The sequence below is a fragment of the Gossypium hirsutum genome, chromosome A03 (genome assembly GCF_007990345.1).
Source record: "Gossypium hirsutum isolate 1008001.06 chromosome A03, Gossypium_hirsutum_v2.1, whole genome shotgun sequence".
NCBI lineage: Eukaryota > Viridiplantae > Streptophyta > Magnoliopsida > Malvales > Malvaceae > Gossypium > Gossypium hirsutum.
In genome coordinates, this window is record NC_053426.1 from 105,934,878 (window position 1) to 106,006,966 (window position 72,089).

Below are 72,089 nucleotides of genomic sequence, written 5' to 3' on the forward strand. Positions count from 1 at the left end.
AACTCAATTCGATTCGACCCATGAACATATTTACTTCCATCATCAAAAATTCTATTCCATTGCAACACCAAGAAAAGAAACAAACTAAACTAGTACTAAATTTATTTGATACAAAGAATTGAATTTTACTAAAATTATTATGTAATAAATAAAATAAATTTGAGCAAAATTTACTCAAATTGATCAGTATGCAGCTTTTACAATAAATTTACTGAATTCTATTTAATATGTCAACTTTTATATCTAATCTTAACTATTCATATGGTAAAATGAATGTAAAAGGAGTAGGATATGGTTTAAACAACTTATGTGACATGTTATTAACAGCATGAGTGTTAATTAAATCAGATTGTTATGTGCGTGGTTCACCATTAGGGCGTCGCAAATAAGAAAATGGTCTCATGGGCCGGTGATTGGTCCCACCTTTCAGCATCAAATGCCTTGATTCTATAATAATGAATGTGGGATGGTAGTGTCGGTTAAGCACATAGAAAGTTATTAATCTTTTGAGTATTCCAAATTAAAGTTTATGCAAACACATTGATGTATTGTAGTTAACATGAAAGTAGGGTGTAATAAACATTACATGCCCTTTTTTCTCACGGAAGCATGATATACTAACTAAAACATCATGTTGGAAAATGTATGAAGTAGGGCAAGCAATCCAAATCTTCCTTGGGATTGGTTAAAGGTACCATGATTTATGACCAATGCTAATGCTGCAAATTTGCTGAACGCATAATTGCATTTGTTATAATAGGCTCTTCTTTTTTGTTTATCTTTATTTTAATTGATTATGAATTTAACCAACTCCAAAATATAGATGAATAGAGAAAGAGATGGCCACTCTTTCCTGCAATCAAATTGGACTATAACTACATCTGCAACATTACATCAAACATAATCAGCTAAAAAGGGTTGCTAATCACACTATCTAGGTTGGTATACTGGATACTACTAGGACCAGAAAGCTTAGTGCAACAACAACAAGCTGCTAAAAGGCATGAAAAATACGCAACCTTTTTGCAGGTGTGATGGAAGTGAATAACAAATCTCTGGGAATGGATGTTTCAAAGCCTAAATGTTAAGAATTAAGAAATAAAGCCATTCAAGGAACCACTAGTTGGATTTGTGAAAAATATGTCAGGGTCCACACTCTATTGATCCTTCCAAAAGAAGGGTTTCATTGGAGAAGAAGCTGAAGCAGAGACATCATGTTGTTTTTGGTGATCAGAATCATTCAATTCTTGCTGGATTTGACTAGTGAAAGGAAGATTGGAGGGAAAAAGAAGATTGTTTGTGGTAACTAAATCATCCCACACAGGACTAGCAGGACCCCAACCTGCTGGAATTGTATTGAACCAAGCCTCTGCCATATCACCCCACACCAATTCCTGAGAACCAGAGACGCCTTCCCCTGCTCCAGAACTACCCTCTGCAGCTGTTATATGCATCTCATCACTGTCTGGATTGTCTCCCTGAGGCTGTGCTGCTGCTGTTGGGTTTATTACCAGTTTTGGTCCCTGTTCTTGCTTTGAACTTTCATGGGGAGTTTGCGGAGGGGAAACTGTTGAAGTTGGGGTCGGGGAGGACGTATCTTTATCTTTGTTGAGGAAAAGCTCGGGGAAATTGAGCCTTGCATTCTCACCTCTCAACTTGAATGCTTCGCGATCATAGGCTAAAGCTGCATCTTCAGCTGTATCAAATGTGCCAAGCCAAAGGCGAGTCCTGTTACGAGGAAGACGAATTTCAGCTACCCATTTGCCCCAATGCCTCTGCCTCACGCCACGATAAAGCTTGGTAGTGTGGACATGCTGCAGTGGCGGCCGAAACATTTGTCCTCCATCCTGCCCCAGTTTTGTCGTCGTCGTCATCATCCTCCCTCTCGGACTCAAATTCAGTGCATCACTCCAGTACTGAAGAAGTTGTTGTTGTTGCTGCTGTTGTTGAGGTGATAGGGATGTTTCTGCAGCATACAATGGCCGATAGATTAAACCATGTTGCTGCTGCTGTTGCTGAGTATTTCCATATTGTCGGGGAAAGAAAATCGGCGGCTGAGATGCATCAAAAGCAAAAGGAAAAACCAGTCTGGAAGATGGCAAAGAAGAAGAAGAAGAAGAAGAAGAAGAAGAAGAAGAAGAAGAAGAGTGATGAGCCAAAGAAGCAGAGGATGGAAGAGGGTGATGATGTTCAGGGCTACAAATCTTCTTGAGAGGTCTTTGAGAGATGGAAGCTTCATCAAAAACTGGCTTCCATTGACGCCTCTCCGACCCAGAATCAAGATACTTGCCTTTCTCAGTCTCTCCATCCTGGAATGTTGTCATCTTCTCTGTTTCATCAACCACACCCTTCTGGGATTTGCCTCTGTTATTTGCTTGTGTCATTGGTGCTGATAATCAGTGGCAGCTGCCTTGCTCTCTCTATTTATATATGTAAATAAAACTTTTGATAAATTCTATAAATAAAATAAAACAAATACGTTGGAAATACTCGACTCAAATGAAGGTGGAGGAAGACAATCTTCAGTAAGAATAAAATAAAATAAAAGCAGGATCGAAGTTGGCTTGGAGCCTTAAATATTTGTTTGGGATTTGTATTTGTAGCATACTATTTTTATTTATTTATTTCGTATTTCAAAAGAAAATAATTAAATTGTACTATTACTTATATTTTATTTGTCTTTTTTGTTTCATGTAGTTTTTATTTCTTCATTTTTATATTTATATTTTTTTAATTTGAAATTTTCAATAATCACAGTTGTTAATTTAATTACGCATTGAATTTAGCAATATTTGTGTCAAATTTTAAATTTTAAAATTTTAAAAAATATAAAATAGAAGATTGATCAAATTTGACAACATAAACTAAATTTATAATTTACAAATAATAGTAAATTTTAACCAAATAAAAGTAGAAAAATCCTGAAATATCAAACTGGTGACACTTATTTTAGAAATTAGATCTACGAGAATACAAAACAAATTGGGAGAAAAAAATGAAGAGGAGACATTGTGGCTGGTAATGTGGAGTGCAAGCCCAAGCAATCCTTCCCTCTCAGATACTATCAAAGGGATTCATTCCTTGTGGCCTGCGACACTGCGAACCCACAATGTTGGTCATTCCCTAGCCAACCACGACGGCGATGGCAACCCCTTGCCCCATTTCTGGTCCAGCAGTAGGTGCCACTAGTTGACATGGAATCACCCTTTCCCGACTTACTCGGGAGAACAAGCATTTTAATTTTCCTTTTTCTATAAAAACAGTCTTCAATACTTTGCTCTTCATGGCATTTAAGTTTTCAATTAACATACTTAATCTCATTTTCCCTCCAAGAAGGTCCTATTGGGATGAGCTGTATTGTGTATTTGGCTAGACTTGACTAGATTTATGGATTTGGTCATTGTTACATCTCATTAAGATCTTCAAATAATCATGCATTGAATACTCATGCATAATCTTTACTCAAGACTCATCGACTCATCGTGAAGATATTTTCAGCTAGCAACTTATTTGATAATTAAGTTCACCCATTAAATTTTATATGGAGTTTTAGCTATTGCGTTTCATCCAAGATGATCTATTGCAAATAGTAACACTACTCTACTTAAGACTATAGTGACAAATCACTTGCCTTTGACCCAACCAATATCAACTCAACATATGTCACCTTGAGAGTGGACAATCAAAACCTTTAAACAACATTAGCTTGGCCTTTTCCTAAACAAGATCAATCGACAATCCTTGCCACCAACTCGTCTGTATCAATAATCTGTTATCGACATTTCGATAGACATAAATCCAACACTTTTCTCATCCCTTTAAAGTTATATTAAATTTTAATTAAATCAAATTGTAACTAAAATAATTTTTCCAAAAATAATTTTTTCTATTCCCAATACTTAAAATCAAAACCAGTTTAATACTCAAATTAATCGCTTTACATGCGGCGTTACGAAATTTTCCAACATAGTAAGTACTTAGAACTCTGTCGTTAATAAAAATGTTGAATTAATTTCATTAGTCATTGACTTGAGGAAAATAAAAGAGATAATAGGTGGCCTCTCCTATAACGAGCTTTACTAGTTGGGGTACGGTAGAATTTTTCCCACTTGGATTGACACATCAAAACCGACTTTTTTTTTTTTTGACAATCCATAATAACTACACTAACATTTTTGCAAGAGTGCATTAATATATTTTTAAAATTTAACTTTTCTCGACTTTCTTAATTTTGATTTAAATAAATTTGTTCATCTAAAAATTTAGAGTAATTTAGTTTTTTTATTAATTGTACATAATTTTTATAGTATAATAATAAATTTAGTTCTCGAAGTTTATACAAATTTAATAAAAATTTAACATGTAATATTTACACAAAATATATATACATTAAAAGTTAAATTTATTATTATAATAATTAAAATTATATATAATTGATGGAAAATATTAATACCGTAATTATTATCCTTAAATACTTACTTTAAAAATGGATAAATATTAAATTGTCTGAGAAAAAGACCAATTTATGAAAATTAAGAAAAACTATGTTATTTATATTGACTTCTACTTCAAAGCTATAAAATAGGCCACAGTCCCACATGTAATAAAGGCTGAACCAGAAAGTAAAAAAGAAAAGACTATCCATAGCACCCCCTCGTGACTATAATCTATGGAGAAGCAATTAATTTCTCCCCCCAAATTTAGGGTATGCTTTATTTCAATTTCTTCTATTTTACGTATTTAGGGTAGACTCGGAAAATCAATTCCTAAAAGAGAGAGAAAAAGAGTGGGCTCCAAATATATAAAAAAAAAGGATTTTCATTTATGTAATCAATTTAATATGGGGGATATAATGTTGAGTACTTGGTGAATTAGTGTAAAATTTATCACTCTTTGATAATAATTATAACCTCGCTTATAAATATAATATTTTGTTGTTACCATAACCTCTCAGAGAAAAATACACATTTAAATCTACTCAAAATCCTATCTTTTCCCATTAGATATTAGTCACAAGTCACAAGAAAATAAGTTCTGTTGAGAATTTAGCTGAAGTTTACATGTCCTGGAAATGCCAATATCTATTAGATGAACCTCGACAAGAAATTTCGGTCTTGTAATTGTCGAGTGTGCAAATGGGCGACATTTAAAGTGCCCGTTTTGATTGAATATAAACGTCGCCCTTTGGTCCTTTCTTGTAGAAATCAAAGGCCTATATATAGGGGGTTAAGAAGTGTTTATCATATTATGGGGTTAGACCAGTATACTCACATTTAATTTCTTTTTCAAATATGGTTAAAAATTTAATTTTAATATTTTAATTTTTAACATAATTTAATATTTATATTTTTATAATGTTATTAATTAGTCTAAATAATTAATGTCGTTAGTTTTTTGTTTAAAATATTACATGATTATATATAATTTGAATGACCTAAGAGTTTTAAAGACTAACATATGCATTTTTCTTTTTTTGAGTTAGCGTTGCTTCTTTTTACATCATAAGTTAATAGTTAAATTTCAATTTTGGTACTTATACTAGTTGAAACTTGAGAATTTATCTATATACCTTAATTTTTTTACATAATTTGATTCCTCTACTTTTATAATTTCATTAGTTAGTCTAAATATTTAATATTGTTAACTACTTCAATCAAAATGTTGATGTCAATTTATCAAAAAAAATTATAATGATAAGTTTGAATGAGTGTTTTTAAGAAAAAATCAGTATTACCATTTTAACATTATTTTATTGTTACATGACTACTAATATATATATTTAATTTCAAAATGTCACTGCAATAAATTTAATAGTAGTATTATTTGAACCTAAAATTTTAAATCTAAAAAAGTAGTAAACTTATATTTAAAAACTTACAACATATTTTAATACATAAATAAACAATCAATCTAATGTTATGGAAAATCATACTAGTATTCAAATATAGGTGGCCTTCATGTATAAAATGTGCAAACACAGTGAACTGTTGTGTACTACCATACACGTTAGCTATAGGGTTTCACTTTCGGTGGGAAGGAGGGACTGAGCAACCAAAAAAGGAAATGATAATGGTGAGGGTGGATCCATTTTGTCGTTTAAATGTCAAGAAAAAAAAGGTATATGTGAGAAGTCGGTGCAAATCGGCACCCACCCAATCATCTTCTCCCACATCATCATTTTCCCCCTTCCTAAAACCAAGTTGTATAATTTTGTAAACTTTTAGTCTAACAAAAATATCTTTATGCTAATCTTTACTTTGAGGCCAAGGTTATTCCACAAAGCACTTACACTCATTAAGTCAAGCTCTCCCTTAATCAGGTGATGCCCATCTCCACCTTCTTTTATTCAAATTAATTAACAAATAGTATTTGTTTCCACTATGAGATGATTTAGTATAACCAGTTCATAGCGTTGGGTTCACTTATATTATCTTTCGTCTTTAATTCATTAAAATAATTAATTTTTATTTTTTTGATACAAGTCAATAATTATATATAATAAAATTCGATCATAGTTTACAAAATATCAATTAATTTAAAACCCACACAAGTTTACTGCTAAACTAATAACATAATTGACAATTCAACATTAATTATACGGTTATTATATATATTCGATTAAGGATGGAAGAAAAATGATTATCCAAATTTCAACATATTCAATTGCTATTACATCAACGAGAAACTAATAATTACATTAAAAGATGGAAAAAGCTTTGTAATTTTATGAGCAAAAACGCATTATATTTAGTAAGGAAAGAAAAAGTAAATAAATTAAGTAGGTATGTTTAGAGGTTTTGCATAGATGAGTTGGGATTCGTTGACATCTTTATGATCTACATGGTAACTTAGCTGATCTTCACTTCTTATTTAACTATATACTTTTATTATTAAAGTATTTAAAACCAAATTTTTATTATATTTTAAATTGAAATTTAATAAAATAATTATTTATTTATACTGCTCCTATTTTTTAAATCTTTAATTAAATTAATGTTGTTACTTATAAATTTATTTGACATCAACTCAATTGAAAAATGATTATTTATATAAAGTAAATTATATTATGATGACAAATAAATTCCACCCATTGCGAGATTTAAACGTTTAATTTTACTAATTTTAATCAAAACTGAATACTTCTTCTCCTTGTTATTTATATATAAAATTTTAGAACATTAAAAAAATTGATGTGCTAACCTTGAAGGTATTTGGATAGACATTGTCGCACAATTAGCCAACCAAAAATAACTCTTCATCTTTGATTAAGAAATAAGCAAAATAGGAAGTGCGCAGCACCAAAGTAAAAATGCATTATTAAAATATACGAGTCTATCTCAACATCCTCCAATAGATCTATGCTATTCAGCTCTCTTTAATGTGTTAATTAACCAGCTTCTACAGCAATATTACTTCTAATCATCACAATTCTTTTTTACATAAATCAACATAATTTTTTAATTGTTTCTTTTAATAATATTATTTATAAAATTTAAATTTAACATTTTTCTTAAAAATATAATTTATTTTATAATTACACCAAACACTTACTCTTATGGTATCATTTTACTCGAGTTCTCCATGTCGGTTTTATTAGGAATTTTTTTCTTTATCACATGATAATTACCCTCCATGGGCTATCTACTTCAATCGTGGTGCTTTACGGAATTGGCTTGTGAAACCTGCTATGGATTTGATTTGGGTAAAAGATTTTTTAATTCTGAGCCTAATATTTTAATTTGTATTTTTTTGGTTTAATTAAAATTTTGTAATTCTTAAAACAAAATTGTATTTAATGTTTGTATATTTTTCAAAATTTAGCACCTATAATCTTTTAATTTTTATCAAATAGATTATATTTGGATGAAAAAACTAACATGATCAATTAATTAATTGTTAAAATATAGTGTCATATGTATTTAATTGTTAATGTTATCCTTTTTTTAATTTTAAATATTATGTCAGGATATCATCTAAAATTTATGAAACATTTAAAAATTTTAAAATTTTAAAAATAATAAAAAATTTAAAAATTTCACAAAAATCAACAGTTTTTAAAAAATATAATTTTTTCTAAGCTTGATTTTTTAAATACTTAGGCAAATTTGTTTCATTAAAAATAATTTACGAACAATGTTTTCTATTTTTTTGTGTTTGTTTCATATAAAAATAGTTTAGCTAATAGAAAATGACTTACTAGTAATGTTTTTTTTAAATTGGATCAATGGTTGAACCAGTCAGGCCATTGGTTTGTTGGTCTAACCGGTTCAATTAAAAAATATTAAAAAAAATCCGGTTTAATTGCCTGATTCAATTGAATTTTTTGCCTAGTTCAATCAGTTCATACTAGTTCCCAACTCAATAGGTTCAAAGCCCCTCTCTAGATTAATACGCCGACTAATTCTCAGTCCGACCGACTGGTTCGATTTAGACAGCATTACTTACTTAATCAACAAAAGAGAAGGGTTTTTTATTTTAAATTGACTTCTTTTTAAAAAAATATAATTCATTTTCTAAAAAAATCTTCTTATATTTACTTTTTATATAAAAATTAACTTGAATAAAATCTAATATTATCATATTAATAATTTTTAGTCTAAATTTTAAAATATTAATATCAATATTACAAATTATAAATACTAAGATCAAGATTTACAAATATTAAAATATTCCAATCCTCACCCAATCCATCTAGTGTTAAGCTTTGGTACCAATTGTAAGTGTTCAGATGTTTATTAAGTTGTTTTGTTTAGTTGTGATTTAAGGAAATAACTTAAAATTGAAAAAAAAAAACAATGAGCACAGCCAATAAGTTATGCAACTTAGATTCAATCTTACAACTAAGAGATTTTATCTAGAAAATAATTTATTGTATTTTTTTCAATACAAGCAATTATTTAAGCTTAATTTCTCTCACTTTCATTTCATATTACTCTTATACAGACATTTTAAATACGAAACAATTGTACTTACAAATATTCCCACAATGTATAGATTATTGTGTTTTAATTCCATGTGAAATATAGTAAAACTAGTGTTGAATATTTAAATATTGTAGCCCAACTAGTGTGATTACAATAACAATAACATATGATGGCATATTTTATATTTAAGGAAATATGATGAGACTAGCATATTCGAAATTCTTTTACTTGTAAGTAAGTCTTCCTTTATAACATTCACAAAATCTCTTAAAATATTACACAAAATTCGTCAAACAAAAATACATACGTCTAGGCAAAACATGCAATTGTCATGGTGACTTGTTATACCAATAATTATTGCTATTTGTAGACAATGGTAGCAAGCTTTCATTCTTTTCTTTTTGTTTTTGGATGAATATGTTAATGGTTAATTATTTTATTAATACAAATGTTGGCATATACATATATTTGTGTTATGTTCATGTTTGTATGTGTTTGAGTTCATGCTTCATAATGATTTGATTGTTATTTCTTAAGCTTAAGATATATTAATATAAATATTACGTACTCAAATTCTTAATTTAATTTCTCAAGTATATGGAGGGAATATTTTCTATATTTTCATCAAATATATACATTTCCCTTTTCCATGGTTAAGCGTTGGATGAATAATTTATAAATAATTCAATTTTGGTTTGTTTATTAAGTAAAATAAATAATTATGAACAAAATTTTGGTCTCTACATGTTACTTTTGTCTGGTGGAGGAGTTAGTAGTAGTTTAGTGGAACTGTGGCTGTTACATCAAGCTTTGCATCGGAAATAGGAGATTCGTATTTGACATATCCCGAGAACTCTTAATGGTGTTGTTGACCACATGATTAAATGTGCTGATACAGGTAGTTCTTTGATATGTTTATTTAGATCCCCATTGGTTTCGGTCATGAACTTGTTGGGAGGAAATCACAACATGTCTATTTCCTCTTGATTATGATTTTATCTAATGTAATCGCTTAATGCTGTCCTTTTCTACAAAAAAAAAATTAATAAAGCTTGTTGAATTCATTTATATTAATAAGTTTGTGTTTGTTTAGAGCTCATTTAATCAATCAATTGAAACATATTTCTTGCTCAATTATTATATAATTAGTAATAATATTATTCTTTGTATGCTTATTTTATTTATTTATGATATAATTATTAATATTAAATTTTGATTATTTTATATGTTACTAATTGTTTATTTATTATTCATGGACATGTTCAGTTACATTCATAAACATGTTTGTGAACTTGTTTGTTTAATATTCACAAACATGTTCATTTAGTGTGTGTTTGGTTAAGCAAAAAAATAGAAAGAGTAAAAAAGTGGGAAGAAAATAAATTGAGTGTACTTGAAAGGGAAGAAAGTGAGAGCAAAGAAAATAGGAGGGATGTAGGGATGACAATGGAGTGGGGAGGGGACAAATATGGCTAAATTCACCATTGTTCCACAGTTGACATGCTTTATTTCACCACCCGCCTCGTTTCACTATGGATATATGATCTTGAAAGTCACTCTTGCCTTCATGGATGTTGAATGCATCACTCTTCGCCCCATCCCACCCCACCCCACCCCACCCTGCTCCGTTTCAATTTAATTTTTTCTATTTATCTTTAATATTTTCAATTTTTTTAAAGTTAAGTGAATATTTAGATGTAGTTCTTCAAAAAAAGAATATTTAAACATAAAATATTTGACTTTTTTTCTATATTACGTTATTACATTTTTACCATTTTAATAGCTCATATATACAATGATAAAATTGTAATTTCATATAGTAGAGTGGGTTGGGACAGGACAAGCAATTATCATAACCATAAAAGAAAAAATTCACTCCACTTGCTCCACTTGAAGTGGGTTGATTTGAAATTCAATAGGCGGTTTGAGTTTTACCATCGCTAAAGAGTTAATTAGTTTTCATCCTAATGTATAAAAATCAATAATTTAAAATTGAAATAATGAGAGGGTGGAAAATATGTTAGTTCAAAACTATACATTTTTAGAATGTTTTACTACAGGAAAATAGACTTTTAGCGGCTTTTTTTTTTGCCTTTAGGAAAGCGCCGCAAAAAACGTCGCTATATGCAACTCCGCAAAACTTAGAAAAAGACGCAAAAGACCAGGACTTTTAGCGGCGCTTTTTAAAAAACGCCGTTAAAAACCAGGGCTTTTAGCGGCGCTTTTCTAAAAAACGCCACTAAAGACCAGGACTTTTCGCTGCGCTTTTCCCACAAACGCCGCTAAAGGTCATAAATTTTTAAAAAATAAAATATTATAAAAGTCATGAAAAATATAAAAAGTTTAAAATTCATTATCAAAATATTGAGAAGAATAATATCCATGATATAAATATAAAAAATTCCTATTAAAATTCTATTAAAATTCATTATCAAATTAAATTTTCTATTGAAATTTTAACTTTAAAACTAAATACAAAAATTAATGAATTTAAATTTTAAATTTAAATTCATTAATTTTTGTATTTAGTTTTAAAGTTAAAATTTTAAATATTAAAATTTAAAATAATAAATTAATAACACAATTAAAATTCAAAAGTTAAAACTCAAGTTATCTTAAATATTAAAATAAAAATAAAAATTTAGAATCAAAACTAAAATAAATAATAAAAATTAGATTAAATATAAAGATATCAATAAAATAAGATATTATAATGAAGTTACTTAAATGAAATAAGGACTTAAATCATAACCATGTAAAATATAAGATTTGAATATCCATTCCCATGTGAAATATCAACATTGATTATTTAAATTGATTAAGCTGCTAATGAATATTCTATTTTCTAAGTCAAAATTACAATTCATTTTTTTCTTCTTTCAACTCAAATAAAAATAAAAGGTTGAAAACAAAACAATTAAATAAAAAATAGAATAATTAGTTGACACAAGATTATTATTAAATATATGCAAATATGCAAGTAGACTATTACAAAACTAGGTGTAGTTTTTGATCAACTAATTAGTTGATCCTACTGCAGGTTCTATCTATAATCTGCTTAACTAACATACAAACAAAAGGCACTCTAATACTTTTTTGCACATAAAATATCTGAAACTCACACCTGAATTTGCATTCAAGACCATCTGCAGCAGCAAGCTGAGTCCCCTGACCACTGACCATAAACTAGTGGAACAAGAGTTTTTAGTAGTCCGAAAACTTAATAAACTAGTGGACAAAAATCTTGAAGGTATAATACAAATTTCAAAAACATCACCACAATACTTAATAGGTACATATAAAAGTACATATCAGGCAATACAATGAACAAGAAAATGAATTGAAACAGAACAAATAGAAAGAGTTCTAGGCTTAGTACTTGCTAGATTCACCTAAAGTTTGCACACAGTCCCAATCACCATCAGCATCCTCTGACCATCAAACCTACAAGGAAAAGTGAATGTATCACAATTTGATCACATTTCTCAATCTTGTTGGCATATAATGAAATTTGCAAAAACAACCAAGATTTCTATGGTCTTTTTAAAGAGGGAGATCCATCTAGCTTATACTGCAGTGTTATATGCATATAGTAAAATATTAAAAGTACCCTCAAATAATATAATTTATTAACAATGCAATTACTTGTATATATAAAATATAATACAGAAAATCAACTGAAAATGATGAATATATAAATTTCGTTTGACGTTACACGGTTTTCCATCGATAAAGGTTTACTTTCTCAGAATCCTAACGACAACACAGTGCTCCAGCACATCCCTGTATCAACGAATGGAAACAACGGAAAAGGATTTGGGAAAGACAAGCTAGGTTTCAGAAGGCTAACTGCCAGGCTCTTATTTCTCCCTAAAATAGATGGCAAAACTGTGAAGTATAAACAGCTTTCTTTTTCCTGATTAATTTTATGAGATGACATCAACATGGCAATGGAAATGGGAAAGGATGAGAAGAGGCCCAGGATAAATGAATATAGAATTGCAATGTTAGAAAGACCACACAGTATAAAGTGAACAAGAAAGACGATTAGTCAGTGTCACATTTAGTCCATGCAACCAATTGAGAATCTAACTAACGCAGCCAGTACAAGAAAGACGAGCAGTTAAGCTTTTGGACTGATGAAGTGAAACTCTTAGTAAGTTGCAGAATTTTGAAGGATCTAACTAATGCAGGAGACTGGTCTACTCAATTTTCTTGCAAATTTCAACCACCATATTTGCTAGTCTCAAATAACATGAAGAAATTCGATATCAATGCAGAATGAACTGAAAGGTCCCAACAAAAATCCATGAACAAATTGCAGAGAAGAATGCAAAGATATTATCTCTCCTGTTAACCTCTTTAATTGCTGATATAAAGTACATATCGAAAATTTCCCTGAAATCACTGGCCGTCAAACGTACATGCTGATGAATTATAAGTAATTTGACTAGAGAAAAACACAAAAACCCCCAAAAAATGAATGCAAAAAGAAGGGAAACCTAAGCTTGTAATGGAACAATGATGGCTGAGATTCTCTGTTTGAACTGTCCCTTCATAGCATTTATATCATTGATTTTATATTTTTAACCATTCATTGCAAATGAAAGTTAAGAAACAAGACATAAACTAGTTAACAAAACAGGAACAAGTGAACCAAATGACTCCTTGGTTTTGAACTTAACCATCTAATTAAATCCCCAAGCACTCAAGGAGTCATTCCTTTGAAAAGAAATCTTGCTACAATCTTCTCTATTCCTATCTCCACTCTCCTATCTGATACCCTTACAATTGGATCTTTCTCTAAAACTCACTTGGAAGAAAAAATTGGACAAAGGAAAAGGGGAAAGAAAAAGGAGGAATCGAAATAAAACAGGGACTGATTACATAAGCCTCTATTCTGTGCTTCACTTCACTAGTTCATGCATGGGTGATTGGGTATGTCAGTACCTTCATTTATGGCATAACAAATAACATCCATGAAATTTAACCATTTTGATCAGCAAAATACTAGAGACTGAAAAATCCTTGTCAGGCTAACCTTGTAAAGCATCCATTGAAGTAGCAGCATGAGATGGGCTTAAAAAATCAACAAAACAAAGTTTTATTGGACGGTCTTTAAAGCATTTTTGCTGTTCTTGATGAAAATTCTTTCAGTTGATAAAGGTCATAATAATACATAGAAATGCTTAGTCATTCAACATTCACTAGTAGAGTCTCTACACAGAAATAAAATTAATGCATGCACAATGCTGACCTTTTCAACTTTTAAATTAGCAGCTTCCACCCTATCTTCAGTGTCCTGTGCTTCCGATTCCAAAACATGAAGTTCAAAGTTGTTTTTTCTCGAAGCATCCCAAAGCAAACGTACCTAGGAGAACGAGGCCTACTACTCAAGTCAGATGAATATTGCAAATAAAGCAAGCATTTCAGGCAAGGAATCCAATAGTAGAAAAAAATGGAATTAGGGATTATATTTATATTAAACCATTTAAAACGAACCTCCTATTGTAGAGCCTTAAGCTTTTCATCAGCAAGTAATGAATCATCCTGCAATTAACATAATATAGAAATTAAAATTCATAGCCGAATAAACCCTAATTTAGTACACTGTACTCTTCAATCTACGCTTCTTTAGGGAAAGTGTTAGGATCGTCCCAATTAAGCAACGAACAAGTAAAAATAGTAGAAGAAATTGAGAAGATGAACACACAAATTTAACGTGGAAAAACCCCTCAAAAGAGGATAAAAAACCACGGGCAAAGATAATTTTACTATAATGGCAAAAGAATGAAGAGTACAAAAGATGGAGATAAAAACTAAACCCCGAAAACCCGAAAAACAAAGAACCCTCAAACGTAAACACAAAATTCTCTGAATGTGTTATGAGTTCTAATCTAATGGGTGTCTCTTAATTCTAAGATTGTAAAGGAGCCTATTTATAGGCTAAATTAGTAAGTCAAATAAACTATACTAATAAATGCTAAATATATTATACTAATAAATACTAAATCTTCTAGAAAGAAAATATATTTTTGTTTAACTTGACTTGCAAGCAATCTCTTAGAATTTGAGTCACACAATTCTAACAATCTCCACCTTGACACGAATTCCTTCAATGCCATCTTTGCCAAAACCCGCCACGGGCCTATCTTGAACTATGCAGGGAATTAACTGAGTCGAATCTATGCTTAGAAGCTGGAAGACTTCTAGCCTTCGACTTGTGCACTGCCAAATCAAAACTAACCCGGGTCTGATTTTCACGAATACAGTGCCCTCACTTTTCAAAACCTGCATCCAAAAGAGAACCTCTCTTCAACGAAACGGTCATACCTTTTTCCCTCCTATGACCAAGTTGCCTCCGCTTCAAATGAGTTGACTTTGACTCCGTAACGGACGAGGGACGTCCGATTTCACCGGTCGCTGTAGAACCTTCCAGAATATAAAGACTGCCAGTTCTTTTACCTTTTAACAAAACGAGAGCTCCACGAGATACTTTAATGTCGCTCGACTCGATGTTGATTCTGCATCCTTTCAAGTCTAAAATACTCAAGGAGATGAGATTCTTTCGTAAATCAGGTACATACCTGACATCTGAGAGTGTCCTAATCGTCCCATCGTGTATCCTAATTTTAACAGTACCAATACCGATTATTTTACTATATGAATCGTTTCCCATGTGCACAACTCCACCTTCAACTGAACTGTATGTGGAGAACCATTCTCTATTAGGACACATGTGGAAAGAACATCCTGAATCTAGGATCCACTCAGACGTAAGCTTGGAATTATCGCTCGTTGACACTAACAAGAAATCATCATCGCCTTCATCGACCAAATTAGCACCAGCTACATCTTCCTCGTTACTCTCAGCAGCTTTTTTATTTCGCAGTTTATAACAATCTGCTTTGTCGTGACCTAACTTTTTACAATAGCGACACATTTTGTCTCGTTTCTTTGATGCTACCAAAACGGAAGCTTGCCTATCTGCTTTGCTATTCAAACCAAACTCATTGTCGAGTTTGTCTCTACTCAACAAATGACCCTTCACATCTTCGAACAAGAGTTTGTCTCTGCCATAAATCAGGGTTTCCCTGAAAGACTTGTATGAAGAGGGTAAAGAGCATAATAACAGCATAGCTTGATCTTCATCGTCAATATGAACCTCAACGTTCTTTAAATCATTTAAAAGAGTGATGAATTGACTGATGTGATCTTTAAGAAGCTCACCTTCGTTCATGCGAAACGTAAATAGACGTTGTTTCAACACTAAACGGTTAGCCAGAGACTTAGTCGCATAAAGAGTTTCTAACCTTTTCCACAAGGCGAATGAGGTCTTCTCCATCAATACCTCCTACAATACTGTATTCGCGAGGCACAACTGGATTGCAGACAAGGCCTTTTCATCAAGCTCTTCCCATTCTGTTTGATTTAGATTCTCAGGCTTTTTCCCTGTAACAACCTTTTTCAAGCCATTTTGAACTAGAATTGCCATCATCCGAACTTGCCACAGATTGAAATTTGTCTCACCATCGAACTTCTCAATTTCAAACCTTGTTGCTGCCATCTCTGAACGGGCTGATCTATGAAAGTTAAACTAGCTCTGATACCACTTGTTAGGATCGTCCCGATTAAGCAACGAACAAGTAAAAATAGTAGAAGAAATTGAGAAGATGAACACACAAATTTAATGTGGAAAAACCCCTCAAAAGAGGATAAAAAACCACGGGCAAAGATAATTTTACTATAATGGCAAAAGAATGAAGAGTACAAAAGATGGAGATAAAAACTAAACCCCGAAAACCCGAAAAACAAAGAACCCTCAAACGTAAACACAAAATTCTCTGAATGTGTTATGAGTTCTAATCTAATGGGTGTCTCTTAATTCTAAGATTGTAAAGGAGCCTATTTATAGGCTAAATTAGTAAGTCAAATAAACTATACTAATAAATGCTAAATATATTATACTAATAAATACTAAATCTTCTAGAAAGAAAATATATTTTTGTTTAACTTGACTTGCAAGCAATCTCTTAGAATTTGGGTCACACAATTCTAACAGAAAGACATTCAATAACTGAAAATAATTGAAAACATAATAATAAAAAAGCAAAGCTTCTTGGCTAAGAATTGAACCTTAAGAGTGGATATAACAGACTGCAGATAAGTGATCTTGTTTTCCATGTCTTCGAGAAGCTTCTCGCGTTCCTTGAGAGTAAAAAGAAATTTGTTTCTAATGAAGCGTTTATCGTTAAAAAGAAATTGAGAGTAAAAGGAGATGAGACAGAAGATGAGAAACGGGTAACCAAAATTTATTTTTTGGTTGTGAGCGGGATTTTGAAAACGGGATAAAAATAATAGTTTTTTGTGGCGTTTTAAATAAAAAACGCCACTATAGTTCATTTTTTTGTGAAACGCCATTATTGCTCAATTTTGATTTTTTTTTTCATTTTTAACATAACTTTTTCTATTTTTTCTTATAATTTTTTTGTGCTGACATTATCATTTTTTAGAATTTTTTTTTAAAATTTTGAATATTGAACTTTTTAACTGAAATATGAACTAAAATATTAAATTTTTAAGTTTTTTATTTTTTATTTTTTAAATTTTTTATGAAGATTTTTATAAATTTTAAATTATCATATAAAATACAAAAGGAAACTTTAACAGAAATAAAATGAAATCGATGAATTAAAAAAATACAAAATGACACAGTAATACAAGTATTATTCTTTTAAGTATGGTCCGCATTAGTTGTTTAGATTTTTATATAAATGGCATTTAATTATATGTATACACCTAAATTTTAATAGAGATACATCTTAGAATTATATATGAATTTCGGTTTAATGTGTAATTGTAGACGTGAAATTCTAATTGTGGTTTAAATGTATAGTTAAAACTTTAATTTTGATTTAATCATACAAATTTTAAAAAATAAATACATCAATATATTTTTCTATTGGATAAATATAAATATTTATGTATGCAATATATAAATATAAAATGATGTTATATCAATAATTGTGTTAATAATTTACAAGAACTGGATCAAATTAAAGTTCATGTATACAATTGCACACTAAACCATTGTTAGAAAAAGAAACATTTATCATATAAGAAATTATTTATATAATGATAATTAATTCAATATTTTAAAATTAATACTATCTCTTTTATAATTATATAAGAAAATATTTATCATATAATTAAAAAACACTAACTAATCTAAACCCGAAACTCCTAATCCCTAAACATTAAACCCTAAAATATAAACCCTAAACCCTGAACCCCTTACCCTTAACCCCTAACCCCTAACACATAAATCTTAAACCCCAACCCTTAAACTACCTTTAAACCACAATCCCTAAACCCATAATCTATAAACCTTAAAATAGTGAGACTAAGATGAGAACCTAGTTGGTATCTTTAGCGGCGTTTTACCAAAAGCGGCGCTAATGCTCTGGTCTTTCGCGGCGTTTCACCAAAAGCGCCGCTAATGCTCTGTTTTTAGCGGCGTTTTTGTCAAAACACCTCTATTGCTCTGTGTTTTACAATTTTTGCGGCGTTTTTTTGATAAAACGCCGCTAAAGCCCTATTTTCCTGTAGTGTTTTATTTTATTTCCTTTTATTTTCCAATTCAATAAAGCAATGGATGGAGACAAATTTCCTTCTTCTTTCAATTTTTTCATATTTCCTATCAAGTACACCTATGAAAAGAAAAATTATATTTTTCATCTTTACAATTTTCTCTCTAACCTAACAAGTACAAACAAATTCATTTTAAGTTAAACAAATAAAAATAAACACATAATTTTCAATAAACTAAACTTGAAATTCTTAACAACACCAGCCATTTACCAACAAATAAACATAAAGCAGAAATCTATTTATTCAAGCTTAACTCAGCCGCAAATCTATAGAAGGAGGAATATCAACAGCCCGAATTGCCGAGATGACGATGAAGTTTCCTTTAAACGTGGTGATCCTAAGTCGACAGGTGTTATCAATATTTAGTTTCTTGTTTGCTTCAATATCGCAAAATGTGGAAAGTCTCGGTCTTCTAGTATATGATACAATCTAATTATTAATTATAATAAATGAATTTTATACATGAATATAATAAATATGCTTAAAATTAATATAAAAAGTAGTATAATGATCGGATTGGAAAAGAAAAATATCTAGAGGCATTCAAGTTCAACGTCCATATGGGGGACAAAGCGACAAAGCTGGGGACATCCTTTTGTCCCATTGACCCCAAATAAACGATCAGCCACCAACATAACATATCTTTTCTTCTTTAGACACAAAATATTGAGGACAAAAATATTCATGATCGTTTCATACAATTATAAGGCGCTTTCGGCAGCAGCAATCTTCAACAGAGACGGGAACATGCACAAGTATGTTCCGTATTATAGGGCTCTTTTCATGTCTTCTGTTTCACAATATATATGCCATCATATATGCTTTGACAAGGAAGCAACATCTATTTCTCTTTTGCTTGATTTCCTTCTTGTTTTTCAGACATTGGACTAATGGTTTTTACGCATTTTAGCTTGCATTGCCCACCGGTTTAAATTGAAAATATTTTTCAAGTTAAACCCATATCAATAAATTTAGAGTTATTATTTCAATCTGATTGAATTTTAATCAAATAGATTATGGAGTTTGAATCATCTTTGGCTTAAAAGGTAACGCGAGTATGTTTGTCTAAAATAATGTTAGACGTAAATATCTTAGTATAGTAACAAGTGGTGAGAGTTGATACTTTTTTTTTTCTTTTAAATTAGGTATCCATTACTAGCATTAGTGATTAATTTTCTCATCGCATGCATTTTTGAAAAATAAACCGCCGACTACAAAATATGTTTCAATCCCATAAATATATATGGATTGTACTCTAGACTATCTATAATCTATAATCTATGTATAATATATATAAAAGTACGAGTTTAAAATTTTTTTAAAAATACTCTTTATTTTTCAGCATATTGCTAAATTCATATTTTTAAAATAATTATAATATTTAATTTAGAATTATTAGTTGAAAAAGTTGAAATAAAATAGAAGTAGTGATAATTATACATTTAAAGAGAAATTATAATTGAATAGAAGTTGTAATAATTACACATTTATTAAATTACAATTATTAGTTAAAAATTGTGCTAATTTTAAAATAGAGTTATTACTTAAATAGATATGCAATCATAAAATATTTGAAAAAAAAGTTGTGATAATCATAATTTAAAATTTTTGACTTTATTGATGTAAAATATAATTATTACTTAATAAAATTCTAAGTCTATTAATTATCATTTAATTAATATTAAAAGAAATTATGTTAATTAGTTATTATTTTGAAAAATGTTATTTTATATTAATTACATAAATCAAAACTATATTATATATTAAATATGTTAAAATGTTTTATTTATTATTTAAAAATTTTCTATCATAATATTTGAATTATATTTAATAATTTTAATAATAAATATTATTTTACACTAATTATTACGATTAAAAATATAATACTTCAGAAATGAATTAAACATTAAACATATAAAATTATATTAGAAGGTAATATGATTAAAGGATGAGACCACTTCCCCTAAATCAAATACCCCAATTAATTATCTTAAGCAAAGAGATATTTGCCCAACACATGGCAGCCGCAAGCAACATAGGTTTTCTCGAAATTAACCAATGTGTTAGACTAATCCATCTATACTTTGACCATACGGATGCTGGAGCTTATACCATGTTGCTAGGTTTTGGTTTTCCTCCACAGTCAAATTGGTCCATTTATGAAAAATTTTGGCTTCAGCTATCCATACATAATAGGCTCTTATTTGCAAAATTATAAGATTATTTAGCATATTATCAAATATATTAAATGAATGTGTTTGATTCATTTAATTAAAATGTAAGATTTTATTAATTGATTAAGATATAAAATTATATAAGATCACATTTATTAGTAGATTTATTTTTATTCTTTACTACATAAAATTGAAGCTTATTTTACTGATAAATGAATCAATTTTTCTAATAAATTAATTTCTTTCACAAATAAATAAATTGAAAGTGAGAAAAACAACAAACTGTTAGGACTTCTATTTTAATTAAAGTGACATGAAAAGGAAAAATTATTTTATTAAAACATGTTATTTATTTTAGTTTAAGAGTAATGTCGAAACCATTTTTGAAAATGCGAATCGACTGTGTTTGAAAGCGAAGATTAAAACGAGAGTCGCCACCAATCTTTATTAGGTGTGATCGGATCACCTTTGTTTTAATAAAACATTTTAGTTTACTAAAACGGTGTTTTTGGTCTACAAAACTTGGGAGAACGGGTTCAGAAATCAGTTACATGCGAAGAAGGATTAACACCCTCGTCACACCCAAAATTGGTACCGAATTGATTAGTTAGTGTCTAAATGTCGAAAGTTGAAAATCGAGAATGGATTTAAGATACGATCCTTTTTTATTAATGTTGATTTTAAAAATACTTGAATTAGACCAAAACGATTGTTAAAGATTTCCTCGTCTCGAGATATTGGAGTATCACATCCCGTAAGTTAGGACACAATACCATGAACTCCCGAGCGCAAGTTCGCCTTTAATTTTTTTTATTGAAATTTCGTGTATTTTAAAATTCAAAAGGATATTTAGCTATTTAGAATCAACGAGAAAACCGAAACCCCGTAAGTTAAGGAACAATCCCTCGACATTCCAAAATGCGAAACATTGCATTATTTTGAAATTTTTTCTTTTGAATAATAGCGAATTTGTTATTTAAACGACGTGCGTTTATTTTGTTTGAAATAAAATAAAACGATCTAAGTTGGATAAATGTGTTGGGGTTTAATTCGTGAGGCAATGATATGAGATACAATATAGTAATGAGTGTGGACAATAATACATGAATAACATCACACAAACGTACAACAATAATATGAAAATACAAGTAAACAAATTATGGCACATATAATGACAATAATGACTCAACATACATTATTTACATGCTAATATTAGCAATCAAGGAACAATAAAAACATATATAACAATCTAAAAAAAATAGATAGTATAAAGCAAATCAAAATGAATAAAACGTAAATACTATTTAAAAAGATAATAAACAAGTTTAAAAATAAATAAAGTAAAAAATGAATTTTTAAAATCAATAATGTATAAAACAATTTAAGAAAAGATGATATATATATAAATTTTAGAACAAATAATATACATATATGTACATAAAAGTATAAAATGGGTAATATAAAAAACTTATAATGAATAATAAATAGAATATTTAAAATAAATAAATAGAATTTTGAAAGGTGTGCAAAACAATTTAAAATAATGAAATAGTTTTAAATAAATAATACATGAAACGATTTTAAAATAGAAAATGGTACTTTTAAGTAAAGAATGTAACAATTTATAAGTTTTTAACATAAGATAAAATAATATAAAGTATTCAAAAAGATCAATTAAAAAACAATTTAAAACATCATGTGAAAGGCTTAAAATAAACATGCAAAATAAAGAAATATAAAAGAAACAAACAGTTTATAAAAGAGAAAATAAAGGAAATAATATATGTATATATTTAAAATAATTGATACGTAAAAAAAACTTGGAATAAACAAAATAAATAAATAAATAAAACAGTTTAAAGTAATAGAATCGGGGATTGAATCGAAATCAAGGAAGAATTAGGGGGGCGAATTTAAAAAGGGAAGATTAGGGCCTAAATGAAACTTTGCATAAAGCTGCGAGGGCCAAATGGGAAATAATCCCAAATCTCAAAATGCGTCGTTTCACGTATCCCTGCCTCGAAACTGGTCAGAGGACCAAAATGAATTAAAACCAAAATGCGGGGCCAAATTAAAAAAAAAGAAAAGAAAATTAGCATAGGGCTAATCTATATGCATTACGAAAATGGGGGGGCTATTCGTGCAAATAACCCAATACTTGGAAACACGCGGATCCCCCCTGGGTACGGGTCGGGTCATGCGGTTTCCCCCCTAAACGACGCAGTTTCGAGGCGTGGGGGGGGGGGGTTTGCAAAACAGTGACGTTTTCCTGGGCTATTTAAGCCAAATTTTTTTTTTTGTTTCCTTTTCATTTCAGCCCCATATTTAAAAAAATAGAGAGCCTTTGCTCTCTCTCCCCCTCCCTTTCTCCTTTGCGGCTAGGGTTTTGAAACCCATCATTGCCGCCATTGTCACGGCGCCACCACGGGCGGTGGTTGGGCGGTGCGAGCCGGGCTTTCTAGCCCCTATCTAAAGCACCCTGAAGGCCAAGCCTTCTCAGCCCAAAAAGTGCGAAGGAAAAGGGTCTCTCCCCTTTTTATTCGATCCGATCCCGACGACGGAGGAGAGACCTCTGGCGACGAAACCACGGGCGATTCCAGTGAGACCCTCTTCTTTCTTCTTTTATTTATTTTATACCCACTTTACTTAAAATAGATTTGTAGTAAAAAATAGAAAGAAACTAAAAAAAATCGAATAGAAAACAAATAAGAAAAAATCAAGATCAACCTTTTCAAATTTTTTGTTCTGCCTTTTGATTAATTGTGTGTGTAAAAAATTACAAAAGGATCGATTTTGGCCTTTATAGTCGTATACAAGATTCACTCATTGTCTTTTTTCGTTTTGTTTTCTGCCAATGTTTTCCATTTCTTCATTATTTGGTTCGTTTGCGTGTTGATTTGGCCTTGTAGATGGTGTCAGTGGTGTCAGACGCATGGAGAAGGCGTGTAAGGAGGAGCGGTGAACAAGGCGGTCTGCTGACGTGCTGTGGCTGAAGGCAGATGGGGGCTAGGGTTTTTTTGTGTTGTAATGTTTTGAGTGGGCTAGGGTTTAGTTTGGGCCATGTAAATTGGGTAGGATAGATTTGAGTTTTGAGCTATTGTTTGATTAGTGAATTGGGCCCTGATATTTGTAAAAATAGATTGCAAATTGGACTTTTATTATTTATTTGGGTTTTATTTTTTTGTTTTGTTGATTTCGGCCAAAATTGGCTGTTACAAGTAAATTTGAGTAAAATGATAAAATTGTTATAAAAGTAATATTTTCGGGTGGATTGTAATCAATAAAATGTAATGTGATAGATAAAGTATTAATTTTCTCAACTAATAATAATAAATATAATAATATTGTTAAAATGTTATTATTATTATTTATTTTGGTCTAAGTAAAATGAATAAAAAATCAAAAGTAAAATTGTTAAAAATATAATATTATAGGGTAATCTTAAATTACCTAAGTAAGAAAGATGTGATATTGAAGTTTTTCAATATAAAATGACCAAGTTATGTAAGCAAATGTGTGGGGAAATAGAGATAGCCCACATCCTTTTATAGGTTGGAGACTTGAAAGAGTAAATTTTACAGTTAAATTGAATTTTGGTCTTTGTGAGTGATGTTAACATCAAGAATTAAACCCTAATTTTGAGATCTCAACATAAAACTTTTAACCACGTACTTGGTGTACAGGCTAATTTTGGGCCACCCCAAAACCCAATAACTAAACCTACTTAAACCCCATACCCATCTCATCCTAAACCAAGCCTAAACAACTAAACCCGAAGCCCAACTACCCCAGCCCATTAACCTAAACTCAGCATTCAGAAACCCTAATCCCACTAACCCTAGCCACTTACCCCCCACTTGCCCACTTGCGCCGAACACCACCATGTCGGCTACCACGCCCCATGCTTCTGCCAACACCATCCCCGCATGCCTGGCACCTCCATACCCTGCAAGACCAGAAAAGAAACAAGACAACAAATATTAAATAAAATATTGTAAAGGCTATAAAAGCCGATTTGGATTTCTGTAAAGGGGGGGATGGTTCTTTGTTCCTTAAAAAATAAAAACGACAGGAAGGTTCGATTATAGAGCAAAAAATAGTAGCCTAATTAGAGTTTGAACGCAAAATAACATCCAAGCAGGCAGAATACAAAAGATCGAAGATTCAAAAGTGAGTAAAACCGAAGGTAATTCTTCATTTCAATAACGGCGCCGGCAACGGTTCGGTGATCGGACCGGAGCCCTCCCCCTTGGCCGGAAATCGCTCCGGGCTTCCCTCTCTCCTCCCCCTTTTCTTTTTTTTCTCTCAGCTGTTTCAAATGAAAAAAACAAAAAAATTTTGGCTTATATAAGGGTCCAAAACGCACCGTTTTGGACCCCCCTTAAAGCAGAAAACGACGCCGTTTTGATGCGGGTCGGGTCGACCCGACCCGTCCGACCAGGGGATCCGCGTGTTTTTAAGGGAGGGGCTATTTGCGCAGTTGGCCCCTCCGCTTTTTCAACATTTTATAATCAAGTTTTTTTTTATATTTTAAATTCGGCCCCGCTGTTTTGCCCTGATTTTGTTCTGGTCCCCCACGCTGCGCAGCGTTTTAACATCTGGATTTATTGTGCTTTTGACCCTCCTAGTTACGCGCGTGTTGTAATTAAGTCCCTCCTCTTTATTTCCTTTTTAAATTGACCCCATAACTTCGTTATTGTTTTAATTTTAGTCCTTCTTCGTCTCTTTTGTTATTTTTATTAAATATCATCATTATTTTTGAATTATTAATATCATTAATATTGTTATTATTATCATTATTATTATTATGTGTTAATTTTTTTTTGCTTCATATGTGTATGTATATATATTGCTTAATATTCAATATTTTTTATCCCACTTTATTTAATATTTCATGAATGTTGTGTTTGTTTCTTCTTAGTTCAATATTATCTTTATTATTATTATTATAATCATAGTGCATGTTTTGTTATGTAATTTATATGTTGTATGTATTATCATTTTAATTATATATTATATACATGTTGAATGTGGTATTGTTCATGCATTTTATTATATATGTACATAACTTTAATATATTATATATATAAGTATATTTTTATGTAATGTTAGTACTCAAATATGTATTTAACCTGAAAATCATATGTGTATATTATGTAAATGATTTAATATTATATTTCTTTTATACGTGTTACGTACATAAGTTTTTAATATTATATTTTATATATATTATTATGTATATTTTAATATTATTTAGGTATCTATTTTTTTTACTATTATGTGTATCTCTAATATTATACGTTTCTAATACTATTGTTTATATATCTATATATATATGTGTGTGTATGTATTTATGTAGTGTACAAAATAGCTTTATCATTATTCTTATCATTTCTAAGGTATGCATATACTATATATGTTCTATGTATGTTGTATGGATTTTTAATATCGCTAAATATATATGTCATCTTACACATGCATTCTTAATATTATTATTATGTGTATACATTCATTATTTTAATTTCGTGTCCGATTCTATTATTACATTATACCTTCATCTTTTCTAATATTATTGTCACCTCGATTATTTGTTTTAATATATCCCTAGCTCTTTCATTTATTGATTTTTATTTCATATTATTTTACTTTGCATTATTTCGAAAATCGTATTCTTGTTTTACTAATTAATTTCAATAATCAAGGCAACATATCGATTTAACATTAAGTCATCGAGTTCATCGCTACGTTGGCTGAACGTCAATTGACTCGTGTTAAAGCGATATACCCTTCTCAAAAACCGGAATAAACTAAAATTTCTCGTTTTTTCAGATCACAACTAAACTTTACATTGAATTCGCATTTTTGAAAATTAAGACAACATGTGTTTATGAGATACCAATTTTTGGGCGTCGCGAGGGTGCTAATACCTTCCTCGCGCGTAACCGACTCCCGAACCCTAATTTTCCTCTGGCTTTTAACGTAGACCTAAATTCAGCCTTCCTTTTGTTTTAAAAAAAAATGAATCTAATAGGTGTCCGATCACACCTAGGAAAAGGATCGGTGGCGACTCCCTCTTTTTTTTAAAATCAAACTTCAGTTTTCAAACTTTTTCACTAGATTGTCACAATTAGCGACCCCAAACCAAAATTTTTAGGTCGCAACACTTGGGATGGTTGCCCTAAGCTTATTAATACAAAGAAACCATACAATTGTTCCTTTGGTGTATGCTACTAGATTTACGAGATGTGAAAGTTTTCAAATAAAAGATGTACACTAAATGGGGTTTAATTTGATCTATAGCTCTCATAGAAATTCTTTTACTTTCTTTTGTTTTTTAATGTTATAAATACAATGTTCATGAAAATTTTAATTAAGCTCAAACGTGCCTATGAAAAAAATGTAGTTAAAAAAACACATATATAAATAAATAGAGAATAAATTAATTAAAGAATTCTCAGTAGACCTAATCATGGGTCGGGTTAGGTCGATGTAAAATTTTAAGTCTATTTTCTAGGCTCAAGCCTGACTTGAAAAACGGGCCTAAAATTTTGCTCAAGCTTAACCCAGATTAAAAATGTTAAATTCGAGCTTGACTCGACCCAGCTGTATCAATATTTTTAGATTATTATTTTTATATAAAAACATATTTAAAAATATAATATATTGAATACACTAAAAACATTAAAATAAATATTTTTCAACAAATTGAAAATAGTAAATGCCTTTAAAATAGTAACAAAATTAATAAAAAAAATAAGAGTTATAAATATTTAAACAATATCAATGAAATAGTAGCAATATAATAGCGAAATGACAAAAAAAAAACGAGATGTCAACAAAACAACAACATGTCAACAAAATAGAAAGTTTAAGTTGATTCAAGTCGGGACTAACCCAGCCCAATAAATTCATCCTTGAACGGGCCTTATTTTTTTCAAACCTATTCTTTAGATTTATATTTTTATTTAAACATTCTCACTTTTCAAGCCAATCTTGTTCTAATTATCAGTACATTCATTTCCAAAAAGTAATACAAATTAAATCTGCCAATGCATGCAGTACGCATATACGTTTGTTGCAGCTGGAAATAAAGAAATCAAAAAAATGTTTAATGAATGAGATTGGCGTTCATCTTCAGCTAACCCCCCTCTCATTCAATCAAAGTAAGCCTGAAAACAAGAGAGGACATGTATATTTGGTTTAAAAGTTAACCTTAAAATAACATATCTTGTTCAAAATCTTAGATTTTTTGTCTTGCTTCAAACTGTCAACTTCTATATAGCACTTCATCATAACATCAATGATCTTCGACTTGGAATTCTCAAGCACAAATTTTATGGGCACATATATGTGTATGTCTAAAGGAATTTTCCCGTTCTTCTGGTCCTCAATGAAAGAGTCCTTCACATTCGAGTTCAAATCATTCTTCCCTTCCAACGATATGTTGAGCATGGTAACATTCTTGGTGGGTTGCTGAAATTCTGGCCCTGACCCTGAACAAATCCTTGTCCCTTGATATGAAACATCAAACATGCTTCCCTTTTCATATAGGATGCTAATTTTATCATTGGGGTTGTCTGCCTCCACCGAAACCTTAAAGTCCGTTTCCAGGGTATTGTCATTGAGATTGAAACTCTTCACCGCAAATTCCTTAACATCGTAGTTAGGCTTTTGGGGATTATAATATAAAATAAAGAAGGCCATTGCCCCAACTAAACACAGAATAAATAATAAAAAACAGCAACAACAACAACATACACAACGTAGGCACCATTTGGTTCCTGAACCACGCTGCTCTTCATGGTAGCGGGGGACAGGTTTTTGGCCAGGGTGAGGAGGAGGGTAGTAATAAGGCTGGGGTTGCCCATAGTAATGCGCTTGATCAGGAACATGGGCATAATATGGTTGATATGGGGTGCCCATGCTGTGCGGTTGACTATCTCAACGATAAGCGAACCTACCAATTTGTCTTTGTTCTGCCTTTGAAGTACAAATGAGAAGAAGAATATGAGACAGGTCCCAATCTTCCTCTTCTAGTGTCGACGATGAAATATGGGGAGAAGAAGATAAAGGAGAATATGGTTGCCTTTCTTCCCTTTATTTAGGACTTTTGCTGCATATGGATGGATCAAATCAAATATTTCTATATGTTGACTTTATGTCTCTCTATTTCTGACACCAACCCAATTTTAACCGATTTTCTTGCATGTCAAAACAAACTAAACTATTCCCCAATGTTGTCCCTTTTAAGCCTCAAATGAACTTGCATTGACTGGGCCTTAAAACAACATTGAAATGACTCTGGGTCTTCTATCCATCAGTTTTAGCCCGCTTTCTTAATATATGGTGCGTAGGAGCAGCAAACATTTAATGGCAGTCATATTAGATCCTCAGTACCCAATTTATTAGCTGCTATATAATTTATTAAGCATAAAACTAGTGTGTAACTAATAAAAATACTTACCAAAATCTTCACAACATTCATTTATTGTTCTACTTTTGCCGAGCAAATTCGGAAATTAAGTCAGGGATTCATATAAAAAGAAGCCTGTTTCATTTCAGTATTATTGTTGTGCGCCAACTTTTATCACCCTTGTCCATCTATTATATTATATTATACTATTACTGCCTGCCTATGTTAGTGCCACCACAAGCTTGAAGACTCCTGTGACCCTTCGTGAGCAACTATCTCCTTCCCCCCTCCCGCACCCTCTTTCATGTGACCTTTTTCTTATGCCAATCCATCTTCCATACTTTTGCCTGTGATTTGCTTCAATACTCTTCTCTTTTCACCACTTTTTTTACATATGTTCCTCCACTTCAACATTTTCCTCATCCATACCCCTTTTTTCACTTTCCAACCCAGATAACAAGCTCGACTAACAATAATATATAACTAAAGCCATGAAAGCTTCTGCATGTGTTGCTGCAATAATATAACAAACACGTACGTATATACATACACGATTATGATTTCCAATATCTGAATCACCTTTTTCTTCTTTTTTCTTTTTTGTCATCTAAATTTTTTACTGTGAAATAGATCAAAGTGACGCAAGTAAAAGGGAAGGGGTGATCTCAGGACCCATTTGATACCGGGAAAGAAGCAAGCCGACGATGAAAAGGAAGGGAACAGACGCACTATATCACAAACAAAAATTAGTGAACTAATTTTTTTTTCAAAAGTAAAATTTATACTTTTACATTATTTAAAACTTTATTTTGTTTCAAAATAAATTATTTAAAAATTTAACTCTAAAATTAAAAATTTTAAAAATAAAAATTTAATTCTAAAAATCATTTAAAATTGAAATTTTAAATATTTTAAAAAAATTAAAAGTTTATTTATAAAATTAAAAAGTATTAGATACATATTATTTCTATAATTATATAGATCTTTATTTCTAAAATTAAAAAAACAATAAAAATATTTAAATCTTTTTCCTAAAATTAAAATTTAAAAATATTTTTTATAATTACAAAAAAGGAATGAGATTACTTAGAATTGAACCCAAACTCTCATACCTAAAACATAATATTCTTGTTACTACAGCAAAACAGGATTTTAGCGGCTTTTTTTTGGGTCTATAGTGGCGTTTTGATAAGCACCGCGAAAAACGATGCTATAGATAACGCCGCTAAAAAGTCATGTTCTTTAGCGGCATTTTTAGTAAAAGTGCCGTTAAAAGTCATGTTCTTTGGGGCGTTTGTGTAAAAAATGCAACTAACTTTAGCAGATTTTTAACAACCCATTTTCATTCATATAGAACCCGAATTTTCAACATAATTTCCTGCAAAATCAAATCTAACCAAAAACTGCAAATTTAAAAGATACTTCAAATCCAACGAAAGAAATATGTATATGATCTAAATTAATAAATGAAACAAAAAAATTTATTATATTCAAAAGTTATAATGTTAAAATATTCTTACAATAAAAAACAAACGTCTAAGATGGCGAATTCTACGACTGCTGAAACATCTTCATCATATTCTGAAGATGTAGCTGAAGTTCGTCATATTTTCTACTTGCCCCTGCTTCCTTCGCTGCTACCTCCACTTTCAGTTGTAGCTGGAGTTCTTCATATTTTCTTTGAGCCTCTGTTTCTCTTGATGCTGCCTCTGCTTTAAGTTGAGCAATTTGCTCAACATGCTCGCTTGCATCTGAGCCATCTGGTCTCTTAACCTCTGAACTTCAGCTTGAGCCTGATTCCCTGAAGGCATGTATTGCCGTGAGCTGGATCCAAAATATTAGGTTGGGTTAACAAAAGATCCTTGAAATCGAACCTGACCATACCTTTCAGGACCCAAAACTTTAGTCATAATTCGGTTATCAATGTCGTCAGGATTAACAAAACTATCACTCGAAGCGATATATTTATACTCCGTCCTTTTATCCTTTAGTTTCTCCTAATAAATCAATCAAAGAGTTAGAAACGAAATATATAATCAAAACAAATGCAACATAACTTAACATTATTTGCATTATAAACGACGAATTAAACCATTATAATTAAACAAGATAAATATTTAAAATAATTCAAATTTTATTAAGTAAATATACCATAATTTCTGCAGCTTCAGTAGTCATAGGAGATTCATCTTTCTTTCTATGTGTAATGTCAAAAAGCTGAAGGCATCTAACTTTTTGACTAGACGACAGTTCCTACAATATAGTAGGAAAAGTATTATTTAGTAGAAAGTAATTAATATTTGACATAATTAATAAATTCAAAATACCTCGTCATCAGTTACACAAGCAAAACTTTTCAACCCAGCTGTGTGCTTGAATTTTTGTTTTTGCCTACTTGTGTTCTAACTCGTTCACGATCCTACATTACGAAATTATTATTACATATATAGTAAATACTATAAACTGAAATAATTATAAGAGTTTGGAAGTACTTAATACCTTTCATTTCTTTGAATTCCAAAATCTAACTACATTTTCCTATCTCCTGCAAATAACACAACTTTAGAAAGTTAATATAAATGAAACTTAAACCAAAGTATTATAAATGACATTTACGTTATTACCTTAACATTATCGAGAGCTTGATTTTTGTTACTATCAGGCATATGATGCCATGAATCGTAGTTGATGGGCAATAGATTGGCATTTCGTGCTATAATGCCCAAGTATCCTGCTAAAAGTTGAGCTTCTGATCCAATAGGCTGACCATGACTGTTTCTAGCTACTTTGACACGCTTGACAAAATTTAACTCGTATAAATCTTTTAATAGTGTACGTCCTCGAGTTTTGCGTGTCCCACCACTTTTAGCTAAAAAAGCGGTATATTATAATATAAGAATTTGAAACAAAAATCAATAATAAAAGTCAACATGCATGTAAATTAAAATTAACATTACTTTCAATTTCTGCAGGTTCGTCAGCTGTATTCGGAACATTCTAAGATCCAATAGCAGTCTGTTATTCACTATTTTTTTCTTCTAAATTTGGAGGATTTTGAACAATACTTAGATCTCATAATCTTCTTCTAGGTATTTTATCTGCAATATACGTGAAATAGTTGAAATATTAGTAACTAATTACAACAATAGTAATACATATAAAATAGTTGAAATATTTAACAAGATCAAGATTTAAATTATAATATTACATATAATTAAAAAATCGTAAAATCTTACTACATTTTATGATTCGTAAATATCTTCATCCACATCCTTGCGAACCCCTTGAAATTATGTACTAGTACTAGGGATAGTTTCGTTTAGGTTTTGTTTTGGATAAGGCAAAGTTTCTGATCTTTCATCGATGTCATCTCTACTTTCATTGCTCATGTCAAACAAGTCTCTAGGGGTGTTACGGAGTACAACGTACCAACCCTCATCAGTTGGATCTTTCGAGTAAAAAACTTGTTTGACTTGAGAAGAAAATACACACGGCTTGTCTATCAATTGTTGTCCAATGTGAATTAGTCGAGAGAAGTTCACCATTGTAAAACCAAATTGATCTTTTTTAATTTTGTGGGCAGTATTAACATCAACCCAATCACATTGAAATAAAGACAACCTTCTGTTTGCCATAGTAATCCAACTCAATAATGTTAGTAAAAAGTCTGTAATACTCTACATTTCCTTCAACAAGATTACTATCCCTATCACTAGCATAACTTGTAATTGAAGAATTAACAACTATTCCACAATTTTGAGTCCTCCTCAATCTTTTGCGAGATTTTCTATGAAACCTGAATCCATTGATGAGGAAGGCACTATATCTTTTTACTACTCTATTCGGACCTTGGAAAAGCCATTTAACTTCGTCATTGACGTCCTTTCCACTCTAAACCTATTGAATCAAAAGTAAATTGATTAATTATAAATGTTATACGAAAACATTATAATTTGTCAATGAAAGCTTCAGTTGCATATCGTTTGCCCTAACCATTCATGAAAAGATTCTGTGAATAACTTATGAATCTCTCGATGTTGTAATCTTCAGGAACGTGAATGAAATCTCAAGACTTGTTTGTACTCACTATGTTAAAAAGTGGATTACTTGGTTAGAATATAAACAAATTAAAAAGATGAATATTTATCAAATTCTAAACCTTATTTGTGTAATGGTTCAATTGAATCGTGGTGAAAAAGGACATATCAATGTGTTTGTACCCAAGATCTATCATCTAAGTGTGCAATTTCAACTTTACCAATTGGTTCTCCATAACTTCGAAATAGATAAGTTTCAGCTAAGTCATGATTAGTGAGCCCAGCATTTCTACTTGGTCTATTCAGTTTTGTTTCAATATCTTCTAAGTATGTAGAGCAGAAAGTCATACACTCCTTTGCCAAGTAAGCTTTAGCAATTGATCCTTCTGGATAACGCTTATTACGACAATAAGACTTCAATTTGGATAGGAACCTAAATACGATATACAACATTATCAAAAGTTGTAACTAAAGGTATATTCATGAATGAATGAAAACTTTACAAATAAATTAGCATTTCTCTATAGGATACATCCACCTATAGAAAATTGGTCTACCAAGTTTTCCTTCATGAGGGAGATGGATTAGCAAATGCACCATAATAGTGAAGAAGGAAGGTGGAAATATCTTTTCCAAATTGCATAAAGTCAAGATGACTTAATCTTGCACTTTCTTAAGTTCTTCAACAATCAAAACTTTGCCACAAATAACTTTCATTATATTGGATAGTTCAATTATACGAGATGTCACCTTTTTTGACATACAACACCGTAAATCAACTGGTAGTAAATTTTGAATCAAGATGTGATAATCATGTGATTTTAGGGAATATAGTCATTGATCTTTAGGACTCACACATTGAGATATATTTGATGCATACGCATCTGGGACCTTTATATCCTTCAACATCGTACAGACCACTTCTTTTTTTTCTTCGACATTGCAAAAATAGAAGTCGACAACCGAGATTTTCTATTCGGAAGTAATTGGGATGAAGATCACGCCAAATTCCCATGTTAACTAGATCAAGTCGACTTTAAATATTGTCTTTCTATTTTCTATCGACATTCAAAATTGTCCCAACAATGTTCTCACTTATTTTCAATATGCATGATATCAAGATTGTGTCGCAAAATGTGATGCTCCCAATAAGGCAACTCAAAAAAAAATATTTCTTTTTTTCCACAAGTCTGCCTCATTAGAATCATCCTCTTCATCAGATTCATCATCAATCTTTCGGTCAACATCGCCAACATATACCTCCCTCGGTCTTCTATTTGTTTGCGTATTAGGTGATTGATTCATCTACCCATAATTAAAATTGATATATTTTAACATCAACAAGATTTCAGATCCAATGGTCTGCTCAAGAACTTCTCTGAACTCTTCAGTACCACTAAATAGAGTCTTTTGAAATCTAAATCTACGATTTTCATCTAACAACCGACGATGCCCCATATAAGAGAACTTTTTTCCTATTATATAACCACTTAGAACATGTTTGCACCGCACAACAAAGACAAGCATAATGTCATTTGGTACTCCAACCAGATAAATTAGCATAAGCCGAGAAACTATTAATAGTCCACAACAAAGCTGCACATAAATAAAAGTTCTTCTTTCTCAAGACATCATATGTTTCAACACCCGCCCATAACTATTTCAACTCTTCAATAAGTGGCTGCATATAAATGTCAATATCATTTCTGAGACCTTTCTCTCCAGGGATAATCATAGATAAGATAAAAGAAGATTGTTTCATGCAAATCCACGGAGGCAAATTGTAAGGAACAAACACTACAATTTAAGTACTGTACAAAGTACTCATGATTTTAAAAGGATTAAATCCATCAGATACTAGGCCAAGCCTCACATTTCGAGGATCACTTGTAAAGCTTGGAAATTTACTGTCAAATAATTTCCAAGCTAAGGAATCCATAGGACGCCTTAATAATCCATCATTGGTTCGTTAATCATGATGCTACCTCATAGACTCAGCTGTCTTTGATGACATGAAAAGCCTTTGAAGCCTTGGTATTAGTGGAAAGTATCGCAAAATCTTTATTGGCTTCTTTTTTGAATGTCTCACCTTTATCCTCATTCACATTGTAACAACTCGTTTTCAGTGAAATTGGAACAGTGGTTTCGGGACCACAAATTCGAGTCTGAAAGAAAATTTATTTTAATATTATTTTATGGTTTATAGTATGGTAGGAATATCGTATGAAAATTTCATTAAGAAATTTTATTGATTTCATGTTTAATCTGATAAAAAGGACCAAATTGCATAAATTGAAAAAGTTAAGTTCTAGTAGCTATAAGTATCAAATAACTATGGAATTCAATATTGGATGTCCTTATATGGTAAAAGACCATTAAAAAGAGTTAGTAGATAAGTATGATAATTCATCATTGGAAAATAAAATAAAGAAAATAATGAAATTGGAAAGATGAAATAATTAAAGATGATAAATAATAAAAATCTAATATATCATCATTTGTCATCATCTTTCCCAAATTAAAACATGGAAAACCTAGGCATGAGAGTTTGAGCTCTAGCAACCTTATTATGCCCAATTAGATCCGGATAAACCAAATACGGAATTGGATTGAGGAAAAGAAAAAGTGCCAGATTAGTAGATTACAAAAACACGAACACTTATTGAGGTAAGTTTGAGTTGTTGTGTATGTGAATTGTATAATTGTCATACATATGAAATGATCATATATCCGACAATGCCTGATAAATGTTAAGTACCGTTTGAATTAATAAAATTTCAATGAATATAGGGTTCTCAAATTGGTTGTGGTCTTGCATATGTTGTAGACACACCACAGCTCGAAAGAGCGTCCTGTTATTAGCTCTCATGAGCATCTTGATATTTGGCCCTCTTGAGCTTCCCGTTATATGGTTCTTGTGAGCTTCCTGTTAATAACTCTTTGGAGTATCTCGATTGGTTGTGATCCTGCATGTGTTGTGGACACACCGCAGCTCTTATGAACGTTCTGATATATGGCTCTTCGGAACTTCTCGATATTGGCTCTCTTAAACTTCCCGATATATGGCTATCTGAAGCTTCCCGATTAATGGCTCTTCGGAGCTACATGTTATTAGCTCTCATGAGCTTCTTGATTATGGTTTTTATGAGCTTCCTATTATACGGCCCAGATAAGCTTCCCCTTACATGGCTCACATGAGCTTCCCGTTATATAGCTTGAGAGAAAGCTTCCTGTTTATGTGCTCGTATGTACTACCCATATGTCCATCGACATTTCATATGGTTTAATGGGCAAAGTCCTAATATAAGTTAAGATAAGTTCTGAATGAATCATTATCTGTGTTTACCTAAAAATACATGGAAATTGTTACATGATGAGCTCATCCTTGTTTCTTAATATTTACATGAAGTACATGACTAACATGTTTGATGAAGTTATATGTGATTAGACTAATTGCCAAATTTTTTTGGATGAATTTTGCATGCTTAACTTAAATGTAAATGAATAGTAAGTTAATTTCCATGTTATACGAACTTACTAAGCATTATATGCTTATTATATTTTTTTCCTCTATTTTATAGTACTCAGAAGCTCGTGAAGGTTAGAAGCTAGTCGGAGCCATTATTCACACTATCCTTCAGACTTTTCTCTATATATGATAAACTAATTTTAGTTATTATGGCATGTATAAGCTAAACATGACCAATGATGGCAATGTAAAAGTTTGGTTGTAACTAGCCATTGGAATGACTTGTGATGGACATATTTTGATGTGTTTATATATGGTTATAATGTGTTTGATGAGTCTTTGAATTGGTTTTATGATGAAGATTATATAGGTTCATAGTTAATTGATTTGAGTTAGTATAATTGGTAAGATATGCAGGTATGTGAATTAGATCAATTAGGGGAAATTGAATACTTAGACATATGGGATGTTATAACATGTATTAAACTTGGTTTTAGCTTGATTTGAATGATTAGTATTGCCTTGTGAATGTGTTAAAGTGTTGATGCAGGTGGAAGACAATTTTGGTGAGAAAAGTGGCATTGGAAATAGCTTATTTTTGTCCAAACGGGCAGAGACACAGGCATGTGTTTAAGCTGTGTGTCACACACTGCCTAACAAGTTGGCGTGTGGTCTGGCTGTGTGTCCCCTACATATTAAAAATTTAGAAACAGAATGCTCAAAACAATCCATACAGCCTAGCATACGAGCATGTGGCTTGGCCGTGTGACCCAAGTCAGTGAGTTACACGGGCACGGACACGGGATGGGACAAGGCGGTGTACCCTACTTCGAATGCCCACATGGCCTAAGACACGGGCATGTCTCTTGACCGTGTGAGAAACATGGCCATGTGTCCCTCGCACTTAGGAAAAATTTTGAGATTTTGTGAAAAGTTCTCTGAGTACCCGGTTTAGTTCTGACTTATTTCTAATGCATATTTTGGGCCTAGAGGGCTCATAAGAGGGACAATATGATTGGTTATGAATAGATTTTGATATGATTGATAAATTATATGAAATGTCTGTTTTACGTTCTGTAAATTTTGGTAATGTTTCGTGTAACACTCTAACTCGTATTCATCGCCAGAATGGGGTTATGAGGCATTACTGAAAAATATACAACTATCATACATTCACACAATCACTCAGATCATATTCAAAGTTATACATTTGTAACTTCAGTTTAACAATGAATCATTAATACACAAAAGCATAAAATAATTTTATTAAATTCGTATATAACCATTTTGTTATTTTATAGCATGAATTACTATTCATATGGTCAATTTCCAATGCAATAACCGAATATTAAAACATGCTAAATACATATGCTTTATTCAATGTCTATTTTCATTTTACTTTATTACTTTACATGTATGTAACATTTCATATAACCAAACCAATATGTCAATCATAATTTGCATTTCACATCAAACACATCACAAATATGTATTTATACATATAACCTAACAAAAACTTGTCTAATGTTATAAAATATCAAAGCTGAATTTAAACATGATAATATCACCTAATTTGCGAGCTAAATAACATGTCAAACGATCATATATTCAAACAATCTATGAAACACTTCTAAGCATAATCACCAAATCAAAACTTACCTAAATTTATATGCTAGCATCATGAAAAAATTACAAATACACAACCAATTCATTTGCTCACCTATTCGGCTATCAAAATTAACCATTAAAGTTATACCAATTCCGCCATTCAATCTTAAATTAAAATTTATCATTGCATAACCGAATACAAATGTCAACTTGTCACTTTAAATATCAAACCCTAACCAAACATGTCATATGCATACATATTTAATTTATCTATCACTAGCCGAATATAAATGCACATCATTTACAACCAATGATCAAAAACTTATAATCATTATCCATATTTACTTCATCACATAACCGGTTACCAATACTTCAAATCATAGTCATTTACCTAATACATCCCACTTATATATCACGCATATCACTCAACAAGAATATCCAACCACAATTTCACATCATACCAAATATACCATACACATATACTTTGACATAACTTTATCACCATTAGCAAATATATCAACCATGATTCACATATAAATATTTAATGGCCGAAATATCAAAACCAAACTTAACATAATGAATAAGCCATTTTCGCATGGCTCATATTTACATAACCCAAAAGCAAACATAAACATAAGCTAGTCTATACATGCCATAGGTTTAAGTTCAACTTTATAAAAATACCGAAACAGTCGATAGTGTGATAAACTTCGCTAACGATCCCTGAGCTCGTAACTTGACTCCAAAATTTATAAAACAGAGGCAAACATACATACACAATAAGCTTTCATAGCTTAGTAAGTCATAAGCAAATAAATAACTCAATGACATAATCAACTCAATTTAACCAAACCAACTTATAATAACATAATCACATTTAATTTCAAGCTTACAGTTTCATATACAACATATACTTTGATAGATGAACTTTATCTTGGCCGAATATACATATATCGATTATCAAAGTATCATACACTTTCAAAGTCATATTATCAATATATAACTGAATATTTATACACTCGTATGCATTACTCATGACTCAAACTTTAATATCACACACTTATACATAACATGTGACCGAATATACTTCACAATTACACATATATTTACATTAGCATCATATATATTTTGCATTACATATCAAATAACCAACTTACCTTATTTTCAAATAGGTAATCAACTATCACATACCTGATCACTTAGCTTGATTTACACATTTGATCACAGCTTATCATTGCCCATTGAACCATTTGGAATTGAATAGGATACTCGGATAATCACACATATCGTACAATGCTAACATCCCAGACGTCGTTTTACATGTAATCATATCTCGATGCCACTGTCACAGACAGGGTCTTACATGAATTAAATACGATGTCGATGTCCCAGACATGGTCTTACACGTAATTGCATATCAATGCTAATGTCCTAGACATGGTCTTACATGAATACATATCGAAAATCCTATGTCATGACATATGTATCCTAGCTATTCCTAAGGTTCTTACGGGGCTTTCAGACGTCGTAACTCAATCAAATCGAACTCGTACACATAGATTTCAAGCTTATACATATTCGACTTCCACATATATACTATTACATTATTCATTTCAGCATATATAGTTCATATTTAATCAAATAAATAACATCTATTTGCTTATAAACTTACCTCGGACAACGATAATCGAAACGGGACGACTAATCGACAACTTTGGTTTTCCCCCGATCCAAATCCGATTTCTTTGGTTCTTGATCTAAACATATTCAAATTAAACTCATTCAAAAAAAATTTCATTCAATTTAGTCCAAAAACACATAAATGGGAAAATTACCATTTTGCCCCTGACATTATACACATTTTACAATTTAGTCCAAATAGCACAAAACACAAAACATGCAAAATTTGCACACACCATGCTTAGGCCGAATCTTCCTTATGCTCATACAGGTCGATACATTTCATTTATTTCATATTTTAGTCCCTCAATTTATTATTTTTTGCAATTTATCCCTAATTACTCAAAATCATCAAAAATTCCAATACAAAACATATTAATCCAAAACACATCTTTCATAATTCATCATATAACATCACAAAGCTCAATTATTCATCAATGGCATAACTCAAAATATTCATCAAAATCAGAAATTCAAGCATCAGTTTTGTACATTACACTGCAACAATCTCAAAAACGTAAAAATTATCAAAAACCGAGCTAGTTACATACCTTAATCAAGCTTCAACAATGGCCGAATACCCTAAAGCTTATTTATTTTCTTTCTTTCTCAAATTTCGGTCAAAAGTATAAACATAATGCATGGCTTTTAATTTTATGTTTTATTATAATACATATTATTTAACATTTTACATTTTTAACCTTTATTAATTAATATGAAACCATTATAAAATATGGTCACAACAGTCCATCACCTTTAACTATGGTAATATTGCAACTTAAGTACCTCATGCAATAAAGACAACAACAATTCAGTCCATACAAATTAAACTATAAATTTTCAATTTTACGCGATTAAGCCCTTTTATTAAATCGGGAACTCAAACGACAAAATTAAAACAGAAAAATTTTACACATATAAATTCGCACATTATAAACGCAGAAAATAATATTAAAATATTTTTTTGACTCATATTTGTGGTCCCGAAACCACTGTTCCGAATAGGGTCTAAATTGGGTTGTTACATTAATTGCATTAATTTATTCACACATGCTTTTTTCTTTAAAAAATGGGAATATATATCGAGGCCTTATGTTTCATAACAACCATGATCGTCACTTGCACTGATTAGTTACTGATGTTTCTATTTTTTTATTTTTTTTTATTTTCCAAAATCCAAATGCATTACTTGATAAAAAGTAAGGAGCTCAGTGATTTAGATGGAGGACTCCAAAACTTTATAGCAATTACAAATAAATCAGATATTTTATCTAGTAGTAAGCCTATGGTTTTTCACAATTTTACCTTTATTCTTTTTCATGCATCTATATATGTACAACTCTAGAAAGTTTAATGTATATAGGTGGAAGAAGAGTAATACAAATTGTTTACAACTCTAGGAAGTTTAATGTATATACATTGGAAGAAGAAGAGTAATACAAATTGTTTACTTCATTCCATAACATGAAAATAAAAAAAATCGGCTCCGCATTCAACATTGCGAATGCAAACAATATTAATAACCATTCACTATGTTAAAGAAATTGATGTGTAATTTTCCAAGTAAAATTATAACAAATCTCAACATTTAATCTGAAGTCGAAAAACTTCCCTCTATAGAGAAAAAAATGAAAAAGCAGCCATTAATTAAAAGCTTGATTAATTAAATATTGATTCTTTTTCAAAAGAAGCCATTATATTTATTTGTAATCAATAGAAAAAAAATGAAAAAGAAACCATCAAAATGGAAGGAATATATGATTGCAAAAGGTCGAAGAAACCCATAGACGCTTTGTGTTCATCTAACACCATAATGGGAAATTGAAGAAGCTAGCTAAGACCCAATAATTGCTGAACCCTAGGAAGCAAGTGATAATAATTTAATGATATTATGTGCAATTTAAATTTAGCAAATTAAATATACATACCTCTTAGAAATTATAAATTGGATGGTAGAGTCGATTCCAGCAACTAGTGTTGTGGTGAGCAAAATATGCCCAAAACTTTTGAGATGCTATAAGAAGAATAAGAAGAAACTCCATAATTGTGAAAATAATAAAATAAATGAAAAATAAAAGAGTATAAATAGAAAAATTATGAGTGAATTAACTTACATGATGAGTGAGAATGGTGTGAACAAAGTGAACTACAGCAACTACTAAGTATTTTTCCCTTTTCCGAGTCAATAACAAAACTTTTTCTATAACATTGTTATGGACAAAATTACACCCGCAAACAATGAAGATAAGGTAATTAACATCTTCAGTTCATAAGCCCAATTTACTGAACACAACAATTCGCATATACTTGAGAGAATTTCAAGCTTTGCGTTATTTTTACTTTCAACTTTTTCGGCATTTCCAACAATCAACAGGCATATATATAATAAATTAAAGTGAACATCCAAAGTTTGATGTGCAGGGTGACCAAAGGTCCTACATGAACTAATTGATGAATCTCAATTTTTTTTCACTATTTTACCAAAACAAGACATTATATATACCCCCATACATTCCAAATGCACACATCAAGGATTTTAAAAATTTACAAGTACAAATAAAATCAACCCCAAATCCATGATCGTTTCCTTGCTTTTTTTTGTTGAGCATTTATTAGAACCTGCCCTACAAGACCACATACAATCATTGATAGTTGATATAAAAGTGAGCATTGCAGTACTCTAGAGAACATGTAGTGAAGATAGAAGGTAAAAATATGGGTTGTTTAATAAAAAATGACCATATTCTACTATATTCCTACACAGAGGGGGGAATCAGTTGATTTGTACTACAGTAAGCTTTCGAGCCTTTACTTAAGAAAAAAGAAACAATACTAGAAATGACTTAATGCAGTGACTCACCCCTCAGTATACTTAATTCAAAGTGTGCAATCACATAATCAATAAAATCAACTATGTTTCAAATAGTACTTTAATTTTATTAATGTAACACCTCTAACCCTGTTCCGTCGCCGGAACAGGGTTACGGAGCATTACCGAAATATACAGAACAAATACAGACATTTCATATTATTTAACATCCATGTCAGAAAGTATTCATAAAGCCCCTTATATGAGCCCTCGAGGCCCAAAACATACATTAGAAACAAGTCAGGACTAAACCGAGTGCTCAGAGAATTTTTCGCAAAATCTCAAAACTTTTCTAAGGTAAAGAGGACACACACTCGTGTGGTTAGGCCGTTTACATGTGACACGCTCGTGTCTCAGACCATGTGGGCATTCGAAATGGGGCACACGGTCGTGTCCCAGCCCGTGTTTGTACCCGTGTAACTCTTTAACTTGGGTCACACGGCCAAGTCACACGCCCGTGTGCCAGGCCATGTGAAAAATCTTAAGCATTCTGTTTTTGAATTTTTAAGATGCTGGGGACACACGGCTAATTCACACGCCCATGGGCTAAGCCGTGTGTCATATTCGGCTGAGACACATGCCCGTGTCTCTGCCGTGTAGATGAAAATAGGCCATTTATAAGGCCACATTTCTCACCCAATTTGTCTTTCACCTACAATGACATTTTAACACATTTCCGGGCCAACACAAAACATTCAACTCTAGCCAAAATCAAGTTTTATACATGACATATCATTGCATATGTTCATGATTTCAAACTTACCTAATTGATCCAATTCACCTATTTGCATGTTTTACCAATTATGCTAGCTCAATCCAATCATCCATATGATTTCCATCATTTAACCATTTCAAGCGCACATATTAAACATGCTAAGACCATGTATATGCATAACAAAATATACTAAACACAAGTCATACCAATGTCTAGTCCAACCAAACATTTACATGTCATCATTGGCCAATTTAACCTATACATGCCATTATAACCAAAATTAACTTGCTATATATGCCAAGAAGTCAGAGGAATAGTGTGATGTGGCTCCGACCAAGTTCCAACATTTACGAGCTTTCGAGTACTATAAAACAAAAGAAATAAAATAGAATAAGCATTTAATGCTTAGTAAGTTCGTATAACAGGAAATAAACTTACCATTAATAAACTTACCATTCATTTACATTTAAGGTAAGCATATAAAATGCATCCAAGCAATTTGGCTAATAGCCGAAACACATAACTTCATCAACTTGTTAGTCATGTATTTCATGTGAAAATTAAGAATCAGGGATGAGCTCATCAAATATCAAATTTCCACGTGATTTCAGGTGTATATAAGTAATATCTCATTCACAATTCACCTTAAACTTTGTTCGTTGAACCAATTGAAATATCGATGGATACACAATAACACACACGAATTGTATGAATCTGTAATTTGTCAATTCATATTCGGGAGTGCTCATTTAAGCACATAATCGGGAAGCCCTCTCTCGAGCTATATAATGGGAAGCTCATATGAGCCATATAACAGGAAGCTTATCCGGGCTGCATAATAGGAAGCTCATAAAAGCCATAGTCGTGAAGCTCATGCGAGCCAATAACAGGTAGCTCCGAAGAGCTATTAATGGGAAGCTTCGGATAGCCATATATCAGGAAGTTTAAGCAAGCTATATCGGGAAGCTCTAGAGAGCTAATATCAGGAAGCTCACAAAGAGCCTTTAATCGGGAAGCTCATGAAGAGCCTTATATCGGGACGTTCATAAGAGCTGTGGTGTGTCTACAACACATGTAGAATCACAACCAATCGGGATGCTTCGAAGAGCTATTAACGAGAAGCTCGAGAGGGATAATAACGAGATGCTCTTTCGACCTGTGGTGTATCCGCAACACATGCAGGACCACAACCAATACGGGAACCCTGTATCCATCGAATTTCTTTTATTTAAACGGGACTTAATACTTGTCGGATATATATATGGATATGTTATAAATACTTATACATGAAATTATACATTTCACATACATATCATTCAATTTAAACATATAAACATACAATTTAGTTACACGAACTTACCTTGACAACTATTCGTAAATTGTAATCTACTTATCCGATACTTTTTTCTTTCCTCGATCTAATTCCATATTTGATCTATCTGGATCTATACGATTAATTTAACTCAATTTAATATAATTCATACTCAATTCAACCCAATTCACATCTTAGGAAAAATTACCATATTACCCTTATACTTTTAATTAATTCTGATTTAATTCTTAGGCTAGGAAAATGAAATTCATGCAATTTAATCCTTATTCCAAGCCTAGAAGATTTTTACATATCACAATAGCAGCCCATGTATTTCATAAAATTTAGAATTTTTTCGTGAATTTTACATCTTTACAATTTAGTCCCTAAATCACAATTTCATCAAAATTCACTTTACAAAAGTTGTTTATCTATCAACAACCTTTCATTTTCTACCACAAATTTCATAATTCATGCATACTCATCCATGGAAAAATATTATTACTTTGATAGCTTTGCAAATTAATCCCTGAGATAGCTAGATTAAGATATTACGATCTCGGATATATGAAAATCACTAAAAAAGGGACTAGAAAACAGACCTAATTTAGCCAAATAAGTTGGCTTGAGATTTGGATCCCATGGTTAGGATTTCCATGTTTTTAATTTGGGAAAGATGATGAAATTAGATGATATTTTGTTATTTAATCATTTATCATCTTTTATTATTTCACTTTTCAATTTAGTCCTTTTCTTTAATTAATTTTCCATGGATGAGTTATCATGCTTATCTACTAACTCCTCTTAATGGTCTATTTTTCAGATAAATAGCTCAAATTTTGAATTCCATAGCTATTTGATTCTTATAGCTACTAGAACTCAAGTTTTGCATTTTATGCAATTTGGTCCTTTATCAAATTAGACATGTAATAGGTAAAATTTTCTTAACAAAATTTTTATACGATATTTCTATCATACGATAGACCATAAAATAAATTTGAAATAACTTTTCTTATGGACTCAAATTTGTGGTCTCGAAACCACTGTTCCGATTTCACTAAAAATGGGTTGTTACAATTAATACATTTTAGCTTCATTCTTTTGGGAAGGAAACAAATGTACTACAACATTTTCATTATTAGGAAGCAATTTTCAATATTTGTCTCTTTTGGACATAGGTTATTTTCAGAACTTTTTAATGTATTTGCAGTATCTCTCCTAGTTTTTTAAATCCATTGCTGGTTGATAATACACAGAGGAGAATTATGTTTCAAACACTACTTTGATTTTATTAATGCATTTTAGTTCCCTTTTTTACAAAGAAAAAAATAACAACCGAAATCAACAATAGTACTCATCGACTCACCAAGAGAAAATCATCCATATTAATTTTACTCTTGCACAAGTTTTTTAAATAGATAAGATGGGTACTAATCAAACAAAATATAGTTTTACTCACTTAACAATAAAAAAATAACAATCAAACAAAATGAAAAAAATGAAACTCACAAGGCAAAGCAGCAGAGGACTGCTAACGGAGGTGTAGCAGAGGGTTGCTAACGGAGGTGTAGCAGAGGGTTGCTAACGGCGATGCAACTGACGTTGGGGAAAAGAGTCAGGGATTTTGAGGAGGGGGAACTGATTTGGGGGAAAAAGTTGGAAAAGAGTAATGGGAATTGGGAAATGTTGGGGATATTTGGGAAGGGGAGAATTGATTTGGGGGAAAAATGGGGAAAAAAAGATAGGGATGTCAGGTGAAAATTAGGAATTTTGGGGAGGGGGAATTGATTTGGGGGAAATGAATTGGGGGAAAAGGGGAAGGGTTATGGGGAAATTACTTAGGGATTTTGGGGATGGGGGAATTGATTTTGGGAAAAATATAAAGGCATTTCGAGACTAACAAAACGATGTCTTTTGCAAAAAATAATACATATTCGCTGAATTTGGACAAAAATGCCACTATTGTTCAACTTATTGCTGCGTTTAGACCAAAAACACTACTATTGCTCACCTTTTACAACATTTTTCTCATAAAAGCCGCTATTGCTTTATTTATTGTGGCGTTTTTTTGCTAGCGCCACTAATGTATAACCTTTACGGCGTTTTTGGTCCAAATGCCGCTAAATTCCTAATTTACTGTAGTGTGTCATTAAGCTAAAATATTATTGACAATTAAATTAAAATTATCACTGTCCTCCATCCTTCAGACAGTAGAGATCTCTTGTACGACCTAACTCACTCATCGAGATGGCTTCTACATGATTCGGAGCAAACTATGGCGCCCATAGTATTATTGAGTAACCATCCATGGCAGATGACTCCTTGGCACTACTTCAGCCAATGCGTGAAAGAAGGTGGCATTGCATTCAAGAAAGCTCATGGGTGTGAGATATGGGATTTAGCATCAAGGAATTCTGATTTCAACAAGCTTTTAATGATGGCCTGGCTTGTACATCCAAATTCATCACTAGTGTAATCCTGTCAAGTTACAAACAAGGGTTGAGCTCCATTGGATCATTGGTTGATGTCGGAGGTGGGATTAGAGGCTTAATATCAGAGATCGTCAAAGCGTATCCACACATCAAAGGTGTTAACTCTAATTTGCCGCATGTCGTCTCAACGGCACAAACATACAATGGGGTCTCCAATATTGGTGGTGACATGTTTCATGACGCCATTCCAAATGCTGATGCAGCCATTATGAAGGTTCTTCCTTAAATCATGAATTTAAATTCATTTTTCATAGAGTATAGCATCAAGAAAATTTTAACAAATATTGTAACTGTGAAAACTCGATTATTATTTTTATCTCTTGTAATTGTGAGAGTGAAAATACACTATTCAAGGTATAAAAATCAAAGTAGTCCAATTCTAGTAAAAATACCATAGAATTTTTTGTATTATAGACTACATAATTTTTTTTTATCTTTGTACCTTTAAAAAAAGGCTTTACTTGAATATTACGCTCAACACGAATAAAATTAAACTTAGACCATAAAATAGTAAAAGATTTTTATAATAATTGAAATTAAACTTTGACCATAATTTGTTAAAAATATGATTTTAAAAATAGAGAAATATAGTGGATTAAGTATGGATTTACAAATAAACATGCAAATCAACAACTTTAAATAAATAGTTTAAAATTAAAATTAAAATAAATAAATAATTAATTAAATATAATTATTTTACAGGAATATTACAAAAATATATAATTTATAATAAAATAATAAAATAACATTTTTAATATTTTTCCTAAGCAACTCAAAAATAAATACCAAAACTAGTAGCGAGTTACCATACACCGATGTTTTAATTTAAATACATTTTTTAAAATAAAAAATTAATAAAAAAAGCCTGATTAAATATGAATTTTAAATTACATGACACTCCGGCACTCTAAAATACAAAATTTTAAAATAAAATAATGTCTAAAATAGTATATAAATTGCAAAAAGAAAAAAAAAAGTTATAAGTGGCATGAAGTTGACCGCTGTAACAACAATTTACTATAATGTTCTAGTTTTTATCAAAATCGATTTTTATATCTTATTTGAATCTGTATAACAGCAACAATCACAGTTAGAAGACCATTTTCTATTAAATTAGTTTTTTTATAACAACATATTTCCTATAATTTTAAGTAAAATTATAATTATTTCATATAAATAAGCTTATTGATTATAATTCATTTAAAAAAAAGATCTTAACTAAATTATTATTTTAATAAAACATTTAAATTTCAGATAAAAAATTTATTAGTTATATTTTATTAAATGAAAATAATATTTAATGAGTGGAATTAAATATATCAATCCAATAAACTATTAAGTTCCCTAATTAATTAAATATTTTATTATTAATTTGGAATATCATAAACTTATAAATAAATTAGGTGAATTTAATAACTCATGATAAATTAATTAATTTAAATTGATAGCTCATATTAATTAATTGAACTTGTTGATTGATAAACTTCATAATTAACCACGTGGAAGAATCTAAAATAAAAGGTGCATAAAAATAATAATGCATGCATTAGCTATACATCTTTTAATTTTTGTTGATTTGATCCTCACTTTCCTTTTTTAATATAATTCTCACTTTCTTTATTTGATAGAAATTCATTATATGAATTCTATTGTAGATTTACAACAATTATCTTTTTTATAATAACATGTTATAAGTATATAACAACCACCTCTCTATAACAAATAAAATCTTGACGGAAAAACAGGGTTGTTATAGAGAATGTTGACTGTAATATAGATATAGATATGTTTGGTTCAAACTGATGTTTAAACCAATTAATTTTTCAGACTGAAAAAACCTATTTGTATTGACTATCTTAATTAGGAAAAAGTACCATAAAGATCCTTATAATAGGAGTCAGATTATATTTTTTCCTCTCTACTTACAAAATAGGTAAATTAGTCATTGTATATTAAATTAAAGAGCAAATTGGTTATTTTGTTAAACATTTTATCCATTTTTATTGCTAAAAATTGGTCACTGTATGACAGCATCACGTACACATGGCACACAACGTGGCACTATTTAGTTATTTTGTCAACTACGTCAGTTTTTAACAGTACAAATAGATAAAAAGTTTAACAAAGAGGACTAATTTACTCTTTGATCTAATATACAAAAAATAATTTATCCAGGAGTAAAATGCCATCATACCCTATCATATAGGGTTGTAGCTAGGGGGCTGGTAGTGACCCTGATCCACTTAAAATATTTTTTTTATTTAGGCCCTTTAAATTTTTAAAATTTTAAATTAGAAAAGATAAAATTATACTTTAACCCCCTAAAAATGATAAAATTTTAATTTAATTTTTTAAAAATTATAAAATATATATACTATTAAAATAATAAAATTAGGAGCTTTAATGATACTCGTGTAGTTACATTAAAACGTTATAAAGAAAGTATATCTAATGAGTTTACAGTGAGAGATTATAAATTTATAGGGATAAATTTCGATTACTTGAAAGATTTAAATAAAGAAAATAATTTTCTTTAATAAAAAAAGTAACCAGTCAAGACAGGAGGCCAGAAGGTGAGATAAGTTCCATAAAGATGGGAAAAATATAATGCTATATCCATAAGGGTTTTTTTTTCTTGGTGATTTTTAATTAAAAAAATAAATAACGGAGAAAATGTTAAGATAATTACTTTTAGGTTGCAAATCATATGTTTTTATTGTTTACCAGGAACAACTTAATAGTAATAAAAGATTAATATCATGTCATGCCATGAAATTGTAATTAAGTTTCAGCACTATTTAGAATGGTTAACAATATATTTTAAGTAATATTAATTTTTTTGTATGTTTTTTTATTTGCAGTGGATATTGCATGATTGGACTGACAAGGAATGCATAAAAATATTAAGGAATTGTTAGAAAGCAATACCAAGAGAGAATGGAAAAGTGATACTTGTTGAAATAATTTTGAAAGAAGATGGAAGTCGAGTGTTTGATGATATTGGATTTGTGGTGGACCTCGTAATGATTGCAAATGCCAATGGTAAGGAGAGAACAGAGGCAGAATGGAAAAAAATCTTGGAAGGTGGAGGCTTTTCTCACCACAAACTCATTAACACTCCTGCATTGGTTTCCATCATCGAGGCGTATCCTGATGCTCAATAGCTTTTTAGCATAATGCCAGTGGTGGGGATTTAATTTCTTATTTTATGAATCTTTCTTTCTTCATTTAGGCGTCAATAAATGTATGTGATTGTGTTATTTTCTCTTTTCTTATTCTCTGTTGTAATGGGTGAATTTAATCCGGGCCAAAATAAAATAATAATAAATAAAACAAAATATTAAAGTCCAATAAAAAATAACAGTTCATTTACAATATGGCCCAAATAAAAAAAAATCCTAGTCCACCCAATAGCCTAAATATATTTTCAGAAACAGAAATCCTAATCTTAGCTTGCGCGTCGCTGCCTCCACCTCGTCAACGGTCTCATCGCCCGAGGTCTGCCACCATCAACCACCACTTGCAAGGACAGAAACCAAACACGCAATAGAGGCAAGAATAGTAGAAAATAGATAAAAATAATAGTGTAATTTGGCTATAAAAAAGCCTAAACATCAATTATAAAAGGAGTCCTTTTTTGGCGGAGGCTCATCAGCGCCAGGGCCAAAGATGAGGAGACTTGGAGAGAAAAGAAAAGAGGTTTTCAAAAATTTTTAAACTGAGGTTTGAAATGATTTTTTTTCTTATATAAGCCCCAAAACGACGTCGTTTGGGGCTTATGCCTCAAACGCCAAAACAGAGTCGTTTTGGACCCGAATCGATTCAACTCGACCTGACCTAGCAGGATTCAAGTGTTTTTGCTTAAAGGGGATATTTACAACTTTAGTCCTTCCGCCTTTTGAGTTTTTTAATTTAATCCTTATTTCGCTATTCTTTCTTTTTAGAAATTTCATCATTCAATTTTATCCCGTTTTCAGTTAAGTCCTCAGTTTGCTAATCTCCTGGAGAAAGGACGCGTGTCCTAGGGGTTGGGATAATTTTGCATTTAGTCCCTGTGTGTTTTCGTGCTTTTCATTTTAGTCTTTATTTGCTTATTTTATCATAATTTATACTTTTAACTTCATTTTCATTCTGATTCAATCCTTGGTTTATTTAATTTCAATTTTTCATGAAAGTTTTTATTTATTTATTTATGTATTTATTTATTCATTGATTCATTTATTCTTTTTGTATTTAAAGTTTATAGTGTCCTTTATATTTTTATTTTGCACATTTTGTTGTTATTATTATTATTCTCATTATTATTATTGTTATTATTTATTTTCCATTATTATTTAATTAGTAATTATAATATGATTATTGTCATTGTTAATTGGTGTTTTATTATTATAATTATATCATCGTCATTTATTAGTATGGTATTTTTATTTTTTTCGTACACCATCGTTTCATTTTTATACGTTTCCCTTTTTATTTTATTTTGTTATAACAATGCCACGAGTTGTGTTTAAATGTACTTACTCGTTTTTATACTATGCCCGAATAAGCTAAATACACATTATTTTAAATATTGCATTCGTCTTTGCACGAGGCACAAAAAAGGAAATTTTTTAAATCAAAGTAATGTTCATATTTTGGAATTAGAAAAGTTGTGTTCTTAACTTCCAGAATATGGCTTCTTTATAAAACTAAGATAGTAGAATATTTACTTTAAAATAAAATTAAAATGGGATTTAAGTGATGATTAAATGACATTCATTTTTGTTCTCGATAATCTAAGGCATTGTGATCCTTTCTTCTCGATTAACTTGAAATAAGCCCCTTCTCATGAAAATTAATTTAGTTAAGTAATATCTTAACAAAGGATCGTATTTTAAAATCTCTTCAAATTTTTAATTTTTGACACTAAAGACATCAAGTAATCAATTAGGTACCAATTTTGGGCATAACGAGGGTGCTAATCCTTCCTCATGCGTAACCGACTCCCGAACTTGTTTTTTGGATTTTTGTAGACCTAAAAATATTGTTTTAATAAATCAAACCTCTTATTAAAACGATCAAATTATGAGGTGACCCGATCACACCTCCTAAAAGAGATTGGTGGTGACTCCCATTTTTATTTTAAAATAAAAAGTCAATTTAAAAAAAAAGGCTTCGACAGCTTGGTGACTCCACTGGGGAAAAAATAAGAGAGTCAAGCCACGAGTTGATTACTTTTGGTCTTTTTGTCTAAAATTAATAATTTGATTTAAATTTACAATCATTTCATTGCATTTCATCCTTTATTTATGTGGTCTTCATCATTTTGTTTCACGATGATACGTTTGCTCTATGGGTTCGAGTCTCTTGGTATATTTTCGCATATTACACTGCATAATCGTTCGATTTTGTCCTTCTTAAGTGGGAGTGTGAAACTATTCCTTCGTGAGGTATTCACCTTCGTATAGGATAGTGGATCACTTTTGGGATACATCCGTACCTATGTCTTCGTAAGATTTTCATCTTCGTATAGCCATAGGAAAATGTATTCCCCTAAACCGAACTCGGTCTGTATGAACCTATAATGGGTAAAGATCGAGGAATCTGTTGGTTCAAGTACCCTTATTTTAGAACTAAACCGCCTTGAACCGCATATAATGAGCTTTAAGAGCCTACCCTAGGTAGAACCATATCGAAGCTTCTCGATTAATAGCTCTTCGGAGCTACATGTTATTGGCTCGCATGAGCTCTTTGATTATGTTTCTTATGAGCTTCCCGTTATACAGCTCAGATAAGCTTCCCGTTACATGGCTCACACGAGCTTCCCGTTATATGGCTTGAGAGAGAGCTTCCCGTTTATGTGCTCGTGTGTACTACCCGTATGTCCATCGATATTTCATATGGTTCAACGGGCAAAGTCCTAATATAATTTAAGATAAGTTCTGAATGAATCATTATCTGTGTTTATCTAAAGATACATGGAAATTGTTACATGATGAGCTCATCCTTGTTTCTTGATATTTACATGAAGTACATGACTAACATGTTTGATGAAGTTATATGTGATTAGACTAATTGCCAAATTTTTTTGGATGAATTTTGCATGCTTACCTTAAATGTAAATGAATAGTAAGTTAATTTCCATGTTATACGAACTTACTAAGCATTATATGCTTACTATGTCTTATTTCCTCTGTTTTATAGTACTCGGAAGCTCGTAAAGGTTGGAAGCTGGTCGGAGCCATATAACACAATCCCTTAGACTTTTCGGTATATATGATAAACTAATTTTAGTTATAATAGCTTGTATAGGCTAAACATGACCAATAATGGCAATGTAAAAGTTTGGTTGTAACTAGCCATTGGAATGACTTGTGATGGACATATTTTGATGTGTTTATATATGGTTATAATGTGTTTGATGAGTCTTTGAATTGGTTTTATGATGAATATTATATAGGTTCATAATTAATTGATTTGAGTTAGTATAATTGGTAAGATATGCAGGTATGTGAATTGGATCAATTAGGGGAAATTGAATACTTAGACATATGGGATGTTATAACATGTATTAAACTTGGTTTTAGCTTGATTTGAATGATTGGTATTGCCTTGTAGAACTTGTAGAACTTCATTCATTTCATTAAGTAACTTGTAGAACTTCGCCGCTTCTCCATTTGGCTCTTCATTAGGTAGACTTCTTCCCGTTTTGGTAAAAGCATTTCCACCAATATCACAATCATCGGATGCAATAATTTCAGGTGGAAACGATTGCAAACCATGACTGCGCATATTAAATGCATCCCGTAACATACCTTCCATGTCATCTTCTTTAACAGACTGATGGTAAGCATTATGAGGATAAGTCGAGTTAATCGTTGAAGAGGTTCTATGAGGTGTACCCTCTCCATGGAAAATCCATATTTTATACCCCCGAATAAAGCCATCAACAATTAGATGTTCGTAGACAACTTCACAAATATGCCAATTGATGTTGCCACATTTCTTACATGGGCAAAGAATCATATTCTCTTGGCTTGCATTTTGAAATGCAAAATTTAGAAAAGTTTGTACTCCATTTTGATAGTCGTTGCTTACCCTTAACAAATTCATCCAACTCTTATCCATTGCGTAGTTCTTGAAGTCTAAAGTTGACAATAAATTATAGTTACTTTAAGTGTTCTAAATTGATTTAAATCATATCATTGTACTAAAATAGATTATACATATCAAGTATCAAGTATCTAATGAGTATAAACTAATTCAGATAAGTTGTTTATTTATAAGTATAATTAAGAGTAGGGAAAAACAATAGTATTGCCCAAAATTTCTGTGATTTTTATATATTTATGTAAGTTATGATATGATATATATATATATATATATATTTATGTATTATGTAAGTTATGATCCAAAGTTTTTTTATTATTATTCTTTAAATGTTTATGTAAGTTATGATTATCATATTTAAACTTTAAACTTTAAAATTTAAGCCTTTAATTATACTCGTTTAGTTTTTAAATTTGTGTTTTTTATCACATGTTTACTAAACTTAAAAAGACAAAAATTAACAAATTAATAATTATATGTTAATAAAATTAATATTTGTTAATATTTCATCTATTAATAATTGAATTAAGAAAAACAAAATTTCATTTATTTTGGGTAAGAACAAAAGCGGAGAATGAAGAAGTTGGAGAAATTTTATTGTATAAAATAAAACTCATAACTTAAAGTAGATAGGACTTAAGAAAAGAGGTACGAGTCTCAAATAGCAATGGCTGATCTCACGCTGACATCATAATTAACTTCAACATCAAACAACTGTTTTTTTCTTTGAAAAATTAATTCTTTGCATATAAAATGTAATTGTTTAATTTTCCAATTAGTAATTATAAAATATCTTTTTCGGAAGGAACTTAATGCTTGAAATTAGTCAAAGAAAATACAAAAGAGATATTGGTAAGCATTTTGTTATTAGTTGGTAGCACAGATTAGTTATTTACTTTTGGAATTAGATAAAAAGTAAGGAGTTGAGTGATTTAGATGGAGGACTCCAAAACTTCAAAGCAATTACAAATAAATCAGATATTTTATCTAGTAGTAAGCCTATGATTTTTCACAATTTTACCTTTATTCTTCTTCATGCATCTATATATGTGCAACTCTAGGAAGTTTAATGTATATATAGTGGAAGAAGAGTAATACAAATTGTTTACTTCATTCCATAACATTTACTATGTTAAAGAAATTGACGTGTAATTTTTCAACTAAAATTTTAACAAATATCTTAAGTAGAAAAACTTCCTTGTAGAATAAAAAATGAAAAAGCAGCCAAGCTTGATTCTTTTTTCAAAGCAGCCATTAATTAAAAGTTTAATTAATTAAATATTGATTCATTTTCAAAAGCAGCCATTACATTTAACAGTAATCAATAGAAAAAAAATTGAAAAAGCAGCCATCAAAATGGAAGGTAGAAGAAATCCAGAGAAGCTTTGTGTTCATCTAACACCATAATGGGAAATTAAAGAAGCTAGCTAAGACCCAATAATTGCTGAACCCTAGGAAGCAAATGATAATAATTTAATGATGTTATCTGCAATTTAGATTTAGCAAATTAAATATACATATCTCTTAGAAATTATAAATTAAATGGTAGAATCGATTCCAACAACTAGTGCTGTGGTGAGCAAAGCACGCCCAAAACTTTTGAGATGCTACAAGAAGAATAAAAAGAAACTCCATAATTGCAAAAATAATAAAATAAATGAAAAATAAAAGAGTATAAATAGCAAAATTACGAGTGAATTAACTTACATGATGAGTGAGAATGGTGCAAACAAAGCGAATTGCAACAACTATTAAGGCTCTGTTTGTTTCACTGAAAATGACTTCCGGAAAATGATTTCTGGAAAATGATTTACTTTTCTGGAAAAGCTAATATTTTCTAGTGTTTGGATGAATCTGTGTAAAATATTTTATGTTGTTTGATAGATTTCTTAAAAATATTTCATAAAAGTTGTTTTCAATTAGACAAACATACATTTGAGATTTTCTTATTTTTTCATTGTTTAATTGAATTTATTTTTATCTATAATTTCATATTGTCGAAACCATTTTTTTGAAAAGGTCGACTTTTATTTTGAAAGTGAAAACAAAAAAAGGAGAGTCGCCACCAATCTTTTTTTTTATGAGATGTGATCGGATCACCTTGTAAAATGATTATTCTTAATAAACGGTTTGATTTATTAAAACAATATTTTCTCGGTCTATAAAAATTCAAAAAGTGGGTTCGGGAGCCGGTTACGCACGAGGAAAGATTAGCACCCTCGTAACGCCAAAATTGATACCTAGTTGATTACTTAAAGTTTTTAGTGTCAAAATTTAAAAATTTGAAGGAAATTTAAAGTACGATTTCTTTTTTGCATGATGACAAATTTATTCGAAATCATTTAGTTAAGTCCAAATGTATATGAGGAGCTTTTTTATTTCGAGTTAATGAAGAGATCATGTTCCGTAAGTTAGGACATGATGTCCTGCATGCTCGGAAATAAAATTGCTCATCACATGATTTTTGTTTAAATCTCATGTATTTTAATGTTTGAAGGATATTCGATTATTTAGATTAAAAGAGAAAAATCGAAACCCAGCAAGTTAGGGCACGATCTATCGAATTTTCAAATACAGGATATTGCCTTTATTTAAAAAAAAACTCTTATCTCGAGGTAACAAAATGTTACATCCAGTAAGTTAGGACACAACATCTCAAATTCTTGAGAATAAGTTTTTTTATTTAAAACTCGTGTATTTTGATTTTAAAAGGATATTCCGCTATTTAGGTTGAACGAGAAAAATCAAAACCCCGTAAGTTAAGGCACGGTTTCTCGAATCTCAAAATACGAAATATCACTTATTTTAAAACACAATTTTTTGTATCGAGTGAAAATTATTGTAACACAAATTTGTTGTAAAAATATAAAAATAAATCACGATACTAATATATATAATAGAATAATAATAAATGCGTAAAGATAAATGACAATAATAAAGATGAAAATAAAATAAAATAAAACAAACAAGCTAAAGAAAAATAAAGTAAAAACCAAATAAAATAAATAAATAAAAGAACCTAATAGTAAACAAATAAATAAATATTATGTAAAACAATATAAAAATAATGATAATAATTATTATAATTAAAATAATAATAATATAAAATTTGAAAGTATATAAAAGATATATATATATATATAGATAAATAACAAAATGGCAATAATAGGAATAATGATGAAAATAAGTAAAATTTATTTAAAAGAAGTAAATAAACAAAACACATTTAATACTAAACCAATCAATTTAATGATATAATAATATTAAACTAATTAATTTGAAAATAAAATAGCAAAAATAACGTAAAGGGATTAAATTGAACTTAAAACCGAAATTTGGGGCAAATAAAAAATAGATAAAAGAGAAAATGACCAATTTGCATGCGCGAATAACAAGGAGGGACCAAAAAGGAAATTTTTCCTTCTCCTGCAAAACGGACAACATCATGGAGGACCATATTGAAATCGAAATAAATAATGGGGTAAAAATTAAAATAAGAAAAACTTGATTACAAAACAATAAAAAAGCCGAAGGGCTAAAAGTGCAATTAGCCCTTCCATTAAAAACACGTGGATCCTAGGCCTGGAGCGGGTAGGATCTCAAGTCGGAAGACTAAACAGCGCCGTTTTGGGCGTCTGATGCTTGCCCCAAAACGACGCCGTATGGGGGTGCTATAAAAATCAAAATTTTACAAAAAAAATTCATTTTCCCCTCCTCACTAAAAAAAAAAATTGAAAACCTTCAAAAACTCTTCCCCCTTTCCTGATTCCTGGTCATCGGCCGCTGCCAGTCCGTCGCTGGCGACCACCATATACGGCGGTCGGAGCTCCAAAAATCCCCTTTTTCAGGCGAATCAAAGAGTAGGTACCTTCCTCCCTCTTTTAATATATATAAATAGAAGAAAAGAAACAGATTAAAAAAATAAAAAATAAAAAAGATGAAATCACTCTTTTTTTCTGATTTGATTTTTTTTTTGGTTATCCTATCTTTTTGATATTCAATCTTTGTTTGTATGTGTTTGAAAATATCTATTTTTTTTATTCCGTAAAAAAATCCCTGTATTTCATCAATATTAAGTGACTTTTATAGCCGAATACATGTTACTGTTCATTATTGTCTGCTTCCTCTTTTTGCGCTGTTGTTACGTGTTCTCTTTCATCTTGCAGGTAGCGTTGGAGTAGGTGGGTAAAGGGCCTTTTTTGCGCTGATGAAGTGACGGCTGTGGGGCTGAAGGCTAGCAAGGGTTCAACTTTTCTGAAACCCTAGTTTGACTATTGGGTCAGTTGGGTTTGGGCCTATTGGGTTTAGGTTTTGAGATTTGGGCCATTCGAGATTTTGGGCCTGATATGTAATTTTGGACTAGGCCATTAGTTTATTTGGATTTTGTTTGTTTCTGTTTTTGCTGTTTTTGATTCCTAGGCCCTGGGCAAAATTTGGGTTTCACAGCTGCCCCTCTTTGCTCGTTGTCGTGTAACAAGAATAGAGTAAAGACTTTTAAGAAAGACCAATTTTGCTTGGTCTCACCGAGTCTTGACTTCTTTAATGCTCCTCTTCTTCAGATAGCTTTATCCCAGTCCATTGCATCTTGTTGCTTTGATCCACTCTACCGTGACTTTAGAGAAATGAGATTTGTGGTTTCAATCTACTCCGCTGCAACTTCAGGGAGATAAGGTTTATGGTTTGACCTGCTTTACTGCTACTTTAGAGATATAAGATCCGTAACTTGTAACTTCAATCTGCTCCACTGTAACTTCAGGGAAATAAGATTCGCTATCTTCAGTCTGCTCCTACTGCAACTTCAGGGAGATAAGACTCGCAACTTTTAGCTTCAATCTACTCCACTGCAACTTCAGGGAAATGAGATTCACTATCTTCAGTCTACTCCGCTGCAACTTTAGAGAGATAAGGCTGGTGGCTTCTTCTACTTCACTGTAACTTTAGAGAAATAAGATTCGCTATCTTTAGTCTGCTCCTACTACAACTTCAGGGAGATAAGACTCGTAACTTTTAGCTTTAATTTGCTCCACTGCAACTTCAGGGAAATGAGATTCGCTATCTTCAGTCTGCTCCGCTACAACTTCAGGGAGATAAGGCTGGTTGCTTCAATCTGCTTCACTGCAACTTCAGGAAGATAAGATTCGCCATAACTTGTAGCTTTAACCTATTCCACTGCAACATCAGGGAAATAAGATTCACTGTCTTCAGGCTACTCCGCTGCAACTTCAGGGAGATAAGGCTGGTGGCTTCAATCTGCTCCACTGCAACTTCAGGAAGATAAGATTCGCCATAATTTGTAGCTTTAATATGTTCCACTGCAACGTCAGGGAAATAAGATTCGTTGTCTTCAGTTTGCTCCGCTACAACTTCAAGGAGATAAGGTTGGTGGCTTCAATCTGCTCCACTGCAACTTCAGGAAAAAAATATTCGCCATCTTCGATCTACTCCACTGCAACTTCAAGGAGATAAGATCGACAACTTCAATTTTCTCCACTGCTAGTTCAGAGAGATGAGATTTGTGGATTCATCGATCTTGCTACATCGTCTTCTAGGGGACATGAACTGTAAAATCAATTTTATGGGCCTATGCCTATGCCGAATGATTAGGATGTCATGATAAGAATGAATCAAATGCTCCTAACTAGATATGTATGAATGATATTTGCATGAATGCAGAATGTCATGAGAATGATCCCTTCTTAATGTTTGGGTTGTCATTGCTCATTGTTCATCAAGATTCTATCATTGACGCAATCCTACCTTCTTGTTCAGCTGATGTCTTTGACAGAAAACCCAAAGAAATAGTCACAATTTAGACTATTCTTTCTCAAATATTTCCAACCCTTAGGTTTAGTGAGTTCTAAACAATAGTCCTGTTTCAGGTTCTTTTACTATTTAGAAGCTTCCAGAGTAATATGCAGAACTCCTTTTATGAAAGTATTATTAGTCCATTACTCGTTATTCCAATGAAAATGCTTGAAAAAAATCATAATGATGGACAAAACTGAAATTTATTAGGAACAAAATCTTAAAAGAATGGATTAATGAAAGAAAGCAAACATTGCTGGAATACAAAATAGGTGAGAGGAAAAATTAATTCTTACCCACTATCATCTTTGCATATAAAATCTTAAAAGAATGGATTAATGAAAGAAAGCAAACATTGCTGGAATACAAAATAGGTGAGAGGAAAAATTAATTCTTACCCACTATCGAGTGAAAATTATTGTAACACAAATTTGTTGTAAAAATATAAAAATAAATCACGATACTAATATATATAATAGAATAATAATAAATGCGTAAAGATAAATGACAATGTAGTGACGTAAAAATTTTAGCTTAGCTTGGTCGCTAATTGTGGTGATTTATTGAAAAAAGTTTGAAATTTGACGTTTGATTTTTGAAATAAACAGGGAGTCGCCACCGATCCTTTTTCCTAGGTGTGATCGGACACCTATTAGATCTCTTATTAAAACAAATAAAAGGCTAAGTTTAGGTCTACGTTAAAATCCAGAGAAAATTTAGAGTTCGGGAGTCGGCTACGCGCGAGGAAGGTATTAGCACCCTCGCGACGCCCAAAATTGGTATCTTATTAAACACATGTTGTCTTGATTTTCAAAAATACGAATTCAATTTGACATTTAAGTGTGATCTGATTGAAGGAAATGAGAAGTTGCAAGTTTTTTTGTTTTTTAGAAGGACGTCCCGTTTTTAACACGAGCCGATTAATTTCACCCAACATAGCGATGAAATCGATGACTTAATGTTAAAATCGGTACATTGCCTTATTCTTAAAATTAAAATGTAAAAAGTTTTTAAAATGATAGTAAAAAAAATCCAAGAATATTATTGTCAAAAAAATGCGAATAATGATGTGAATAATAAAATATATAAAATATAAAATATTAAAATATCAAAATATTAGAATAATAATAATTAATATTGACAAATAAAAATAAAATTGAAATAAAAAAATGTACATAATATATATATTAGAAATAATAATGATGTTTAAAAATCAATATTATTAATAATACTACATCAATATGTACATATATAAAAAAATAAATACGTGATAATATTAAAAATATGTACATAATATAGTGTTAAAAATACATACATAATATAGTTAAGATATATACATAAGATAACATGTAAAAATATATATATAAATAATATAATATTAAAGATATATACATAAAATAGTATAAAATATATATATACACGTAATATAGAATTTAAAATATACCTAATATATTAAAAGAATATATATAATATAATATTAAGAAATATAATAATAACAAAAAATGAGAGAGAGGGAGAGGGTGGATGATTTTCGGCCACAAGGTCGGCCATCGTCCGGTCGCCGGACCGCCGCCGGCGCCACCGTACACTGCAGCCGGACCTCAAAAAAACTTTTTCGGTAAAAATGGGTAAGCTTCCTCCTTTTATTTTTTTTTACTTTTGTATAAAAGAAACAAAATAAGATTGAAAGGAAAACAATAAGTAAACAAAGAACTTAAAATGAGAATAGACAAAGAAACCTCTTTTGCTTTGATCTTTGATTAATCTTAAAAAAAACTAGCTTCTCCAAAAACTAGCCTTCACAATAACTCTTCTCCTTAATTACTTTAAAAAGAAACCTCTCCAAAAATCCTTTACAATAACTTTCTCTCCCAAAAACTCTCTAAAAAAAATTCCCCCCCATATACAAAATATGAGAAGGCTTATATAGCCATTTACAAAATATTTTTTTATTGTTTATGTCTTCATTTGTAGGTACAAGTGGTGGTGGAGAAGGTGTGGCTAGTGGAGTTGGTGGTGGAAAAAGAGTGGCTAGTGGAGTTGGTGGTGGAAAAGGTGTGGCTAATGGAGTTGGTGGTGGAAAAAGAGTGGCTAGTGGAGTTGGTGGTGGAAAAGGTGTGGCTAGTGGAGTTGGTGGTGGAAAAGGAGTGGCTAGTTGAGAAAAGTTTAAGTTGTGGGCTAGGTTTTTTATTTTGATTTGGGCTTAGGGTTTGGGCCATTGGGGTTTTGATGTAAATTGGGCTTTGGGTAGTTAAGATTTTGGGGTTTGGGTTTAATTTTGGTGGGTTAGGTAAGGCTAAATTGGGTTTTGATGTAAATGGGCTAAAATTGGCCTACAACAGCTGCCCCTCTTTGCTTATTATCGTGTAACGAGAATAGAGCAAAGATATAAAGAAAGGCCAATTTTGCCCGGTCTTGCTAAGTATGGACTTCTTTGGTGCTCTTCTCATCCAGGTAGTCTCTTTCCAGTCCATCGCATCTTGTAGCTTTGGTTCAATCCACTGCAAATTCGGAGATATGCCTTGTAGCTTCAATCTGTTCCCATGTAATTCAATATGCTCTTCTATCGCTTCAGTGAGATAAGGTTTTGGGTCTTCTCTTCTGCCACTTTAGAAAGGGAAGATCTGATATCCTCGATTAACTCCACTGCAACTTCAGGGAGACAAAATCCGGTGTCTTCAATCAGCTCTAATATTGATTCTTTACTCGGCATGTGATCTTGAGCTCAACTTATTTCTCGCAATATGAATTGACTCTGTAAAACTAGACATTAAAAACAGAAATTGAAAATAGCTCAATACGTGAGCCAAGGCTCAACTCACCTCTCGCAAAAGTAGATTTTGAAAATACCTCGACATGTGAACCCAAGGCTCAACTCACATCTCGCAATATGAGTTGATTTTTGAAAAATATAAATTGAAAAAACAGAAATTGAAAAGCAGAAATTAAAAAGACCTCAGCATGTGAGCCGAGACTCAACTCACCTCTCGGAATATGAGTTAATTTTTGACAAACAGAAATTGAAATTACCTCAGCATGTCCCGAGGCTCAACTCACCTTTCGCAATATGAGTTGATTTTTTTGAAAAACAGAAATTTAAAAATACCTCAGCGTGTCCTGAGGCTCAACTCACCTCTCGCAATATGAGTTGATTTTTTTACGAACAGAAATTGAAGAACAGAAATTGAAAAGACCTCAGCATGTGAGCCGAGGCTCAACTCACCTCTCGCAATATGAGTTAATTTTTGACAAACAGAAATTGAAATTACCTCAGCGTGTCTCGAGGCTCAAATCACCTTTCGCAATATGAGTTGATTTTTGAAAAATATAAATTGAAAAAACAGAAATTGAAAAGCAGAAATTAAAAAGACCTCAGCATGTGAGCCGAGACTCAACTCACCTCTCGCAATATGAGTTAATTTTTGATAAACAGAAATTGAAATTACCTCAGCGTGTCCCGAGGCTCAACTCACCTCTCGCAATATGAGTCGATTTTTGAAAAACAGAAATTGAAAACCAGAAATTGAAAATACCTCAGCGTGTGAGCCAAGGCTCAACTCACCTCTTGCAATATGAGCTAATTTTTGATGAACATAAATTAAAACCACCTCATCGTGTCCTGAGGCTCAACTCACCTCTCGCAATATGAGTTGATTTTTGACAAACAAAAATTGAAATTACCTCAGCATCTTGAGGCTCAACTCACTTCTCGCAATATGAGTTGATTTTTTTTGAAACATAAATTAAAAAAATGAAAATTGAAAATACCTCAGCGTGTCCTGAGGCTCGACTCACCTCTCGCAATATGAGTTGAAATTAAAACACAAAAATTGAAAATACCTCAGCGTGCCCCGAGGCTCAACTCACCTCTTGCAATATGAGCTGATTTTGAAAAAGTAGAAATTAAAAGGTTCAAACCACCTCTCGCAATATGAGTTGATTCTTGACAAACAGAAATTGAAATTACATCATCGTGTCCTGAGGCTCAACTCACCTCTCGCAATATGAATTGAAAAAAATACCACAGTGTGTAATCTGAAGCTCAACTCACCTCTCGCAATATGAGTTGATTTTTTTTTTAAAACAGAAATTGAAAATACCTCAGCATGTGAACCGAGGCTCAACTCACCTCTCGCAATATAAGTTGATTTTTTTTTGAAAACAGAAATTGAAAATACCTCAACGTGTCTTGAGGCTCAACTCATTTCTCGCAATATAAGTTGAATTTTGAAAACAGAAATTGAAATTACCTCAGCGTGTCCTGAGGCTCAACTCACCTCTCGCAATATGAGTTGATTTTTTTTTACGAACAGAAATTGAAATTACCTCAGCGTGTCCTGAGGCTCAACTCACCTCTAGCAAAATGAATTGAAAAAAATACCACAGTGTGTAATCTGAAGCTCAACTCACCTCTCGCAATATGAGTTGATTTTTTTTAAAAACAGAAATTGAAAATACCTCAGCATGTGAACCGAGGCTCAACTCACCTCTCGCAATATAAGTTGATTTTTTTTTTGAAAACAGAAATTGAAAATACCTCAACGTGTCTTGAGGCTCAACTCATTTCTCGCAATATAAGTTGAATTTTGAAAACAGAAATTGAAATTACCTCAGCATGTCCTGAGGCTCAACTCATTTCTCGCAATATGAGTTGATTTTTTTTACGAACAGAAATTGAAGAACAGAAATTGAAAAGACCTCAGCATGTGAGCCGAGGCTCAACTCACCTCTCGCAATATGAGTTAATTTTTGACAAACAGAAATTGAAATTACCTCAGCGTGTCCCGAGGCTCAACTCACCTCTCGCAATATGAGTCGATTTTTGAAAAACAGAAATTGAAAACCAGAAATTGAAAGTACCTCAGCGTGTGAGCCAAGGCTCAACTCACCTCTTGCAATATGAGCTAATTTTTGATGAACATAAATTAAAACCACCTCAGCGTGTCCTGAGGCTCAACTCACCTCTCGCAATATGAGTTGATTTTTGACAAACAAAAATTGAAATTACCTCAGCGTGTCCTGAGGCTCAACTCAACTCTAGCAATATGAGTTGATTTTTTATGAACATAAATTAAAACCACCTCAGCGTGTCCTGAGGCTCAACTCACCTCTCGCAATATGAGTTGATTTTTGACAAACAAAAATTGAAATTACCTCAGCGTCTTGAGGCTCAACTCACTTCTCGCAATATGAGTTGATTCTTTTTGAAACATAAATTAAAAAAACGAAAATTGAAAATACCTCAGCGTGTCCTGAGGCTCAACTCATCTCTCGCAATATGAATTGAAATTAAAACACAAAAATTGAAAATACCTCAGCGTGCCCCGAGGCTCAACTCACCTCTTGCAATATGAGCTGATTTTGAAAAAGTAGAAATTAAAAGGTTCAACCCACCTCTCGCAATATGAGTTGATTCTTGACAAACAGAAATTGAAATTACCTCATCGTGTCCTGAGGCTCAACTCACCTCTCGCAATATGAATTGAAAAAAATACCACAGTGTGTAATCTGAAGCTCAACTCACCTCTCGCAATATGAGTTGATTTTTTAAAAAAAACAGAAATTGAAAATACCTCAGCATGTGAACCGAGGCTCAACTCACCTCTCGCAATATAAGTTGATTTTTTTTTTGAAAACAGAAATTGAAAATACCTCAACGTGTCTTGAGGCTCAACTCATTTCTCGCAATATAAGTTGAATTTTGAAAACAGAAATTGAAATTACCTCAGCGTGTCCTGAGGCTCAACTCACCTCTCGCAATATGAGTTGATTTTTTTTACGAACAGAAATTGAAGAACAGAAATTGAAAAGACCTCAGCATGTGAGCCGAGGCTCAACTCACCTCTCGCAATATGAGTTAATTTTTGACAAACAGAAATTGAAATTACCTCAGCGTGTCCCGAGGCTCAACTCACCTCTCGCAATATGAGTCGATTTTTGAAAAACAGAAATTGAAAACCTGAAATTGAAAGTACCTCAGCGTGTGAGCCAAGGCTCAACTCACCTCTTGCAATATGAGCTAATTTTTTATGAACATAAATTAAAACCACCTCAGCGTGTCCTGAGGCTCAACTCACCTCTTGCAATATGAGTTGATTTTTGACAAACAAAAATTGAAATTACCTCAGCGTCTTGAGGCTCAACTCACTTCTCGCAATATGAGTTGATTTTTTTTGAAACATAAATTAAAAAAACGAAAATTGAAAATACCTCAGCGTGTCCTGAGGCTCAACTCACCTCTCGCAATATGAGTTGAAATTAAAACACAAAAATTGAAAATACCTCAGCGTGCCCCGAGGCTCAACTCACCTCTTGCAATATGAGCTGATTTTGAAAAACAAAAATTAAAAGGCTTAACTCACCTCTCGCAATATGAGTCAATTTAAAACATAAACTAAAAATACCTCGGCGTGCCCCGAGGCACAACTCACTTCTCGCAATATGAGTTGATTTTGAAAAAAAAAATTAAAAATACCTCAACGTGTCTTGAGGCTCAACTCATCTCTCGCAATATGAGTTGATTTTCCTTGGAAAGCATGAATATTAAACATCAAAATACCAAAACCAGTCCTTTGGTAGAACTCGGGTATCTTTTCCTTTGATTCAGTACGACTCTCATTCAAGATTTCTTGCTTTACTGGATTACCTGTATATGCCATGCATGATGTCATCATGATATGCACATGTTTGTCTTAAATGCCTTTATGCCTACATGATTATGCAGTGCTCCTTAAGCATATTGGTCGTATGTCATTTTCGCCATGATTGTTGAGGATCTGCATTCATTGCTTTGATTCTCGACCTTCTCTTCAGGCCTCATACCTGTCTTCGAGCTTTACGAGTAATCGACGTTTCTCAGATATCACCCTTTTGCCCTTGGTTAAACTTTGTTCTTGCTTTGAAGATCTTGCACTTATCGAATTCTTATCCGGGTAATGCTTGACATTTCTTTTGTTTAGAGTATGTCATTTCACTATTTATCATTAAATAAACACATAATGAGATGCATGAAAATGGTCAGGTAGGGATAAAAAGGATATCTCATATTCCTTTATTTCAAATGTGGCAAACAAATAAAGTTAACCAATGAGAGTAAAAATGTCAAAAAGAAAGAAAAGGTCGTATTCAACGGATACAAATGCTCTAGATATTCAACACATGAACTCTTCTACGTTCCTCAATCAATAATCTTTTCGAGCATGGCTTCTTGCGTAGAAAATTTCGAGCTTTCAGAAGTGCTTCAAATACTGTAGTCTCACTACTTGACCTATCGTTCGACCGCCAGGTTTGTTTCATTAGGACGCCCTCTCTTGTTTTCATCCTAATCTTTTTGTACTAATCAAGACGCCCTTTTCGGGTTTTCGCCCTGATCCTTTTTTTTTAAGATGCCCTTTTCGGGTTTTCATCTTAAGCATAATATTTCTTCACCGCATCTGAATTCACCGGATTCGGTAACTCCTTCCCATCCATCTCGGTAAGGATTAAAGCTCCTCCTGAGAATGCCTGTTTTACAACGTATGGTCCTTCCTAATTTGGTGCCCATTTTCCTCGCAGGTCTTTTTGTATTGGGAGAATCTTTCTCAGAACGAGTTCTCCTTCATGGAACTCTCTTGGTCGTACCTTCTTGTCATGGGCTGCGATCATTCTCTTTTGGTACATTTGCCCATGACAAATTGCCCTTAGACGTTTTTCTTCAATGAGGTTCAACTGATCATATCGAGCTCGAACCCATTCTGCTTCTTCTAACTTTGATTCCATCAATATTCGCAGAGAGGGGATCTCAACCTCGATAGGTAGCACAGCTTCCATTCCATAGACTAGAGAGAAAGGAGTTGCTCCCGTAAATGTTCGCACAGATGTGCGATATGCAAACAAAGCAAATGGAAGTTTCTCGTGCCAATCTTTATATGTCTCAGTCATTTTCCCAATGATCCTCTTAATGTTCTTGTTAGTTGCTTCAACAGCCCTGTTCATCTTTGGGCGATAGGGCGAGGAATTATGATGCTTTATTTGGAACTGCTCGCACACTTCTTTCATCATCTTATTGTTCAGATTCGTGCCATTATCTGAGATGATTCTTTCAGGCAAACCATATCGGCAAATGATTTCCTTTTTCAAAAACTTGCACACTGCAGTCTTCGTCACATTGGCAAACGAAGCTGCTTCAATCCATTTTGTGAAGTAATCGATAACCACAAAAATGAATCGATGTCCATTTGAAGCTTTTGGAGAAATTGGCCCTATGACATTCATGCCCCACATTGAAAAAGGCCACGGAGAAGTCATGACATGAAGGGGTGAAGGGGCTACATGAATTTTATCGCCGTAGATTTGACATTTGTGGCATTTTCTGGCAAAATTGATGCAGTCACTTTCCATTGTCAGCCAATAATAACCGAGTTTCATGATCTTTCTGGCCATATTGAAACCATTGGCATGCGTTCCGCAAATTCCCTCATGGACCTCTTCAAGTATGTTTTTTGGCTTCAACATCATCCACACATCTCAAAAGCATCTGATCCTTTCCTCTTTTATACAGGATATCCCCATCAAGAACAAATCCCGCTGCCATTCTTCTAATTGTTCTTTTATCGTTCTCATTCGCTTGTTCGGGATACCTTTGATTCTTGATATATTCTAAGATATCATGGAACCAAGGCCGTCCTTCTACTTCTTTCTCAATGCTACAACAGTATGCAGGGACCTCGTATATGCTCATTTTGAGGGGCATTATTTCTGCTTCTCTACTTGTTTTGAACATTGAAGCCAAAGTGGCTAGGGCATCAGCCAGTTGGTTCTCTTCTCGTGGGAAGTAATGAAAAGATATTTCTTTGAATTCCTTGATCAATCCAGCCACTAAATCGCTGTACTTAATCAATTTTGAGTCCCTCACTTCCCATTCTCCACGGATTTGGTAAATCACTAGGGCTGAGTCCCCGTACACCTCCAAGATCTCGATGTTTCGTTAGATAGCTGCACGAAGCCCTATGATACAGGCCTCATATTCTGCGATATTATTGGTACAGAAGAAGTTCAGTCTTACAGTGAACGGATAATGATTCCCGTCTGGTGATACCAGGATTGCTCCAATTCCATGCCCTAAAGCATTTGACGCACCATCAAAGCACATCTTCCATGACTTCTCTTTTGATGACTCGGATTCTATTTCTGTGATGCACATTAAGTCTTCGTCTAGGAAATCGAATCTTAAAGGCTCATATTCCTCTGTCGTTCGAGTTGCTAAGAAGTCAGCTATTGCGCTCCCTTTTATCGACTTCTGACTTACATAGGCAATGTCATATTCCGAAAGGAGGATCTGCCATCGTGCCATTCTTCCTGATAGTGCCGGCGATTCCATCATGTATTTTATTGGGTCCAGCTTTGAAATTAGCCATGTCGTGTGATACAACATATATTGTCTGAGTCTCGGAGCTACCCAAACCAGAGCGCAACAATATTCCTCAACGGACGAATATTTTACCTCATATTCAGTGAACTTTTTGCTGAGGTAGTAGATCGCCTTTTCTTTTCTCCCTGACTCATCATGTTGCCCCAGTACGCAACCCATTGAGTTTTCAAACACGGTCAGGTACAAAATTAAGGGTTTTCCAAGGGTCGGTGGTACTAGCACAGGAGGATTAGACAGATACCGTTTTATCTTATCGAAGGCCACTTGGCACTCCTCGTTCCATTCTCCCGGGTTATGTTTTCGAAGGAGTCGAAAAATTGGGCCGCATTGGTTGGTAAGTTGAGCAATGAATCGAGCAATGTAATTCAACCTCCCTAAAAATCCCCTGACTTCCTTTTGTGTGCGCGGGGGAGGTAATTCTTGGATGGCTTTTATTTTATCTAGATCAACTTCAATACCTCTTTCACTGACAATGAAGCCTAGCAATTTTCCCGAGGTAGCCCCGAATGTACATTTGGCTGGATTAAGCTTTAGCTGAAACTTTCTCAGCCTTTCGAACAACTTCTTGAGGTTCATTACATGTTCTTCTTCTCCTCGAGATTTAGCAATCATATCATCGACGTAGACCTCTATTTCCTTATGCATCATGTCATGGAATAATGTCACCATAGCCCTCTGATATGTTGCCCCAGCATTCTTTAACCCGAATGGCATCACCTTGTAGCAGAACGTTCCCCACATTGTTATGAAGGTAGTTTTCTCCATATCCTCAGGGGCCATCTTGATCTGATTATACCCCGAGAATCCATCCATGAAAGAAAACAATGAATGTTTTGCTGTGTTGTCCACCAACGTGTCAATATGTGGCAAGGGAAAATTATCTTTTGGGCTTGCTCGATTCAGGTCACGGTAATCCACGCACATTCGTACTTTTCCATCTTTCTTTGGTACCGGGACTATGTTAGCCACCCATTCTGGATATTTGGAGGCTTGTAGGAAGCTAGCATCAAATTGCTTCTTGACTTCCTCTTTTTTTTTCAACAGCATTTCGGGTCTCATCCGTCTTAATTTTTGCTAGATGGGCTTGCATTCTGGCTTTAATGGGAGCTTATGGACCACTAAATCTTCATCTAGCCCTGGCATATCCTGGTATGACCATGCGAAAACATCTTTGTATTCGCGGAGTAAAATGATCAAACTATGTCTGGTACTCTCTAAAATAGAAGTCCCAATCTTCACTTCTTGTTTTCTCTCTTCAGTGCCCAAATTTATTGTTTCCACAGATTCTTCATGAGGCAAAATCTGTTTATTCTCTTGTTCCACCATTCTTAAAAATTTAGGAGACGAGACATAATCTTCAGCATTTTCTTCGGCTTCAAATTCTCCTAAGCAAACAGCCTTATCAAAATCAATTTCAAGATTCGTAACGGGCTTATTCATGTCGTCAATATCTAAGCACTCTGAAGACTTATAAACTACAAGAAGATCCTCGGCAGTCCAATTGTTCAACATGAAACCCGGGGGACAAGGGCGTATCCTTGAGACGTCTTTACTTGCGTTAGCTTCTTTGTCAATGACATTTATACTGACATTCTGAAGACCCCTTTCAATTAATAACAACATGCTTTGTATATTATCTTGTCTGGGGTATATTATTCCTGCAGATGTAAATGTTTTTGACAAAGGAGGGTACGTTATGGGCTCCCATTCTATTTCTCGGCCCAAAGTTCTTGCGATCCTTCTCTCCTGATCCTTCTTCCACTGTTTTTTTCTTTGGCGCATGTCCGGCTGGAACCCCAAACCGTATCGGGCCTTGTGGTGCACTGGCTTTAGGGCCCTGACTATTCCTTGCAGGTACCTTCCCAAACCTTTCCTTGCTCGGGCTCCCTTTCCTACAGTCAACTTGACACCCATCTTGGTATTTCTCGACAGTTTTGGCTCGGGAATTCTGTTTCCCTCAGCGACAAATGTGGCATTGACAAATTCAAGAGATCGGAAGGAACATTCCATAACATCTTTACTCACTTCAATATATGGTGCGTCGGCAGAAATAGATGCTACAATGTCTTCTTCTCCCTCGAAAGTGACCAAACAGCCATCCATGATGAATTTCACCTTTTGATGAAGGGATGATGGGACCGCTCCAGCAAAATGAATCCAAGGTCTTCCCAAGAGACAATTGTATGATGGTGTAATGTCCATGACTTGAAACTCAACATCGTATATGTAGGGACCCACTTCTAAAGGGATTTCAATTTTTCTCATAACTTCTCGTCTTGTTCCATCGAATGCCCTTACTGTAGAATCTCAAGGCCTTAAATGGGACAGATCCATCGAAATTCTGGAAAGCGTGGCCAAAGGCATAACGTTGAGTGCCGAACCATTATTGATGAGCACGTTCGGTATTATGTAGTCCTTGCAACGGGTTGTGATATGCAATGC

The 72,089-nt window shown here is 32.1% G+C and overlaps 1 protein-coding gene, 2 long non-coding RNA genes and 1 pseudogene across 5 annotated transcripts; 2 read left to right on the forward strand and 2 right to left on the reverse strand.

Annotated features, from left to right (window-relative positions):
- Positions 1-820: 820 nt before the first annotated feature.
- Positions 821-2,520, reverse strand: LOC107886171 (ethylene-responsive transcription factor ERF054). Its single transcript, XM_016810023.2, has one exon. It carries the CDS (start codon positions 2,382-2,384, stop codon positions 1,158-1,160), a length of 1,227 nt encoding a protein of 408 aa, XP_016665512.1. The 5' UTR covers positions 2,385-2,520; the 3' UTR covers positions 821-1,157.
- Positions 2,521-11,578: 9,058 nt separating this feature from the next.
- On the reverse strand, positions 11,579-17,274 carry LOC107886761 (uncharacterized). Of its 3 annotated transcripts, XR_005918214.1 has the most exons (5): positions 17,061-17,215; positions 14,427-14,474; positions 14,182-14,295; positions 13,966-14,003; positions 11,579-12,368 (listed from the first exon to the last, which is right to left on the reverse strand). It is a non-coding gene; the product is annotated as an uncharacterized lncRNA (long non-coding RNA). The 3 variants fall into 3 exon arrangements; XR_005918215.1 differs by lacking the exon at positions 13,966-14,003 and having other exon boundaries at positions 14,182-14,310; positions 17,061-17,274; XR_001680881.2 differs by lacking the exon at positions 13,966-14,003.
- Positions 17,275-23,018: 5,744 nt separating this feature from the next.
- Positions 23,019-23,914, forward strand: LOC107886760 (uncharacterized). The gene is made up of 2 exons (XR_001680880.2): positions 23,019-23,348; positions 23,659-23,914. It is a non-coding gene; the product is annotated as an uncharacterized lncRNA (long non-coding RNA).
- A 22,528-nt stretch (positions 23,915-46,442) lies between these two features.
- LOC107887747 ((R,S)-reticuline 7-O-methyltransferase-like) lies at positions 46,443-50,508 on the forward strand (annotated as a pseudogene).
- Positions 50,509-72,089: the final 21,581 nt, after the last annotated feature.

Bases quoted from the DNA above. Each gene is read 5' to 3' on its own strand.
- LOC107886171 (XM_016810023.2), bottom strand. From the start codon at position 2,384: ATGACACAAGCAAATAACAGAGGCAAATCCCAGAAGGGTGTGGTTGAT.